General features: G+C 28.7%; 7 protein-coding genes across 9 annotated transcripts; 1 reads left to right on the top strand and 6 right to left on the bottom strand.

Moving 5' to 3' along the window:
• Window positions 1–8,342: 8,342 nt before the first annotated feature.
• LOC124930201 (putative lysine-specific demethylase JMJ16) lies at window positions 8,343–15,553 on the top strand. Of its 3 annotated transcripts, XM_047470560.1 has the most exons (13): window positions 8,343–8,479; window positions 9,583–9,857; window positions 9,942–10,016; window positions 10,114–10,191; window positions 10,292–10,816; window positions 10,892–11,107; window positions 11,373–11,534; window positions 11,619–11,987; window positions 12,353–13,070; window positions 13,143–13,487; window positions 13,598–13,701; window positions 14,044–14,238; window positions 14,948–15,553. In XM_047470560.1, exons 2-13 carry the CDS (start codon window positions 9,588–9,590, stop codon window positions 15,236–15,238), a joined length of 3,348 nt encoding a protein of 1,115 aa, XP_047326516.1. In that variant the 5' UTR covers window positions 8,343–8,479; window positions 9,583–9,587; the 3' UTR covers window positions 15,239–15,553. The 3 variants fall into 3 exon arrangements, with proteins under 3 accessions (XP_047326516.1, XP_047326514.1, XP_047326515.1); XM_047470558.1 differs by having other exon boundaries at window positions 12,353–13,487; XM_047470559.1 differs by lacking the exon at window positions 8,343–8,479 and adding an exon at window positions 8,523–8,657 and having other exon boundaries at window positions 12,353–13,487.
• Window positions 15,554–16,650: 1,097 nt separating this feature from the next.
• Window positions 16,651–18,276, bottom strand: LOC124932611 (F-box/kelch-repeat protein At3g06240-like). Its single transcript, XM_047473268.1, has 2 exons — window positions 17,064–18,276; window positions 16,651–16,957 (listed from the first exon to the last, which is right to left on the bottom strand). The coding sequence occupies exons 1-2, from the start codon at window positions 18,263–18,265 to the stop codon at window positions 16,897–16,899; spliced, it is 1,263 nt and encodes a 420-aa protein (XP_047329224.1). The 5' UTR covers window positions 18,266–18,276; the 3' UTR covers window positions 16,651–16,896.
• Window positions 18,277–29,749: 11,473 nt separating this feature from the next.
• On the bottom strand, window positions 29,750–30,625 carry LOC124929655 (F-box protein At3g07870-like). Its single transcript, XM_047470057.1, has one exon. The coding sequence runs from the start codon at window positions 30,623–30,625 to the stop codon at window positions 29,750–29,752; it is 876 nt and encodes a 291-aa protein (XP_047326013.1).
• A 5,509-nt stretch (window positions 30,626–36,134) lies between these two features.
• On the bottom strand, window positions 36,135–37,946 carry LOC124929656 (F-box protein At3g07870-like). The gene is made up of 2 exons (XM_047470058.1): window positions 36,700–37,946; window positions 36,135–36,213 (listed from the first exon to the last, which is right to left on the bottom strand). Exons 1-2 carry the CDS (start codon window positions 37,944–37,946, stop codon window positions 36,135–36,137), a joined length of 1,326 nt encoding a protein of 441 aa, XP_047326014.1.
• Window positions 37,947–39,629: 1,683 nt separating this feature from the next.
• On the bottom strand, window positions 39,630–41,790 carry LOC124929657 (F-box protein At3g07870-like). Its single transcript, XM_047470059.1, has 2 exons — window positions 40,610–41,790; window positions 39,630–39,666 (listed from the first exon to the last, which is right to left on the bottom strand). Exons 1-2 carry the CDS (start codon window positions 41,788–41,790, stop codon window positions 39,630–39,632), a joined length of 1,218 nt encoding a protein of 405 aa, XP_047326015.1.
• A 2,931-nt stretch (window positions 41,791–44,721) lies between these two features.
• On the bottom strand, window positions 44,722–47,869 carry LOC124931776 (c-Myc-binding protein homolog). The gene is made up of 5 exons (XM_047472329.1): window positions 47,658–47,869; window positions 46,243–46,315; window positions 46,083–46,131; window positions 45,387–45,510; window positions 44,722–45,011 (listed from the first exon to the last, which is right to left on the bottom strand). Exons 1-5 carry the CDS (start codon window positions 47,658–47,660, stop codon window positions 44,919–44,921), a joined length of 342 nt encoding a protein of 113 aa, XP_047328285.1. The 5' UTR covers window positions 47,661–47,869; the 3' UTR covers window positions 44,722–44,918.
• A 6,804-nt stretch (window positions 47,870–54,673) lies between these two features.
• Window positions 54,674–57,373, bottom strand: LOC124929658 (protein FAR1-RELATED SEQUENCE 5-like). Its single transcript, XM_047470060.1, has 4 exons — window positions 55,192–57,373; window positions 54,935–55,104; window positions 54,757–54,840; window positions 54,674–54,694 (listed from the first exon to the last, which is right to left on the bottom strand). The coding sequence occupies exons 1-4, from the start codon at window positions 57,371–57,373 to the stop codon at window positions 54,674–54,676; spliced, it is 2,457 nt and encodes an 818-aa protein (XP_047326016.1).
• Between the last annotated feature and the right edge of the window lie 3,575 nt (window positions 57,374–60,948).

The raw sequence follows: 60,948 nt of genomic DNA on the forward strand, positions 1-60,948 counted from the left end.
AATACTTGAATATTGTAATGTATAAAGTAGTTCAATGTTGTTCAAGTATTTTTATTAAATAATTATTTATATAATATTTTTTTAAGAAATTTTATTTGTGATGCAAACTATTATTCCACAAGTTAAACACAGATTATGTATTCGTCATAATTATGCAAATTGGAGTAAAAATCATAGAGGAACACAAATGAATATATTGTTTTATAAACTAGCTAATTAAGTATTATAGTAAATATTGAACAACTTTATACATTACACTATTCAATATTCAAGTATTAGTTCCTGAAATAGATCAAATAATTTTAAAATAATTTATATGGATATAGTAAGAAGTAAAATAGTAGAAAAATAAAAATAAAATAATTAAATAACAAAAGAATAAATAATAAAAAGAGATAAATAACTTAATTAATTAATAAAAAAATAATAGACAAAAAAAAATAATAAAAATAAATAAATGGACTAATTAATTAAAAAAAAAGAATGAAAGAATAAAAATGAATATTTAATTAATAAGTATTAATTTTTTTTTATAAAAAAATAGTCATCAAGTTAGACTAGTTAATTTTTAATAGTACGTTTAAATAAACTTTTTTTTTCTTTAAGATATTAATCTTGAACTTTACTTTAATATCAAAATACTACTTTTCTCCCCCTTCCTTATTAATATTCAATCTTTTAACATTTGTGAACTTTTATTTTATTTTATTTTTACTATATCTTTTTTAAAATCTATTCAATAAATATATAAGTAATAAATATATAGCTAAATAATGTTTTTATTTGTATTTTTAATATTTTAATATTATTAATTTTAAAATTATTTATTATAATTATGTTTCTTTCTTCGATCTTTTGAATCTCATAATTAGTTTTTTAATCGAATAATGGGTATCCGATCCCGACGAATAAGAGATAGAGATAGAAGTGGAAATAAGGGTGTTCATTAATATTTGGTCTGAACTGAATATCTACCAAATTCGAATAAACCGAATTTCATTTTCAGTTTTCGAATCGAATTTTAAATCAATTCGAATTCAAATACAGTTTTCGAATTGATTTTCGAGTTTGGGTTTCAACTCAAAAACCAAACCGAAAACCGAATTTATTATTTATTATTTATTATTCCAAACTTAGTTTAAGAAAAAGTTCAAAATAATCAAATTAAAATATTTTTAATTCAAGATTTAATAATAAAAGAAAAAAAACAAAGTGACTAATAAAAGTTTATTTAAACGTACTATTAAAAATTGACTCATCTAGCCTCTATTAATAATCATGATTAATTTTGAGTTATCCTAGTTCCAAAAAAAAATGAATTCGATTTGAATTTGAATTATTCGAAATTCGAACCGAATATCAAATTCGAATTCAGTTCGGTTTAATTAAAATTTATTCGAATTTAGTTCGGTTTTTGAATTGGCTAAAAAAATAAAAATTTGAATAAATCGAACTGAAGAACTCGATTAACCCGAAAACCAAACCGATGAACACCCTAAGTAGAGATACACGTCGAGTTCGGGTAGTACAATGTAAATCAGGTTCAAAGTTGGGTACTTCACTACCCGACGGATAAAGTACTCGTTGTCATCCATAATAATAATAACATTATGATTATGAAAGATACGAATCAGATGACTATTATTAAAAGTTCGATAATTATTTTTTCAAACAAATATTACGATAAAATATAATTAGAATGATAACTAATAATTTAAATAGGTAAATCTATTATATGCCGTATTCATCATTGTACAATAATATTGGGGGCATTCAAATTAAATTTATCCACAATTTGTCTTTAGTGGGTTGGGTAAAGGACTATTGAAGTGTGTACGAGTTGGCAGCTTTATTCAGCTTTATTCTTGTCTTTCATTTAGTGATTTTTAAAATAATATAGTATATTCCGCATCTTCAGTTTTTACTTTTTATTGGCCACAGTGAGACCATAAATGAAACACTCACTTATGGGAATATATCACATAAAACATGATATAAAAGCACAGACCATAAATGAAACACTCACTTATGGCGAATATATCAATAAAACATTATATAAAAGCACACTAATAATATTCAAGCATCAATATCTATATATCATTTTCAAGCTCCTTACCACAGGCATAATTGTCAGTCTTTCTTCACGACATGATATAATAGAGGGTTAAAAGAGTAGTTAACGACATGACACAATATTATGAGTCGTGGCCTTTCCTGTTTTCTTGACACAATGACGATATGGCACGCAAATTACACAATTGAAATGAAACTTATTTTGAAAAAAAAATAAAGGAGATTAGTATGAGATGTACTCAATTTCTTGAGTTTTATATTAAAAATTATGCAAAAAATAAGAAATTCAAAAATTTAATAAAAACTCTATCTTGACAGATACATTGAAAATGAGACAAGGTGGACTGCCATGTGGAGGCAAAACGCACCAATATGACATATCAAAACCAAAACCGAAAAATATGAATAGTTAGTCAATGCTACCATGAATGACTATGGTTGCTTAACTATTTATTATTGAATATGAATATTTGTATTTTTTTTATTTGAATGTATATAAACAAATTTTATTAATTCATTTAATTGTGAAAATGTTTATATATATTAAATGTTTTATTTATTTTGTTTATTTTAGATTAATTAAAAAGAGATAAAATAATAATAATAATTACTTATTAAAAAGAAAATAATGAAAGTTGTGAAAAATATGAAGTTAATAAATTACTAAAATGAAACATAAAATTCAAATAAAATTTAAGTGTAATTTCATTATTTAAGTCTTGCCTATTAAATCAAACTAGCTGATTTATTTTAATAAAATATTAAATTTCTCATTTATATATTATACAAGAGGCATAAGATCATGAGCTAGCAGTTCCTATATATATAGATAAATAAACTAGAAGATGCATCATAAAAATGAACTTAAATTAGTAAAACTGTAAAATATCATTTATTAATTTGATGGTCAATGGGTATTCGGATCTCGAATTTGGATTTTTTTAATTTTTTTTTTATATATCAATTGAGGTTCGACCATCACAAATTTTAATAATTTGTGATTTTTTAATGGACAAAACTCAATTTTTTATTAAAATAAATCATAAATATATACTGTATTTATTTTTTAAATAAATGACATAATTTTGTGTACGAATTATAAATTAATGTATTTGTATTTTAAATTAAGTATTTTTTTAAATATAAAAATATTATAAATATAATTTGAGTACCTTAATATATGTCTAATGGGTAAGAATAGTTGAAAAAATTAAAAAGATATTAGAATTAATATTTTTGTTTTACAGATGTGATAAACTAATTTAAAATAAATAGTTAAGGCAGATCTGGAAAGCGGTGAATACTGTTAGTGAAGCTAGACCGGGAAGTGGGGTATCTCTGGAAAAGAGGTCGACTTGAGTCTAATCTGACACAATTTAGAGTTTGAGTATTATTTCAATCAAAACGACAAAAATTCTAACCATAACAACAAAAATTCTAACCATAGTCGACAATGATTCATTATTATTTAATAATATTTGTCAAATTAAACTTAAATGGTTGTTTCATTTGATCATTCAATGTCTACCCATGATCCATGAAATAAAAAGAGAAATGAATGTAGTTGGCCTCTTTGCTTATTGGTTGTTGCACGGAAGAGAAGTTAAATTTTAGTTAACTAATTAAAATATAATTTTTTAATATTTAATATCGGGTAATGGATACCCTTCGGGATCGGGTCCCGACGAATCAGGAATGATGATATAAATAGAGATACCCGTCGAATAGTAATTTGAAAATTAGGTTTGGAGATGAGTACTTCACTACCCACGAGTAGGGTACCCGTTGCCATCCCTAATATAGTCTATGTCCCTTTCTTACAATATGTGCCCCGGACAATGAAACAAAGTTACTTAGACAAAATAATTTTGTCAATAACCTTAAACCAAAATCGATCGAACATTACTTGAAAACGACTCTTCTACTCAAATGAAATGTTTCTAAAAATTTTTGTTCCCATTAGACTATTTATATCTATATGCACCAGGATCCCCATTCATGGATCTCTCGGTTCAAGAACTAAAAATAAAAGGATCGAACCATTTCTTCTAACTCTTTTTCAAATTCGATAAATTCACTTTTATATTTGAATTAGGTAATCAAATTAAATTAGTAGTTTATCTGAATGCTTAGGCATTGAATTAATATTAGATTGAATGGATAGTTAAATTTTGTGATAGAAAAAGTGAAAAAAAAATAGGCTAAGTCTCGAAATAATAGACTACTTCCAACTCTTTTCTAGAGACAATGGGATGATTTTGTATTTATTACTAGTTCTTCCTCTCGAATTGAGACCAATTAATATCATTCAGACTAATTAGTTTAGATATTATTGAACTCTATAAAAAAGTTATTTATCGAAATAATACTCCTACAAATATATTAACAACAAGTAGATCTACACTAAGAGAATTAGTAATGTGTCAGGAAAAATTAATACAAGAAGTCTTCGATACACTTCTTGATAATAGAATTGGGAACAACCGATACACTTCTTGATAATAGAATTGGGAACAGCCAATGAGGGACGGTAATAATAAAGTTTTAAAATTGTTTATGTAATTAAGGCAAAGAGGGAAGATCTCATTAGACTCTACTTGGCAAACAAAATGATTAATTGCGGCGTCATTTTAGTAAGGAATTGAGATTTTTAATTTGTTAAAGTTTAGAGGTTTAAAGGTGTCTAGCCACCTCCTCTTATTACTGTTCTTTCAAAAATTTGACCTTAGCAACCCGAACCCGAAACATGAGGGGAGACTAACTACACCTTACCTATTGACTTGAGTTTGATTGTTTTTTGCTTTCAAGTCAATCTCTATATCCTATTTTATTTTAGATTGGCATAATAAATAAATATAGAGAATGTGCCCCCACAGATCTCCCAGAAGAAGAACTCGAATCTCCCAAAAGAACTCGAAGTCGCATAATTGATTCTTGGATAGTTTCCAGATAACATGTATATTAAACTTAATCTTATTTATTCTTCTATTTTTTCTCTTGCTAGAGGTTCATTCTTCAACCCTATTTATGAACTACAAGTCTATTGGTGTTCTAAAAATGCCTCTCTTTTTTATTTATCTCTTAGGTTTCTATATATATTATTTTTTACCACATAATTAATTCTCAAAAGAATAACACATATATGTTTAGTGTATTAGTGCTTTCCAAAATAATATTATCTCAACTTTCTTAACTAATCTATTTGTTTATTCAATCATAAATTAATATAATTTACCGTTCAATTTTTTTTTAATTTTATTATTTACATTTACACAATTAAAACTTATTATTATTATTATTATTATTATTATTATATATATTTAAATAAATTAATATAATTTACCGTTCAATTTTTTTTTTTTAATTTTATTATTTACATTTACACAATTAAAACTTATTATTATTATTATATATATATATTTAAATTATTATTTTTATCAAAATATTTAAATTATTATTTTTATATATTTAATAATTTATATTTTGATATATATTTAAATAAATATTTTTTTAAAATTTGATTATTTATATTTTGATATATATATATATTTAATTTTTTTAATAATATTTTATATTTTAATATATATATTTATAGATTTCAATTATTATTTTATTTAATTTTCTATTTTTTTAAAAGCTTCATGCAATTATATATATTATTAGAATCGTTCAAACATAAAAATAAAAACATTACAAAATTACGAGTGTTTAAATTGTCACAAACACAATTAAAACATAATGAGATTAATCATTTGAGAAATAATAATAAAAATATAAGTTAAAAATATTCATCAATGAACAAATAAAATTTAGCGTTAACGATTTCAAAAATACTAAAAAAAAAAAATCAATAAGTTCACCCACCACTTCCACAAGTATAAAACATAATTTATATATATATATATATATATATATATATATATTAAAATATAAATAATTAAATTTATAAATACATAATTTAAAATGTATATATCAAAATATCAATAATCAAATTTATAAAATAATAATATATATATATATATATCAAATTTATAAAAAAAAATTAAATATATACAATAATAATGAGTTTAAATTATTTAAATATAAATCAATAAATAAAAAATAAGAAAACATTGTTTTAAAAATAAAATAAGTTAATTTGAAAAGTTGAATGCCAAATAATGTCATTTTAGGAAACTAAGGTATCAACTTGTAGTGAAATATATGTCTCTGAACCCGATTTATATTTTGCTACCTGATCTCGACAAGTATCTATGTATCTATCTTTATCCTAGATTCGTCGGTACTCGATTATCGACGGGTATTTCTTTATCCGATTAAATATTTATAAGATTATTGAGGTTAAAGAAGAAAAAAATAACTTTATTAAATAATAAATTTTAAAATTAGTAATATTGAAATGATTATAAAACAAGTGAAAACTTTACAAAACTACATATTTATATTGTAAATGTTGAAAAAAATAATAATTTTATTTACTAAAATCGAAGAAAATAATTAAAATAAAATATAAAGATAAATAGCGAGAAGAGATAAATAATATTTTGTTATTCCAAAAAAGTTGAAATTAAGTGTAATATAAAACATAATTTATATATATATATATTAAAATATAAATAAATAAATTTATAAATACATAATTTAAATGTATATATCAAAATATCAATAATCAAAATTTTAAAATAATATATATATATATATATATCAAATTTATAAAAATAATAATTTAAATATATACAATAATAATGTGTTTAAATTATTTAAATATAAAAAATAAGAAATAAGAAAACTTTGTTTTAAAAATAAAATAAGTTAATTTGAAAAGTTGAATGCAAAATAATGTCATTTTGAGAAACTAAGGTATCGATTTGTAGTGAATCTGTCTCTGAACCCGATTTACATTTTGCTACCTGATCTCGACGAGTATCTATCTATCATTATCCTAGATTCGTCGGTACTCGATCCTCGACGGGTATTTTTTTATCCGATTAAATATTAATAAGATTATTGAGGTTAAAGAAGAAAAAAATAACTTTATTAAATAATAAATAATTTTAAAATTAGTAATATTGAAATCATTATAAAACAAATAAAAACTTTACAAACCTACATATTTATATTATAAATGTTGAAAAAAATAATAATTTTGTTTACTAAAATCGAAGAAAATAATTAAAATAAAATTTAAAGATAAATAGCGAGAAGAGATAAATAATATTTTGTTATTCTAAAAAAGTTGAAATTAAGTCTAATTTAGAGATAAATAATTTTACTGAAAATATTAAAAAAATAAAGTTAAGTGAAGTGTGGATAAGAACAAAAATAAATGACGTAATTATGATAATGTTTATCATGAATGGAGTATTTGAAAGGTCACACTAAATTTTAATAAAAATATATTTTATTTTTAATACTAATATAATCCTGTATCGAGTTTGGGTTTCGCATCTTCCCGATCGAATATTTCTTCCATCCTCTTTTCCAATCTCGAATATTAATAACAGTGGGTATTAAATAGACTGGTATCAATTTTCATAGTAGTAAAATACTAAATGCATTTATGATAAAGTTCTAAAACAATTATAAAATATATTTAATGGGTTGAGTCAATTTGACTATTCAATAATATATTCAAATTGAAGTATTCTACATTTCTATTTGTCAAATTAAAATTGACAGAGCATAATATATTTGTGGGAGTAAGTTAAATACAAATAATTAATTTTACAGTTAACTAAAAAATATATTAATTCTATTGCTAAATAACAAGCTTAAAACACTTAGTATTTACTATTAATAATTTTTTTAATTAATTTACTAAATAAAATAATGTATTAATATAATATTTTATATTTTATATTTTTGAATGGAATATGTAGAATAACCCCGCAGCCATAAGTAAAAGAATATTTATTGAATAACTCATTCACAAAGTAATATTAAATAAATAAGTTTAGTTTGATCAAATTAAATAGTTTAAATGAATTGTTTACTTTTTATTTTCTTTTTCTTGAAATATATCTTTAAAAATATTTATTGTTTATTCTTATCAATAGTGAACCATTAAATTACAGGTGACATTATTATTAATTAAAGTCATAAAGCTTCAAAAGGGAGAAAATCTCTCTCCTGTGTAATCTTGAAAAAGGTAAGAAAAACAACAACTAAGAAATCCTGATTTCTGTAATCTGTTAATTTTCTTTCCCAATATTAAAATCTATGAACTTTTTTTTTTAAAATAAAAAAATCACTTTGATTATTCTATAAAGAAATAAGGTTACTTCCAGAAATATGAAAATCTTTAACCAACAACTATCTTTTATGATTATGTAATTTAATGGAAGGAAGAAGACGTAGAGAGAGAACATCAATCCATACAAATACAAAGCTTCTTATAAATCAAAAGGTGTGGATTTTTGATTATTTCTTTCTTATTACTATTATATTTATTTAGTTTTTTCTTAATTTACGAGCCGGTTCATCTTTAGATGGTGTGTAAATTAGGGTTTCCTGTTTATCAACTTTTGATTTGGAAAGACCCATTTTCTCATTCAACCGAATTAGGTTTCTGCTCATCTTCTAGGGTATGTATGTATGTATGTATGTTGCTATCAAATTACTGCAGTGAAGAACAAAGGATTCTTTTGATTTTAGGCTTGGATCTGGAAGATCTGATATATATATTTATATTTTTGTGGAAATTTTATGTTTGATTTATTAGGTCAGACTTCAGAGTAATTTTATTTTTTTAAATTAGGATTAATGGAGTATTTTCAACTTTTAACAAGTAGGGTTTTGTTGGTGAAGATTATATATAAGTTTCTTGATGTCTTGCAAATTCTTTTGTTATTTTGATAAAACTTTTGGGGATTTTTGGTTTGCTTGGACTAAATTGGAATATGCTGCTGATCATTTCATATCTTGACAAAAAAGGTTGTTAATGTCAATAGAATATATGTTTCTTGAAATATCACATTGCTTATGTTTCTGAAATAACTGATGTCCAAAAGGTAAGTCCGGCTTGTGTTTGTTTGTCATTAATATGCATTTGATTTTATCAGGGTACCGAGTGATCTGCTGGCCTTATTTGTTGGATGAGATGAATCGAAGAAGTATTATTGTTGTCATGTTTGAAAATTTGAATCTCTTGTTGGATTTATTACATAATCATGAGCATACTAAAGGGCTCTCTGATAATAGTTGGATTGAGCTGTCTAAAGAACATAGGATATTCAAGTTTGTAGAAATGATTATACTAGTATGTGGTCTTTCATATTATTTGCTGGTTTCCTTTTTTTGTTGATACTAGTACCAATTATAGTTTTTAAGGTATAATGTGATATTCGGAGTTTTATTTTCCCCCTAATTTCCGACTTATAACTGTTTTTTGTCGTATTTGGATTTTACAACTTTTCTTCTTATATATATTATTGGTTGGGCATTAGTTGAGTTATTAGGATTTTGAGCAGAAATACTTACATGATGAATAATTTTCTCATTTTGTTACAGCATTAATGGGGATGGAGATTTTCAGGCCATGTGTACAAGAAGAGAACATGGATATTCCCTTAATTCCACCTGGTTTTGAGTCATTTACTACTGTTGTAAAACCAAAAAGTTTGCAGGGCAAAGAAAAGACTATCGAATCTGTAAATGTTTTTGAATCTCAATCTGTCCAAAGTAGCACCGAACTCCACTTGGCCAGCACGAGGACTCTTAGGCATAGACCTTCCGTAAACTATAATAAATTTGATGGCTACTTAGAAGATGAAGTTGGTTTGAAGGTGGTTCATTATTATTTATTTATTTTTATTCTTCTTGTAATGTTTTCTAAATCAAACTATCTCGCTCCCTTTATCTTTCTGCAGCAAAATTTTCCTTATACTACTTTACTTCCTAAAGGAGTTATTCGAGGGTGTTTAGATTGCACAAATTGCCAAAAGGTCAGTTCTTGATACACACACACACACACACATATATATAAATATATATTCAAATTTGTGAATCTTTAGATCTGGCTTATCATTTTTAATGGATCAGGTTACTGCACGATGGCATCCAGACGAGGCTCGCAGGCCTGATCTCGACGAGGTTCCTGTATTTTACCCCAGTGAAGAGGTTGGTTGATGCTTTTCGTATGAAGCCTTTGAGTTTCGATCTTTTTTCTATCAATGAAATTGACGTAACAAGGTTAAAAATGAATAAACACTATCTACAGGAGTTTCAAGATACTCTAAACTATATAGCAAGTATACGTCCTAGAGCAGAACAATATGGAATTTGTCGCATTGTTCCTCCTCCTTCATGGAAGCCTCCTTGTCCTCTTAAGGAAAAAAACAAATGGGATGAATCTAAGTTTCTTACGCGCATCCAGAGGATAGACAAACTTCAAAACCGAGAGCCATTGAAAAAGACTGTGAAGAATAGCAATAAAAGGAGGAAAAGAAGAAGGTGTGTGAAAATGGGGGTAGAAGGCGGTTCTAGTGCAGATGATGGTTCTTGTGAAACTGAATTAATAGACGAGGCACCAATATTTGGATTTGAATCAGGCCCTGAGTTCACAATAGGCACATTTCAGAAATATGCAGATGATTTTAAAGGTCAATACTTCAGAAAAAACAATAGCGATGTTGATCAACCTGGTGGTGATCACTTTAAGGTCAAAGAGCAGTATGGGCCTTCAGTGAGTGATATTGAGGGGGAGTATTGGCGAATTCTCGAGAAGCCTACAGAAGAAATCGAGGTCTGTGGTAACACTATTACTTAAAACACTTTTTCTCTTTACAATGCCAACTTTATTCATCTCTGTCTATTCTAGGTGCTCTATGGTGCTGATATAGACACGGAGGTCTTTGGCAGTGGATTCCCAAAATTATCTGACAAGGGAGATTCTAACCCATATGTGACATCGGGATGGAATCTAAATAACTTTCCTAGGCTTCCCGGTTCTGTACTCTCTTATGAAAGCAGCAACATATCTGGTGTTCTTGTGCCATGGCTGTATGTAGGAATGTGTTTTTCGTCATTTTGTTGGGTATGGCCAACTTCTTTGACATTTACTTGTATATTTTTATAGCATTAATGTTCTTATTTTAATGGGTGTGGGGAAATGTATATAGGTTTAGAAATTTCATTTTTTTTGAGATTTTTTTTAAAACTCAATTAGAAAGTCTTACAGATAATGGGTAAGAAACTATAATTACTTGATAAATCTATGATCTTTTCTTATCTCCCTGATCTGGACATTTTCTATAATTGGTTTTTGCAAAAATGTGATATTTTCTATCATTTTGGAACAGCATGTCGAAGATCATCACTTATACTCTCTGAATTACATGCATTGGGGTGCTTCAAAATTGTGGTATGGTGTACCTGAACAAGATGCTATTAAGTTTGAGAGGGCTATGAAAAAGCATCTTCCTCAACTGTTTCAAGAACAGCCTGACTTGCTTCATAAGCTGGTTAGAAAAAGAGCAATACTTACATTCCTCTCACCAAGAGCAAGCATTAGAAGTCAACTGGAGTTTTTTTTTTTTTTTTTGCAGATTACACAGATTTCACCAGCAATACTTAAATCTGAGGGAGTGTCTGTCTATCGATGTGTACAAAATGCAGGGGAATTTGTTATCACATTCCCTAGAGCATATCATTCTGGATTCAACTGTGGATTCAACTGTGCAGAAGCAGTAAACGTTGCTCCGGTTGATTGGTTACTACATGGGAAGAATGCGGTTGAGCTCTACCGTGAGCAAGGCCGCAAAACTTCAGTTTCTCATGATAAATTGTTGCTTGGCGCAGCGAGAGAAGCTGTCAAAGCGCAGTGGGAACTCAATTTATTGAGGAAAAATACTTCTGAGAATTTAAGATGGAAGAGCTTTTGTGGGAAGAATGGGATCCTCACTAAGGCATTAAAGGTCTGGATTACGTCTATTTTATTCCCATGTAGTTATTTAGAACATTTTCATTAATTCATGATAACACAAAAGTTTCATCCCATGTAGTTATTAAAAATTTAGGAAGTCTGCGACCTTGTTTGATGATTTTGTTTTGGATTTAGTCCAAATAAACCAATATTCCATCATAAAATCACTCCTTCTATAACATTTAAATATTAAATACTAAGGATATTTTGGAAATAGTCCAATAAACTACTTTCTACATCAAACAATTTTTTTTCCAACAAAGATGAGATTATTTATTTCAAAATAACCCTGCATTTGGCCCATATGCTTGAGTGGACGTCCTATTTCTTATTCTACATTTTCATTTTTTTGTGTAGGATCGTATTGAAGAAGAGCAGGTTAGGAGGGGGTTTCTTTGCAGTTCTTCCCGTGTGATGAAGATGGAGAGTGATTTTGATTCAACCATTGAGAGAGAATGTTCCATTTGCCTGTTTGACTTGCATCTCTCGGCTGCAGGCTGTTCCTGTTCACCTGATAAGTATGCATGCCTGAGCCATGCATATCAGTTGTGTTCATGCTCTCAGGATATGAAAAATTTCCTTGTCCGTTATGACATCAATGAACTCAACATTTTGGTGGAAGCATTGGGAGGAAAACTAAGCGCTATATACAGGTGGGCAAGGCTAGATTTTGGAGTGTCCCTTACTTCCCATATTTCAAGTGGAGATTCACAAACCCCAGCCCCAGTTGATACAAAAACTAATGAAAAGGTTGGGGAAACTATACAGAATGATAAACTTTCACAAAGATCGTCATCATCATCATCTCTTTTGTTCAAAATCAAGGTGGGAAATACCGTCTCATCTATTAAGGAAGAGAAAATATCCCATTCGAGTAATCAAGTTTCACTGGAAGAAGTGTTGAACGGCGATCATTCGGTTAAAAGGAAATCCAAATTGCAGACACCTACGTTTCCAGTAATTGGTGATATTATACTCCTTAGTGACGATGATGGTGATGAGCCAAATGACCAACATGTTGAAGACAGTGAAACCCTTCCTGGTTCTATGAATGTCTTAATTCCAAGTGATTGTGGTAAAGAACAAACATTTACAGCCCCTTCGACTAGTTGTACAGTAAATGGTAATATTTCTTGTAATTCCACAGAGAGTCAAGCTCAGAGTCAATTACCAGAACCTTTTTGTGCTGAAGTATCATCCAGTGTAACAAATGGAGGCAATTGTATTGGTAATGAACTACTTAGATATGAAGACAGTGGTAGTAGTGTAATAGGATCAAATTCCAACTCTAGGATGATGATAGACATCAAGCCGACAGCTGCAAATTTAAACCAGCAAATCATTCAAAGTAATATTGACAGATGTTCTAGGCCGAAGGGTCTACGAATTGCCAAGGTTATGCGAAGAATCAACTGCAATGTTGAAATTATGGAATATGGCATTGTGCAATCTGGGATGCTATGGAGTGACAGTAGGGCTATCTTCCCAAAGGGTATTTGAGCATCTATATTTGTAAATTCTTGTTTGATCGTCGTTTTATCCAGCAATTGAGATATATATGTTCTTTTTTTTTTTTTTTTTTTTTTTTTAATTCTCTTGCAGGGTATAGGAGTCGAGTAAAGTATACAAGTGTTTTAGACCCGACAAATACATGCTACTATGTTTCAGAAATTCTGGACAATGGACGCGGGTCACCACTTTTTATGGTAAGACTAATTTTCTGACTCTTGTTCTCATTTTATTTGACATTTGGAGTTTTTTGTTTTATTTTATCTTCACTTTCTCCCCTCAAGTAAACATTTCATCTAAGATTTACTTAAACACCATATAATAGTACTCTTCTGATTTGAAACGGTGGGTCATTTTGACACAAATTTATCCAATTTAATTAGATCTTGCAAAAGTTCCATTCTCATGGAAAGGGATGAAACAATTTGGACAGAAAATATAAATGTGATAAATGATTTTTTCATTCAATAATGTTCTATTGTGTATTTTCTCTAGAGAACTACCTTCTTCCAGTCTTGTGAACATTTTAAAATTTTCAGGTTTCATTGGAGGAGAACCCCAACGAGGTATTTGTTCATGTTTCTGCTACTAAATGCTGGGAAATGGTTAGAGACAGAGCAAATCAAGAGATTTTGAAGCAACATAAGTTGGGAAGAAATAACCTTCCTCCATTACAGCCCAGGAGTCTTGATGGGATTGAAATGTTTGGATTTACATCCCCAACAATCATGCAGGTGAAAATTATGTTCTTCTTCGGTTTCTTAAAAGTATTTCGTCTCTTAGCCTAATTAATTTTGAGACAAGTCGTCTCAATTCTTTCTGATAGTTCATTATCAATGAAGCCTTTTTTTTTTTTTCTTAAAACAACAGCATGCAATTATTTACATTTCTTGTCTTAGGTAATTGAACATAGAATATTAGCATTGGTCAGTGAAAAGTTACCATAAGTAAAAAAGGACAAACAATCAAGTGGTTGTTTTCAAATAATTTTGTTATTGAAAATTAGGTTATTTGGGGGTAATTTGAGTAAAACGTCATTAGATGTATAAATATATATATATTATTAGAAATATAGAATATTTTTGTATTTTAGTTGATGATTTGAATGATGTGATTAAAGAGTATATTGTTTATTGAATAATGAATAGTGTATTATTTAGAATTAATCTCAAATAACCCGCATCAAACAAGGCCAAAGATAGAATTGCTCCTATTTTGGAACTACATTTCTGCATTAGGTGAATTGTAAAAAAAAACATTATTTATTTTGGGTAATTGTACTATTAGCTTATTTAGAAGTTATTTGTGTTACTGCGGTTTGAGTGTTGATATAAGTGAGATTCTCTTAAAATTGTTGTTTTTAATGATATACATGAGTAAAATTAAAAGAAAAGAATTACAATATACATCCAAATATGATATATTCTTTTGTTTACTTGATAGGTTATGCAGGCAAAGGATAAGAATCGTGTTTCCACAGAATATTGGAGATCACGTCCTCTACTGCAAATCCCACAAGATATGCAACATGAGGCGAATGACTCGAAGAAAACAAATGTCGAGGACGAGGCTATGCCTATAGCATCGCATGCAGTACTAAATGGCCTATTGAAGAAGGCGGATTTCAAAGAACTTCAGGTGTTAAACGATGTCGTGAGTGATTCTAGACCCACAGTGGATCGAGAAGTTTTGACGAAGATTATTCATGAAGAAATTGAAAGGCGTTTGAGATGATGGGCTTTTTTTATAGTGTAGTATCTCAGCCGTAAAAAGAAAAAAACAGCAGCAGTTTTACATTCATAGACTTGTAAAATGTAGCTAATGTCGCCTTTTTAGGTCACCATTGCAGAACCAATTTTGCCGGAACCAGGTCTTTTGAGTAAAAAGCAATGGGAGTCTTGGGTGGCCATACCATTCATTCTTTTGTCATGTTTATTCATCTGATGTAACAGAAACTAACAAATAGGTTATATTTTGGAGATCTCAATACAAAAGTGGACTTGGACTGAGACAATAGATTGCCTGCAAATTCAAATATCAATTGCTACATTTTTTTTCTCTTAAACTAATAGTTTCTTTAAAAAATGATTATACTGTAAAAGTTTGTTTGAGTTCTTGTACTTGATTACTCAGTTTTTTACTATTGCAAAGCAGCATTGTTAATGTTTTCAAAATTTTCAAAATATTGATATAAGCTAGATAATATATTATTAAGAAATGTTATAATATTTAAATTGATATAATATTATAATGTTAACTTTCAAACATTATTTCACAGTTTGTTAGTACAAGATAGGCTGCATCTATTTAAAAATCAGTATTTTATATAATCTTTAGTATATAACTATAATGTTATTAAAGCATCGTTGTTAAAATTAAAATATGACATGATGATTTTTAGATATAAAATATATAGTTTAATTTGCAAGAAAATGTATTCAGTTCTCTTTGTATATAAATTTATTTATCTTGCTAAAAATATTAATTATTTGATAGAAAACTAAATTAGAAAAAAAGGGAAAGAAATAGATATCTTTACCTTACAAATTCTTTATTCTTTAGAATATTACAAATTCATTCAAAATAGTAACATATTTTCTTTTAATAAGATTCATTAAAGAGAAGATCACTTAAAAAAAACATTTGAAGTAAAATTCAGTAATGGACTGATCACTTCCAAAAAGTTTGTCGACTCAGAATGGAAAGCTTACAAATTACCAAAAAGTTTTTCAACGTAGAATGAAAAGAACATGGTCCATTTATAGTTTTCATGATTTTTAATGTTTATCTGTCTATCAATATTATAATTTTCTTGATAAAAAATTTAGTGAATTTCATTGTATTTAAGATTCAATTACAATTCTGCCCTCACAAGAAGATAATTGACGATTTTAAAATGAGTGAATTTGAATTTGAATGTTCTTAACAGTGAATCATCCAACAAACAAAACAAAGTAGATATATTATGCAAAACCAAACCAAGCAAGCCAAAATTAAGCCTGAAAATTAGAGTTAAAAATGAGCTGTAGTCATGTTTTGCTGCAAAATTAAAGTAAATCTCCCATTATTGGTGTTGATAACATGCTTAATTAACCAATCATTTGACTAATTGAATAACATAAATATATATCAAATTCCTGTTCTTTTCAGTACTATAATAGTATAGTACAAGTAAACTACCATGTATCTTTCTGAAGTTTTATGGAGTCCCAAATCAAACCCTAGAAACCAGTTCTTGTATTACCAATCATTTGACTAATTGAATAACATAGATAAATATCAAGTTCCTGTTCTTTTTAATACTATAATAGTATAGTTCAAGAAAACTACCATGTATCTTTCTGAAGTTTTATGGAGTCCCAAATCAAACCCTCTAGAAACTAGTTCTCGTATTACAGGCTATTCGGGCTATTGTGTGAAACTGTCAAGCCCTTCCATCTCTTCCATGCTTTCCTGCAAAATCCCAAATAATTCATTGGTGTTCATTATAACATAGGAATTACTAATGGGAATATGGAATTGCATCAAATATATATATATATATGCTTTTATATACCACCTTCCGGTTAATAGATGGACTTCAGCTCCGACGACAAGTTCCTTGAGGGACATAAGGATGGGAACATGAATCAATGCTTTTGCTTCATGATCATTCTCGGGTGGCAACCCATTGAACTTGATACACTTGACAATCTTATTCTCAAGGAGGTTGTATGTAATCAAAGAATAATCAGCATTGAAAAACAACACTATATCTGCACTCATATACTTCACAGGAAATGAACCTTCAGGCCAATACAAATGAGTAGTTCTCACAACAATCTCTCTGGACCACGATTCGCGAACACCGTATTCCTTCATCACCCAAACATCAACTCTGTTGAAAAGATTCCACACACACACACTCAACTGACCTTCAAAAACACCAACGCTGAGAACAGGCACACTATCTCTTTCTTTCCCGATGTCAAAAGGAGGAGGCAACGCTATTTCTCCGAATTTCTCATTATCAAAATTGAAGGAAATCATGTAATCGTAAGTACTGGAGCTAGACAGATTCTCATCTATTATCCAATGAAGAGATCCATTCAGGAACGTAGGAAAGAAGTCTCTGAACACAACCATTGGTGCATCTTCTTCGATTCTCCTCCAACGAGGGGTTCCGAGTGTGTATATATCGGTAAGACAACGTCGACCAACATTGATAATATCTGATTGTTGTAGCAATAATAATGTCCTTAGCACCATGTATTTGTTACTCGTCGAACTGTACCCGAATCCGATGGTCATAAGAATGTGTTTCTCCCTTTCTATCACGGTATCCGGGATGAGAGTGAATTCCAGAGAAGCCGGATTGAAGACGCAAACTGGTCCGGCATTCGGCGGGCGGAGGCATAGCAGGCCGCGGCTGGAGTTGACGACCTCCAAACCGGGCGGTCCGTCGAATCGGAGATTGAGCTTGTGAGCTCGATCGTTGTCGGAATCGAAGAGAATTAGCTTGTCGGAAAGGGGAGGGCATAGTATGAGATCGGGAGGGGATCTGGACAAGTGCAATGGAGGGAATTCGGGATCTTGAGAGATTGCGGAGAGAAATGATTTGCAGACGCACCTGCACTGAATCACAGATTTTATCGGAAGCCGAGAAAGGATATCCACCAGGATGTGGTTCGGCAGTTGCCCAATTGAAGAAGAATTGGCGACGGTTTTCTCCGTCTTCTCCGCCGCCACCGCCGTAGGGTTGAGACGGAGGACTTCCTCCATCTTAATTTGCTTTCACAACCTAATCACATATTTTATTATTATTAATTTTTTTCTATTACAACCTAACATTTAAAAATAATAAAAAAAATAACACAACCAATTGACCAAGGTCCATAAAACAACCAACCAACAATACAAATAAAATTCTTGCCAATGAACAAGACATTCAATGCCAAAATAAGATTTGTCATGAGCTTAAGTATAATTTTCACAGTTACAAGCATACCAAACAAAGAAAAGTTGTCGTATGTAACAATAATAAATTAAAAGAATGAACCCTAGATCGTAAACAAAATTTGTGTCGTATACAAAAATAATAATAAACAAAGTAACTCTAAACTATAAACAATAGATACTTATGTTGAAGTCCTCTAAATAAAATTGAATCTCTTCCAACCAATATCCCTTTAGACGAATATGTTAATTCCGATATAAAGAGAAACATTACTCAACTTGTGAAGAAGAGTAATTCACACTCAAGAACAATTGTTTAAATCCAATTGAAACAAACCACAACTATCTACCTCCTAAAAGTTATTTTGAGACTTAAGGTCAACAAACAAAAATAAAAAATTGAAAAAAAAAATTGACTTAACAAACCAAGTTCACTAGTATAGACGGTAAAGTACAAGGAGTAGGCACTAAGATCATTTGTTATCGGATCTCACCTGTTCCGGTGTTCTTTCTTAGAGTTAAACATATTTTTACTGATTTGCTTCGATAGAGTATGAAAAATTAGTAGCAGATGATTCAGATCAGTATAGTACTTTTTATAAAATATTTAATAATAAATTTATTTTGAGTTCTACATCAAGTACGGAAAATCATATCAATCTTATTCGTCCCATCACAAGGCATCACAAGGCGACAAATCAAAATTAGAAATGTGTATAAAATGAACAATTTATTTAACTCATATATCCTTATGAAATTATTTTTTAGATGTGTATGAAATGTGTATAAAATGTACAATTTATTTTGACTTTCTACATTCAAATATATATGTATATATATAATTGATTTAACTTAAATATTCTTATGACTTGTAATGTTTTATAAACATTTTTTTTTTTTGTAAGTAGACAATTTTATATATATGAATCAAACTTAAAATACTATAATTTTTCTTTGTAATAACTTATTAAAATAGTTTTAAAAACCTTGATCTTTTATGTATATGTTGGTATAACATTTCTTTTACTAGTGAAAATCCTTTTATTAGGTATATTTATTTTAATTTAGTAACTTGAATACAATGAAAATTTTAATTTCGAATTAGAATTTGGATACAATAATATTAATTTTTTTGATATGGTTCATTTATAATAAAAAACAATAAGATTTGTTTAAGCAAAATTACATAAATATGATAAGAGAAAAGATAAAAAAAAAAAAAAAACATGAAAATGAGACCAAAACAAAAACAAGTCATGACCAACATATAATTAATTGAGCTAGAAGAGTTTTAAAACTCATCAACTCTCCCAATAAATGTGAAATATTTTTACAATAATAATCTTTATGAATAAAAATAATATACCAAATAATATTATTCAAAATTATGATACAAATATAATAATTTGAAAGTATTAGCTTCATTTAGGGTGTAGAGTTTATCATCCAACAATAATAATAATAGTATGCACCAAATGAAAGGAAGGAAAGAGAAAGAGCAATCAAATTATCCATCATTAAATCAATAACTAGATCCATGACATGAAAGAAGGAGAAAGAACAATCAAATCCATCATCATCAAACCAATAACTCAATCCATGAAAGGAAGGAAGAAAGAAGAAAGAGAAATCAGATCCATGAAAGGAAGGAAGGCGAAAGAGAAATCAAATTCATCGTCATGAAACCAATAACTGGATCTATGAAAGGAAGATCAAATCCATCATCATCAAACCAATTAATTAATAGCATCCAGTTTCCAACAGGGAGGGTAGGGTTTGGTTTGGTTGCAATTCCAGCCGGGTAGCTATGCGCTTTCTTGAGAGGTTGAAGAAACTGACTCATCATCATCACTTTCATGTGACAGTGAAGAAACTGACTCATCATCATCATCACTTTCATGATAAGGGGATGATGAAATTAACTCGTCAGTACTTGAGCTTTCTTGAGACCTTGAAGAGTACTCACTACTTGATGATGATAATGATGAGTTTTCTTCATAGGGTGGTGAAACTGACCAGCCATCACATCTTCTCCATGTTTTGCTGCAAAAAAAAATATATCATTTGTAACAAATTAACATGCATGCTTTTAATTTGACAGTTATTAATAATTGATGATCTTATTATAAAATGAATTAATTACCTTCTAGTTGACTTGAGGTGATGGACCTCAACTAGTTGTTCCTGGAGGGAGATGAGATTGGGAACATGAATAAATGCTTTTGATTCAAAATTCTGAGATGGAAACCCATTTCTCCTCACAATCCTCCTCTCAACTAGGTTATATGTAAGCAAATCATATTCAGCAACGTAAATCAACACATCTGTCTTAGCACTGTTCATATATTTCACAGGAAATGAACCTGCAGTCCAAAGAAAGTATGGAATCTCCAAAACAATCTCTCTCACCCACGATTCACGAACCCCATATTCCTTCATCACCCAAACATCTAAGCTTTCTTCATCTGGACTCAACACACAAACACTCAAGCAACCTTCGAAGACACAGATGCTTACTACATCCACTCTATCCCTCTCTTGCCCCCCCTCAAAAGGACCCGGCAAATCTATTTTCTTATATGTTTCATTGTCAAAATCGAAACAAATCATGTGATCATATTTATAGATAGACCGACCCTCATTTTGTATCCAATGCAAAGACCCATTCAGGAAAGTTGAAAAACAGCATGTGAACTCATCAATTGGAGCGTTTTCAATTCTCCTCCAATGAGAAGAAGAAGAAGAAGAGGAGGGAGGGGTACCCAATGTGTAAATATCCGTAAGAAAACTTTTCTGACCAATTGAATTTCGAGACTTTGTCAACTTTATCACCTTGTATTTACCAGACAGCGGACTGTAGCCTAATCCGAACCCGACCCACACATTCAATTCTCTCTCTCTGGTCATGCGATTGGGAATAAGAGTATATTCCAGAGTAAGTGGATTCAAGACGCAGACGTCTTCGAAGGAGTAATACCGTGGTCTCAGGCATAGCAGGCCGCGGCTGGAGTTGACGATTTTCATAGTGGAGAGTCCAGCGAACCTGAATTTGACCTGGTGAGCTTGTTCGTCGTCGTAATCGACGAGGGTCATCTTGTTCGAGCCAGGAGCCCATAGAATGAGCTCGGGAGTGGATCTTGAGAGCTGTAAGAGGGGGAATTCGGAGTCTTGAGAGATGACATATAGAAATGATTTGCAGACAGACCTGCAGAGAATGACAGATTTGATCGGAAGTCGGGAAATGATGTCGACCAGGATTTGGTTCGGCAGGTCGGCGATTGAAGGAAAACGGCCCATAGATTTCTCCGCCCTGTCGTCCATCTTGCTGCTGCTAGCTGCTGCCGCCGCTGCTGCTTCCTTTAGCAAGCCAAAAAGAAACACATACTTTCTCTCTCTATATGTCTGTCTATCTATCTATATATTATATTTTTGGAAACCTAATATTAACCTAAAATAAATAAATAAAACATTAACCTAACTGGCAATTTAAATACAACAGAAGAAAACTTTAACTACCAACCTCCAATCTAGTTGTATTGTTATTTGGGAAAGAAACAAGAAAACCTAAATTCTATGGAGATCTAAATAAAGTCATCAAAATTATATCACATACAAAATATTAAATCTTTTACATGATAAAACACATACTTCCATCTTCTAGAAATTCAAGTATATTTAGAAAATAAAATTATAAAATTTCAAAACACTTTAAAAGGGAGTTGGACTATCACATTTTCTTTCTCACAAGTATGAAACATTCTTATTTTATTTTATAAATTCTTAAAAAAAAATATATATTTTTTTTGTAAATTACTTTATTTAAAAGGTTTTTCTAAACTCGGGTCGAGTTCGGCTATATATCCTTACTAATTTCAAAATTTTCAATAACAATATTTTGTACAAAAATAATAAAATAGTTTGTGAACTATTAGAATATGAACTCCATATTTGTAGTTAAAAATAGACAAACTAACTTTGATTATTCAAGTGACAAGTTTTATTGGAGGTCCAAAACCAAATAGAAGTAACTGATGTAAACATCACGTGAGAATGAATGATAATGATTGTATATCGACAAATTTTAATACATGAAACTAAAGATGTTATAGTGAAAAAACAGGACTTAACAAAACATTCTACGAAAAAAACTTGTAACATAATTCCCATATAGTTGTTGCTTTCACTCTTTTTTTTCAAAGATAAAGTCATGAGTTTGATGTGATGTGAAAACTAGAAGAGAAGGGTTTATTGAAAAAGACATTTCTTGACTAAAGAAGTTACAATGTTTACAATTTGATTATCCATATATATCAAGAAAAAATATTTTGAACAATTTGACAAGAAGCTGATTAAAAATGTATTTATTTATTTGGGAACTTATGATTTATAGGAAATTCAAATGCTAATTTTTTATTTGTCTATTTTGGATTCATATAGTCAATATGCTATTTGAAACAAATTATTATAATACAAAATCACAATAATAAAATGTAATTTAATCATTCTCAAATAGATAATATAATCTTAATCAAGATTCAAACGAAAGAAAAATCTTATTCAAGAAACCTACTTTAATGGTATATATATGATATGCATATTGTACTCCTTCCATTTGTTTTTGATGTGTTTTTGTAAGGAATAACATAACTCTCTTCATGCATGCAATATTTCCAAGAAAACAATAAATGAACGCCAATCTAAAACCTAACTCTCTCTCAAGGGGAAAGAAGCAAAATCTTATAGATTCTTTTTGACTTTTCTATGTAAACGACAAAAACGAGGTCTTAAACACGTAAACAAACTAATGATATTGTATTAAAAAAGAAATGACCTTGTTCGGATTAATACTATTTGAATAATCAATTAATTGAGTTTTTTAAATGATCTAGTTCGAATTGAAATAATTAAAAATTGAGTTAATTGATAAAAAAAAATTAAAGAATGTTAATATATAATATTATTATTTTAAATAAAATATTTTATTTGAAGTTGAGACATAATCTATAACATATATAAAAGAAGTTCTACATATTCAAATACCTAAAGGAATTCCATGTACATAATATAAAGTTAATTTTCTATTATAAAGAAAAAAATTGACCATTTTCTTTAATCAAAGTCAATTTTGTATTACTTATTTATTGCACAAAGATATACTTCGATTTTAAGTTCTACAAAAAAATGTTAATAAAAATGTTATTTCAAAAATATATTTGGACAACATTTAAAGCCTTTTCCTTATTAAAATGACTTTCAATTGAACTATTCTAACCTATAGAGTTAGAATTGTTTATTTTAATTTTTTTTGTTCAGTTTATGGGTTTTATTTAACTATCCTTGTTTGGGTACCACAAATCTATATGTGTAAAGATCTTTCATTTTGTATGGTATTTATGTACAGTGTATGATATTAGATATACTTAGATGGAAAACGTTATGACCGAATAATATAGATGCCTTCAGTAGATTTAGTTTATATAAATCTTTAAAGTTTTGTTTAGAAAGAGTTTTATTATCACTCAGTCCTTTTACCAACCAACCTTACTGTTTAATTGAGTAAAAGATTGAACTGTATCAATCTAAAATGAATATTATAAATGTGTAAAATTCCTAACTGGTTATGCATATCTAGCATAGATAATTGGAACTACACAGGAACAATAATCAATGTTAGAGCCATGGAGTGACAATTTTAGTTTAAAATTTGTAAAATCAGAATTTAGATATAATATTAATAGTACACATAATTTTCTTTTCAAATCAGTAAAATCAAAATTTTAAAACAACAATTTGGAAGTATTAACTTCAATTTAGGGTTTAGGGTTTTATGATCATATAATAACAATAATAATATGCACCAAATGTAAGAAGAAAAACTAATAATTAATCCATCATCAAACCAATAATCAATCCATCATCACCAAATTAAATAGCATTGGTCATTAATTATATGTCTAAGTTGTCTATCCAAAAGGGGGTATTATAAGTTATAACAAAAGATTGGGTACACTCAGCTGTATTTCCAACATGCCTGTAAATATATGCTTTCTTCAACATGATAGAAAAATGCAGTACCAAATTCCAGCCAGCTATGTGCTTTCTTCATAGGTTGAAACTAACTTGTCATCACTTCTTCTCCATGCTTTGCTACAAAACAAAAGTACTTCCCATCACTGCTTGCTAACATGAATAACATAAATCTAAATCTAAATTTCTTTTTCTTTTTCTTATTCTAATGGCATGGCTAGTTAAACCATATATATATGATTGTGAATTTGTTCAAGCTCTAGAGACTTATACTACATGTATTTTCTTCAATATTTCAACCAAATCTAAAACTTTTGCATTCCAAATTAGTGATTCTTGACCTCATGCACAAGACTTTCCCTCTAATCAAGATTTTGATTTTGAAAGTTCTCCAAATAAGACCCATTACCTAGTGATATTTATAACTAGACTCAGTTTGGATTGTTCTCTTGTGAGTTGTGAGCCACAATCATTCAAAGAAACTTCCAAGAAGAAATATTGGCTAAAAGAAATGAAAGAACATGAATTATCTACAATTGTGAAAAACTGAACATGAGAACTCATAGACTTACCAAAATCGCAAAAAGTACTCTCGGTTAGAAAATGGATTTATGTAACAAAGGCATCTTTGAAAAATAAAAATAAATTAAAAACTCAAGACTACAAATTAAGAGAAATGTTAAATATTAATATTAATTTAGACGGTAATATTGGAAGTTGATTATCTTGTCTTCAATGAAAGATGAAGACTTATTATCATTGGAAGATATAAACACATTGGAAGAAGAAGTCATAATGACATTATAAAATGATGATGTTTAGAAGACATAATGACATTCTAAAGGGAGAAATAAAGGGACTAAATCTTTTTTCTATGAAACATCTTCTTAGGATCTATCTAGTCAAATCAAAAGTCTCCAAACTCACCTCCAAGTGTCTCATACAAACATATGTGAATCCTAACCTTACATAAGGTAATAATATTTAGAATAGGTTCACTTACATAAGGTAATAATATCTAAAACAAAATCCTAACCTTATTTTGAATTTATTATCTTGTGAGATTAGATATCATATCTAATAATTCTAACTAAAGTTTTACTTACTTTAATGATGGTAAGCACACTCATAAGGTACATTTAAGAGATTGATCCAAATTGATATTAGCATTTGTTATAATTAGGCATGAAAACATGTGCATGAAGAACTCCTTTATAGGTTGAACTTCTATCTATCTTTTGTAAGGCTAGTAGTTCCTTGAGGAATTCAGAATAAGAAGCAAATAAAATAAACAATTGACGATGGGAACATGAATATTAATTACCTTCCAGTTGGCTCTAGGAGATAGACATCATCAGCTGCTCCGGCTAGTAGTTCCTTGAGGGATCGCATGATGGGAACATGAATCAATGCTTTCCATTCATAAACCTCAGATGGAAAGGTATTGAGCTTGACAATCTTCTCCTCCAGCAGGTTGTATGTCATCACAACATTATTAACAATAAAAATCAATACCTCTTCCTTGTTATTGTTGATCATATACTTGACCGGAAATGAAGAAACAATAGGTCCAGGCAAATAAAACGGTGACAATTCCACCACAATCTCTATGAACCATGATTGAGGAACACCGTATTCTTTCATCACCCAAACATGGGTGCTTCGGTCATCTCTCAACACACTTAGACTCAGCCGACCTTGAAAGGTACCGAAGCTAACCACGTTCACAATATCCCTCTCTACCGCTATGTCAAAAGGAGGAGGCAACCTCATTTCTCCGAATTCTTCTTTATCAAAATCAAAATAAACCAAGTAGTCATAGGAATAGAAAGATGTACTTTCATTCATCAACCAGTGCAAAGATCCACCCAGGATGGTGGAAAAACAACCAGTGAGTTCATCCATTGGAGCATCTTGAATTCTCCTCCAAGAAGAAGAAGAAGAAGAAGAACAAGGGTCTCCGAGTGTGTAAATCTCAGTAAGAAAACCTCTTTGACCATTTGAACTACAAGACTTATAGAGTTTTATCAGTTTGTATTTATCAGTCATAGGACTGAACCCTAATCCGGCCCACACAGTAACAAGATGTTCTCTCTCCCTTATCGCCGGGGGATTCTGGATTTGGGTGATTTCAAGAGTAAGGGGATTGAAGACGGAAATGGGTTGGGAGGAAAACAGTGGACGGAGGCATAGAAGGCCTCGGGCGGAATTGACGATCTCCATACCGAAAGGTCCTTCGAACCAGAAATCGAGCTCGTGAGCTCGGTCGGCGTCGGAGTCGATGAGAACCATCCTTCTGGAGTCGGGAGTGAATAGCATGAGCTCAGGTGGGGATCTTGAGAGGTGTAAGGGGGGGAATTCGGGGTCTTCTGAGACTAGAGAGAGAAAGGATTTGGATACGAACCTACAGTGTGTCAGGGATGTGATTGGTAGCCGAGAAAGGATATCCACCAGAATCTCGTTCGGTAGTTGCTCGATTGAAAGAGAACCGCCGACACCTTCGGAATTAGGGTTTAGAGCCTGCTCTTCCATCTTTGCTGCTTCTGCTGCAGCTGCTTCGTTAGCTAAAAGTGACCCGCCGACACCTTCGACGTCGACCGTCTTTTCGGAATTAGGGTTTAGGGCCCGTTCTTCCATCTTTGCTGCTGCAGCTGCTTCGTTAGCTAAAAGTGACCTGCCGACACCTTCGACGTCGACCGTCTTTTCGGAATTAGGGTTTAGAGTCTGTTCTTCCATCTTTGCTGCTGCAGCTGCTTCGTTAGCTAAAACCATTATTTTCCTTCACAATCCTAATAAAGGATGATCAACACTCTTTCTAACCAACCAAATTCACTAACATGCTCCACACCTCTTCTCTCCAACGGTTAGTTTCAAAATCTCACAAAATATTCAAATAATAATATTAATTAATTCATTAAATAAATAAAATAAGTGTCAACTAGGCAAAATGTATAATACTACATAACTTCATGCATGCCAAATTGCCAAAGAAGCTATAGTATATATGTAAAATAACAATAGAAAAGGAACCTCAATCCCCTAGACAAACATCACAATTCCAATACTTAGAAATCTTACCCGAAATGCGAAGAAGAATACTATAATGACTCGACGGAAAGAAACGTTACTATAATTTAAAAGAACTATAATTAGATTTCTCATTATTGTGATACATTTAAATAAGTTTTCACGCAATCGTACATATAAATACACATGTAACTGCTTTGTGTCGGGATTTGTGTCGGGATTGAAACAATGTTATTTAATTGTGAAAATAAAACATCGAAAAATATTTTAGCAAAAACGAGAGAAATCTTGTAAAAATAACTTTTGTAACTAGGTAGTTCTATACTGTATTTAGAGACAAGAGATCTGAAAGAACTTTCTAAATTTTTCCTTTTAATTACTTGTTAAAAGAATTTTAAAATATGGAAAATAAAATAAAATCTTGTATCATATATGTTTACATACAAATTTATAATTAAAAAATCTTCAACATATTCAAAACCCAAATGAATTATTGATTTAGTAAATAATAGAAATTATTAATATTATATTCTAGAGAAAAAAAATAGTCACTTCAAGACAATTTTGAACATTACAATTTTTCATAACTAAGAGCATATTTTTTTTTTACTGAAAGATTTATTTCTTATTAATCAATAGCACTCCCCTCCCCCAAAAAAAACCTGAATGTGTAATGGGCAACATTTAGTAGTAAAAAACATATACCTACAAAAAGAAATACATGAAGGGGTACAAAAAAAGAGATCCCCAAAACTTTAATGTAAATTAAAGTAGGCAATTTTGAGCTAGTGAAGTGATTGTCTTAAGCCTCTTGTGGGTTTGATGTTGTCAAAGGGGTCAATTAACAAGAATACAAATAGTGCTTTATGTGAGACATTCCATTCTAATAAACACAGGATCTCACGGATCAAAAGTACCCTATCTTCGATTTTGTTTTATGGAGATGATGTATGATCTCCCTTACCATAATATTATCATCTGAAATTTTCATATTTGCAATAAAATCACTCTTGTGTTCTAAGAACGCCAACACGATTATTTCGTGATATTATGCAATGACGTGATAAGAAATTTTTTAATGTTAATTACTTTTATACTTTATTAATAAACTCATCACATATATATGATTATTTCGTGATGTTCACGTCTTATGAATACATTTAATGTTGATCACTATTTTTTATATGTTATTAATAAAGTTATCACATATATAATTATTTCATGATGGTATGCAATGACAAGCCATGAATACATTTAAATGGTGATTACTTTTATAAGTTATTAATAAAGTCATCATATTATTTCGTGATTGTATGTAATGACGTGTTATGAATATATTTAATGTTAATTACTTTTATACATTATTAATTAAGTTATCATATATATATATATATATAATTATTTTGTGACGTTATGTAATGATATGTTATGAATACATTTAATCACATTTAATTTTTGTTGGGATTTGTTATGAGACTAAATGTGCCTATTACCAAGATATCGTTTTTTGGTTAGAGTGTTATTAATGGAGGTATTTTAACTCATAAAAAAATTAAGTGTAAGTGTTTTTATCCTAGTGAGTCAATGTTATATGTGTTACAAGGAGAATGAGTCGGCTTGCACCTTTTTTACATTTTAATCTGTGGTTAAGATTTGGAACTTTTTCAGACATTGACCAAGGTTAATTTGTTATGCTAAAGTTCATTTGTTGTTGGGAGGTTTGGGGGTGTAGGGAGCCAAATTGGCTCGTTTGAAACGGTAGATTTTTATCTCGTTATTTTTTTTTTTTGTGGATTATTTGGTTGAAACGAAATTGGATAATTTTCGACAACTATAGACGACAGAGAAAATGTCTATTTAAAAAAATATATTATTACGGTGCTGTCTCATTTACTCTTTTTTTTTTATAATTAATTTTCTCAATTTATTTGTTCTTTTTCTTCTGAAAAAACAAGCACCCATTTCAAGGAATTGAAAATGAAAGGAAAGAGTAAGAGTAAGAGAAATCAATCCATCATCAAAACAAATTAAAAGTTCATCCGGGGAGATATGTACGTAGAATTAAAAGTTTCAACAAGACTTTAAAAATATAATTTGCAAGTAAACATATTTTCCATGATTTTTACCGAGATGATGGAAATGACAAGTCCCTACATATTCTCCATGCTTTCCTGCAAAGTGAATTATACATCATTTGTTTTCTAATTAATTACCAATTGATCAAATAACTTTTACTAAATTACTAATAATTAATTATTACCTTCCAGTTAGGCGATGGACCTGGGCTCCGACGACTAGTTCGTTGAGGGACAGCAAGATAGGAACATGATTCAATGCTTTTGCTTCATAATCATCATTAGGCCTCCACCCAGTAAACTTAATACAATTCACAATCCTCCTCTCAAAGAGTTTATATGTAAAGATACCATAATCAGCATTAAAGAACAACACATCTTCCCCGTCATTAACATAATTCACCGGAAATGAACGGTGAGACAAGAAAAAGAGCGACGTATCCACAACAATCTCCCTCGCCCACGATTCACGAACACCGTACTCCTTCATGGCCCAAACATCTAAACTTTTATTTGAATTGAGCACAAATACACTCAACCAGCCTTCAAACACTCCGAGGGTAACCATTTTCATGTGTTTTCTATCTCTCCCGATGTCAAGAGGAGGAGGCAGAGCTACTTGTCCGTATTTCTCATTATTGAGATCGAATGAAATCATGTAACCATAAGAATTGTATATAGTTATTCCAACCTGCTCGTTTATCATCCAATGCAAAGATCCGTTCAGGAAAGTAGGAACGTAGTCATTGTACACAACCATTGGAGCATCTTGAACTCTCCTCCAACTAGGGGTTCCCAGTGTGTAAATCTCAGTAGTAAGAAGAGGTGGGTTATTGCCATTTAGATTCCATAGCTTTATTATCTTCAGCACCTTGTATTTATCGGAAATTGGACAGTACCCGAATCCGTAAGACAGAACAGAGTACTCTTTTATCCCTTTGACGGAATCCGGGATGAGGGTAAATTCCAGAGTAAAGGGATTGAAGACGCAATGGGGTCCTGAGTAACAATACGGTTGAAGGCATAGCAGGCCGCGGGTGGAGTTCAAGACCGTCATAGCGAACGGTTCGTTGAACACGAGGTCGAGCTCGTGGGCTCGATTGGCGATGGAATCGACGAGAATGATCTTGTCCGAGCGGGGAGTGCATACGATGAGCTCGGGAGAGGCGGGTTTGGAGAGGTGTAAGAAGCGAAATTCGGGATCTTGGGAGATTATTGAGAGGAATGATTTGCAGACGCATTTGCAGTTAATGAGAGATTTGATCGGAAGATGAGAAAGGATATCCACCAGGATTTCGTTCGGTAGATTGTCGATTGAAGAAGAAGAAGAAGAAGAACAAGTTCTTTCATCTTCATCTTCTTGAAGGTGTTCTTCCAGTTCCATCTATTCTTGAATTAATCTCTTCAGCAATATTGTGTATCAAGAATAAGATTTTGCTTTGTTTCAGCTGGTATTTAAGACTAATTTTTAATTGTTTTCAAGATTCAAACTTTCATATTTTTAATTATTTGATTTTTTTTCTTAAATCAACGTTATAATTAAGAGACTTAGAAATTAATAGATTCAAGCCCTTATAAGATTTTCTACAAAATTAATAGATTCAAGCCCTTATAAGATTTTCTAAAAATTGTATTTTACTTAGATTCTTTCATGTACAGTCTATTTGATAGAGTAACTTTTTTTTTTTATTTTGCAAAATATTTGTTTTAGTATAATAGAAAAATTATTTTTTCATTCACTTTTTTTTTTAAAAAATTTATCTAATTAAATCACACTTTTTTTTTATACTAAACATTAAGAAAACCACTCTTTAATTTTAAATTTATTAATTTTTAAAATTGATTATAATTTTGACAGTAATAATCATAAAATAACAATTTTAACAAAGTTCAAACATGTTTTTATATAAAAATAATATTTTTTTAGAAAATATACAAATTTTTTTGATTTATTTAAATAACCCAAAAAAATCAAATATCATTTTACTCCCCTTATTATTAATCAAACCACTTAATTCATTAATTAAAATACTAAAATATTCTTTATTTTAAATTATTATTTATATATATTAATATCCTTTAACTTCTTTTTCTAAACTATTATATATATATATATATTTTTTTTTAAATCTTCACCTCTATTTTAAACTATTATATATATATATATATATATATATATATATATATATATATATATATATATATATATATATATATATATATATATATATATATATATATATATATATATATATATATCCTTTAAATTCTTTTTAAAAAAAAAATCATCTCTTCAAAATCATTCCAATAATATTTCTCTCTATCTCTAATTAAATTATTCAAATAACTTATAACCTTCACTTTCTACTATTATATCATAGTATACTATTATATCAATATAGTAATTAGACTAAGATTTCACCATCATTTTCTTCTTAACCTCATTCAACCTAAAATAACGTTAAATATTATTATGAATTTGATAATCTTAGAAATATATATGGTATCTTAACTATAATGAAAGATTAAGACTTATTGTCTTTTGAAGATTAAAATATGGTGACATTGAAAGAAAAAAATAACATTCAAGAAGATTAAATTGGAAGTATCATACCACTTATTCAAAATGATTTTTTCTGTTGGTGGAAGGAATATTGAAACTAATTGACAAAAAGAAAATTATTATTTTGGCAACTATTGAAATGAAGAAGAACTTATTTCCTCACAAGTATGTTTCCAATTAAAAGTGAGCATACACTAGACATTTGATGAATCCATCAACAAACAAATTAATATCGCTAGATTTTTTGGATGAAAAAAGTTAATTGAAATTGTGAGAGAAAAGAAGTTCAAGTTGACTTGGAAAGTTGGAATCATGTCATTAATTTGTTGATCCAATTGCATTCCAAACTAGTGCATCTCTACATCCTATATTAAGACTTCAATTTGTTGGGATCACAACAATTCGTTAATCCAATTGCATTACAAACTAGAGATTCTCTAACTCTTACATAAGACCTTTCCTAAAATCAAGATTTTGATTTGAAAAGTTCTCTAGGTAAGACTAAATTAGTTAGTGACACTTATAACTTAACTCAACTTGGATAGTTCTCTTCTGAGTTGTGAGCTACAATCATTCAAACAAGCTTCACAAGAAGAATTAATATTTTTCTAAAAGAATTCATCTTCGTCGTATGGAGCAATTGAGGCGGCCAATGCATTCAGAGAAGGTATCTGGATCGGCTTGGAAATGCTCATAATCGATATCAATTCCGTCAAGGTTATACTGTTGTATGATCGCGGTTAGGGATCAGACGGATGGAACCCATGAATTGATTGAAGAAGGGTTGAAATAGGCACTTCCATCACCCACGCTGTCGCCGCACAAGCTTAGGGCTACCTTTATGTTTTGGTGGCTCCTCAATCTGGGCCAGCCAGGGCTATAGCCCACCATAGCTTTTGGTGTAGCTACACCCTGGATGGTGGTTGATTACAATCCGTTGAGACATCAGGAATGCTCTGCATATCAAATGCGTACGACTACTCTGTCTTTATATGGAATCCATCAACGAGAAAATCTATAGAACTAACTTACATATCCGTTGAGGTCCCAAATCTGTCTAACTTTCGTCCACATTGTTATTATGGATTTGGTTATGATAACACCAACAAAGATTACAAGGTGGCGAGACTTGTGTTGCTTCGAGACGATAAAGGAAACGTTGCAGATTATGAGGTTAAGGTTTATAGTTTGAGTTAAATTTGTGGCAAAGATCAGAAAAGTTTCCCAATCAATATCCTAAATTCAAAAGAATTGTAAATTCCATAGCTGGTGGAGCTATGCATTGAGTGTCAAGAGGGGTGGACAACAAATATTCCATTGATGCCATTGATTTTAGGACAGGGGAATGAATATGGGGAGGGGAGTGAATTTTGGTCAAAATTGATTTCAATAGAACTATTTCCTATCCAGATTGTTAGAACTATTGCTTATTCAAAAAGTGGTAGGAAAGTACTGTTGGAGATGGATTATGAGGTATAACTTAATTGAAACAGAGGTCACTTGAACAAGATATCAGGTTTCAAGCTAGGAATAGGAAAAATTGATTTATACAGTATGATTGATACTAACAACATTTTTATGTTTTTTTGTTACATACAACGAAAGGAGGAGATGGTGCATGTAGTGATCAACAGAAGAAGTGGGGAAGTCTGATTTGGAAACATGCTTTATTATTGCATACTAAAAATATGGAATGACTTGTTTAATATATATATAACATTTAGAAAATCTATAACTCATCATATTAGAAATTTTCAATTATTGCAAATCTCAAATAATTTTTTCGTTTTCCATAATTAAAGATTTGAATTTTGAACTTAGAATTAATCTGGTAAAAAAAGGTAAATATCTTTATTTTGAAAAAAAGTTTCATCTGCCTAAAATTTTCCACAAAATTAGTAAAATAAAAATTTAACATGTAAATCAAACGCGTTTTCAGACAGATTCTCAAAAAGGAGTTCGTTGGTCACACATGAGGAAAAGCATCAACACTATGTCTCACGTCCGTCAAATTGACGGTCTCTCCTACAAATATCTTGATCATAAATTATAAATATTTTACAAATTTTATTCGTCTATCAAAGTTAAAATATATCTCCATAAACTAACTGATCTGGGCATAGGCAGGATTGTGTTTATCATCTCTGTCTCATTTTATATCCAAGTTTTTTTACTATCATCCTTGTCTTGTTCGGTTTTCGGGAATCACCGCGGGGCATTGTCATACCCTCCAGAGCCGGCCCCGAGGTTTGGGTTGACCCAGCCCCCAGTAGAAAAAAAGTCGATATATTTTTTTGTTAACCTAAGTCAAGTTTAAAACATGGATAAAAAAATGTTTTGGTGAGGTTTGAACCCATAATAATATAAAATTTAAATTTGTATGTTGAACCACTAAACTAGACCATTTTATATTTAAAATTATAATAGATTTTAATAAATACCTTAATATTTTTAACAAGTGGGCTGCCCTAAGGAGTGGACTGCCCTAGCCCGAGGGCTTGCCGGGCTTACCCTAGGGCCGGACCGGGCCTGATACCCTCTTATCTAAAACAATTTCTTTCAAAAATTATATAAACTAATATTTTAATATTATATATTAAAATTTTATATTATTTAAAAAAAATATTTTTTCATAAAATATGAATAATAAATAAATATATTGATAATGTTTTATATTTAATTATGTTTATTAGTGTTTGGAATAGAAACATAGTGAGATCGGAGCGGAGTTGAGGCGGAGACACAAATAGTATCTCAGGCCCATTCCCATTCAGTTTCGGAGAAGAAAAAAATATGGGACAACGGATTAAGTATGTAGGCCGCCAACACACTTAATCATTTAACTAGGCGCAGAACTTGCAGTTTGACAGACTTGAACTCGGGACCTTCAGGTGAGAATATTCACTTCTTGTTGCCGCTAGACTAGAAGAGAGGATAAAAATCGTCCATAACGGGACAATTCAAATAAAAATCACAGAATAATAGTTTATAATTGTCCTTCATAATTTTATGCCATAATCTAAATCTAAGGGTAAGATATAAAAAATTGAAGTGTAAAAAATAAAATCGAACACGTGACATTTTGGTTTCTTAAGCCAACTATTACCCCTGCACTACCTTAAAGGGTTTGAAATTATTTAAAAAAAAATCATTGTGGGAACTTTTTCCTAAAAACTAATGAGAAGAATTCTAGAATGGATTGCTACATATGCAATACACTTTCACTACTGCTACTTTTTCTCAAACCATGGTATAAAATTACTCGATACTTCCACATATTATAGGTAACGTATGAGACATTTCTATTTTCTCCCGGGAATCTTTCGAATTACTATAGGACTCGTCTTACTGACATGATTTATCACTACTTTAGCGGTTTGGCTAGTAAGTTATTCGAGACTATCGAGTATTCTATTTTATGGAATTCAGAATATGGTAAAGTAGCTTCTAGATGGGGAACGGCTCCTTTAATGGGTCAAAACTTTCATAATCCCTTCCGAAGCAAACATCAATTATGATCGACCACACAAATAACTCTTCAAACTAAGAAATCCATCATCACCAAGATAACCAAAAAGATTGTAACATCCGATCAAGAAAACTAGAAATCAAATTCTTTAAAATTTATTTTCCGAGAAGACTAGTTAGATAATAATATAGAGTTACCAATATTATGAAATATATAATTTAATATTTGAATGATATAACGAGTAAATTTAATAATGACATATATTAATATGAAATAGTGATTGATAAATAACAATGACTAGATTTTAAAAATGAGAATCACACCATAAAAAAAAATGCAGTGAGCCAAGATGAGAACTATTGATAGAACACCGAATCAATCAAATTAACAACACAAATGTGGTCACCAAAGTCAAGTCTAGATCTGGAATCACAACCACGAAATTCAACTAATCAACAATAATAGAGTCTCGTTCCACTTAAATAGGAAATGAAAGAAAATATCAAGTAAGAGAAGAATTTTGACCCGTGGAGTTCAAAACGAACATCTTTTAGCTAGAGATATATCCGCAACTCCAGTGAATTGAGCTAGGAACTTTGAGTCAGTCCATATCCTTTATTTAGAACCAGAATCATGTTTAAAATCAGAAAGACAATCTAATATCCAGCCTCCAGTCCATTTTTTCCATTTATGCCTGCAAAATAAAAAAGTACTTATCCCATCATTGGTGTTGATATATAACATTGTTGTAGAATAGTAAATGGTTTTCTAATTCACTAATTGAATAAAATAAAATATCAATTTCTTCTTCATTAATTATTATTCTAATACTTAGACCATATATAGAAATGTGAATTTGTTCAAGTACTACAAAGTAGAGACTTACTTAAACTACCATGTATTTTTGTTTATTATTTATCTTCAACAAAATCTAAAATTTTATTGCAACTTCAAAACTCTAAAATATTTCAGTTACAAATTAATAAAAATATCAAAAAATTGAAAATAAATATTTTCAAGTTAAAGTCCACAATCATATTGTGAAATGAGACATGAAATCAATTTTTACATACAAATAAAGAAAGAAGGAGAGTCATACCTTGCATCAGTTATGAGATGGACCTGAGCTCCTTTTATTAGATCCTTGAGGGGTAGCAAGATGGGAACATGCATCAATGGCTTTAATATACCATTATGAAATGGAAGCTCATTCAACTTGACAATCTTCTTCTTAACGAGGTTGTAGGTAACCAAGGTTTGATCACCCATAAAATCCATTTCCACTTTCGAATTCTTATCACCCATAAACGCCAGTATCACTTCCTGTTTATCATTATCAACGTACTTAAGCGGAAACGCGCCATAAGACCAGGAATAGTTTGGAGTTTCCAACACCATCTCTTTAGACCAGGATGTACTAATCCCGTATTCCTTTACCACCCAAACCTCAACTCTTTTCCTATTAATCAACATGCATATGCTCAACTGGCCTTCAAAGACAAAGAGGTTAGCCACTAGCGTTTCATGCTGGTTCTGTTGCACAATATTGCGAAAAGGACCTGGTGGCATGGCTATTAATCCGAAATCTTCAGTATCAAAATCGAAAGAAAGCACGCAATCAACAGAATTCATTTTCACTATCCAATGCAAATATCCGTTCAGATAGATAGGAAATGATCGGTCGAACACAACCTCCGGAGGATACTCCTCAATTATCCCCCAAGAACTGGTAGAAGGGCTTCCGGCTGTGTAAACGGCAGCAATAGTAGTAGTACTATTATCTGATTCTCTATACTGTACCATCGCTATGGCCTTGTATTTATCGGTCATGGGACTGTACCCGAATCCGAAATGCACTGTATAAGATTTTTTTACATCTATCAGATCCATGGGAGGCGGGATGATAATGTATTCGTGAGTAAGAGGATTGAAGACGAAAAGGGATTTGGAGGAAAACGGTAGGTCGAAGCAAAGAAGGCCGCGGGTGGAGTTAACGGGCACGAGAGGACAAGATCCGTCGAACTGGATGAGATTGAGCTGGTGATATCGATCGTTGTTGTTGTTGTCGTAATCGACGAGAAAAAGATGTTCGGTGATGGGACATAGTATGAGCTCAGGAGGGGATCTAGACAAGTGCAATGGAGGGAATTCGGGATCTTGAGAGATTGCAGAGAGAAATGATTTGCAAACGCACCTGCACTGAATCACAGATTTGATCGGAAGCCGAGAAAGGATGTCGACCAGGATGTTGTTCGGCACTTGCCCGATTGAAGTAGTACTACTGCAGCCCACCGCAAGTTCTTTCTCCATCTTTGCTGCCAGCTTCTTCCTTACATACCGATTCATGTTTTCGCTTATAACTTAAACCCTAGCAGGAGCAGCAGCAGCTCTATTCAAATACTCAACTGCTTGCTTATAACTTAAACCCTAGCCGCAGCAGCTATATATATATTCAAATAGTCATCTTATAAGTTAAACCCTAGCTAGCAACTATTCAAATAGTGAACTACTTCACTTCATAACCTTTAGGAATGTCCGTCGTCCTCTCAGAAAGAAATTAAAAAAAAAAACGAACAAGTGGTGTATACTCTTTCATTTCTAACGAATAAATAACTACAATAGAAACGTGTAAATATAAGTATATTACGTGCGTGTCACGTATTATTATTAAATTCATAAAAAAAATTATCATAATTTATCAACTAATTTAAAATCATTTTATTCCATTTATTTATTTATTTTTATCATTATATATTTTATTTTTAAGTCTTTTATTTATTAAATATAAATTTACAATATTTATATCAAGCATGATTATTGAAATAATTTATATAGTATTTAGATTACCTATACTAAGAAAACAATATGGATTAATTTTTTATCTACTAATTAGATTGTATCTGTGTATAGATTTTTTATATATGTTGATAATGATCCAAAAAAAAAAAATTTAGTATATTTGTAAAAATCAATCACTAAAAATATTCTTAAGTTAACATTATTAAAAAAAACCTATATACCTAAACACTAAAAAGGGATATATATTCTAATACTAAGACATAAATTTTAGCAAGATTTAAAAACAATTAAAACTAAAAATGTCAACTCAAAAATTATTTTATCAAAGATTACAGTGCTGAAAAAATTTATCATGATAAGAATTTTTTAATAAAATAATTACAATATAACTTATATTATAATTTTAAAAAGTATAACAATAAACATATTAATTCAATATTAACATGATCTTAGAAATTACACCAAATAACAACAGAAATAAATCACTTTGATAATTTATAGAGACTAATAAAATAGTAAATTTTAAATAAGTCAATAATTTAATATTTAAATGAATTAAAGAGTAAATTTAATAATGACTTATATTAATTTGAAATGTTAATTGAAAGTAATAAGGATTATGTTAAGAAAATGAGAATCATAAAATAAAATAAAAATGCAGACTGCAATCGAGTGGTTCGAGCTGGTTAGATGGCTTGTGAGTAATAATAAATAATATTTTATTTATTTTAATATAAAAATATAAAATAAATATTTTTTCTTAAAAATATTTGAAAATTTAATTTTAGTTCAAGTTTTCAAGTCTTTAGTTAAATAGTCGACTCGATTTCAAACTCAAATTTATGAACTCGTTCGAGTTCGAGCTAATAAAAACTTAATCGAGTTAAGAGAAAAGTGAAGACAAGCGGACTTTTGCAGTACTAGAATATTGAATACTAAAACAAACTAATCAATCAAACAACACAAATATCGTCATTACCAAAGTCATGAAATAGATCTAGAATCACAACCACCAAATTCAACCACTCAACAAACAGGAGAGTATTGTTCCACTTAGATCGAAAATGAAATAAAAAAAAATATCCAATAAGAAAAGAGAATAAATGAACATTCCATTAGATTGACCAGGTTCGTACGACAGCTCAAGACGAACATCTTTTAGAGATATATCTGGAATTCCAGTGAACTAGGAAACTTTCGAACAACTCCTTTAGAAATCATAAATGCATTCTAGTTTTCAAGTTCCATCCATCTTTGCCATTTATGCCTGCAAAATAAAAGTACTTATCCCATCATTGGTGTTGAAGAATAGTAAATTGTGTTCTAATCCACCAATTGAATAACATAAATATATATTCTAATACTTAAACTATATATATAAATGTGAATTTGTTCAAGTACAAAGTAGAGACTTGAACTACATGTATTTTTGTTTACTATTTCAACAAAATCTTGGCACCTTCAAAACTATAAAATATTTTAGTAACAATAAAAAATATCACAAATTTAAAATAAAGTAAGCATATATATATATATAACGTGGATGGTTGTGAAATGAGAAATAAAGTCAATTCTTAATATACAAATAAAGAGAGAGGGGTTTGAAAGTAGTACAACTAGAAAAGAATTAACCTCAATTATTATGTTAGAGTCCATATCCTAATGATGAAATTCTAAACTTTGTAGCATAGAAAAACATTGAGAAAAAAAAATACTAATAACTATATCAAAATCTTTACAAATATGTTACATTTGAAAGAAAAAACAATAGATACTAACATTGTACGTTATATTGGCAACTGATCATGAGACATTCAACCCTTAATGTAAAGACATTTTTTTTAAATCAGATCGATCTTAGTAAAAATCTTTAAATTAGAGTGTTCTTAATGGGAAGTGAATCTAAGATAGATTATGTATATACCTTTATTTGAATCATATTATCTTATTAAGTTGCCTATCTAATAATTTCTAACCAAAGTTGATTAGTTTTGGCAAAATGAAAAAGGCATTTTACCTAAGAACTCTCAAGGTACATTTTAAAGTTTGAATCAAATTGATTACCATTTGGTTTGGAGTTGTTTTATTATTAATGGGAAATTGAGATATTGCACTAAAAATATATATATATATATATATATGAAATCATGTGCATAATTATTGTTATATATATTTTGCAAGGCTTAAAATAAGGAGGGTCATATATATACCTTGCATCAGTTATGCGACGGACATGAGCTCCGATGATTAGATCCTTGAGGGGGAGCAGGATGGGAACATGCATCAATGGCTTTAATCCACCATTTTGAAAAGGAAGTACATTCAAGTTGATAATCATCTTCTCAATTAGGTGGTATGTCACTATAGTTTTATGACCCATGTATGCCAGTACGATTGAATCTTTATCCTTGTTCAAATATTTGAGAGGGTATACACCTGAAGACCAGACATGGTATGGCGTTTCCACAACAATCTCTTTGGACCATGATTTGTCAACCCCGTACTCCTTCATCATCCATATGTCTACTCTTTTGTGATCGATCAAGACACATACAGTCAACAAACCTTCAAAGACAACAATGGTAGTCACGCGCTCATCAAGCTTTTTCTCTTCCACCTTGTCAAAAGGAGGCGGCGTGGCCATCTCTCTGTATTTTCCGTTATCAAAGTCGAAAGAAAGGATGTAATAATGAGAATTATTTGTGACTATCCAATGCAAAGATCCGTTGAGGTAGACAGGAGATGATCTGATGGAGAAAACCTGTGGAGCATCCTGAATTATCTTCCAATAACTAGAAAGGCCTCCGACAGTGCAAATGGCAGTAAGAGTTCTAGTAGTAGGAGTAGTACTATCAACTGATTGGATATAGTGACCGATGACTAAGACCTTGTATCTATGAGTGAGGGGACTGTAGCCGAATCCGAAATGCAGAGTATGAGATTGAAATTTATGTATCGAATGCATAGGAGTAGGGATGATAGTGTGTTCGAGAGTAACAGGATTCAAGACGACTAAGGGTCTGAGGGAAAACGGCTGGTGAAAGCATAGAAGGCCGGGGGTGGAGTTGAGGGGCTCGAGAGAATGAGATCTGTTGAGGTGGACGAGATTGAAATGGTGATATCGCTGCTCGTTGTCGTCATCGTCATCGACGAGATAAAGATGTTCAGATTGTATATTTTGTTGGTATAGCATGAGCTCGGGAGGGGATCTGGACAAGTGCAATGGAGGGAAATCGGGATCTTGAGAGATTGCCGAGAGAAATGATTTGCAGACGCACCTGCACTGAATCACAGATTTGATCGGAAGGCGAGAAAGGATATCCACCAGGATGTGGTTCGGTAGTTGCCAGATTGAAGTAGTAGTACTGCTCCCAGCAAGTTCTTTCTCCATCTTTGCTACCAGCTTCTTCCTTACTTGTCTATTCATTTTGTTTTCGCTTACAACTTAAACCTAGCTAGCAGCAGCCACCACCGGAAGCTTTTCAAATACTCAACTGAGCGCTTGCTTATAACTTAAACCCTAGCAGCAGCCACCAGCAGCAGCTATGCAAATAGTCAAGTGCTTATAACTTAAACCTAGCTTCTCTTGTTTATAACGTAAACCTAGCAGCTATTCAAATACTGAACTATTTCATAAACCTTTAGGAATGTCCGCCGGTCTATCTCAGAAAAAAGAAAAGCGACAAGTGGTGAATATCTTTCATTTCTAATGAATAAATAACTACGTACAATATACAATAGATACAATAGGATCAAAAGCATATTACGTGTTTCTTACGTCTTATTATTAAATTTATATAAACGTACCTTATTTATCCAAATAATTTTAAAATATATATATTTATTTTAAAATTATATACTTCTACAAAATTTATATCAAACATGATTATTGAAATAATTATAGTCCAATGATATGGGTAAACTATATATATATACACGTGAGCTTAGAGTTATTTATAATATACATATTTACTTTTAACACGTGTACCACGTTTGTTATATAAACAAGTATATCTCATTCTTATGAAAGATATTTAAATAAAAAATAATAATTGAGTTTAAACTTTAATAACAATTAATATATAACTATTAAATAATATATAAACAATGTTCATTCTGACTTATTTTTATTTTTTAAATTAATAAATGATTACAACAATTTGGGTAAAACAGTCTAAACAAATAAGTTCAAACATATTGAGATTTTTTCTCACTTAATTTTCTCATTCTCTATATATATCTTTTCTTATTTGATCATAATTATTGTGTGATTAGTTTGATTGTAAAACAGTCTAAATAAATAAGTTCAAATATTGAGATTTTTTCTCACTTAATTTTCTCATTCTCTATATATATATCTTTTCTTATTTGATCATAATTATTGTGTGATTAGTTTGATTAAGGTTGTACTTAATTTATTCGGACTCATTATTCATATCTTATTTTAATTTAGGATTGATTAAGCTTAAATGACTCAAATTTTTAATTTGTAATAATATTTAATATTATATATATATATATAATATTGTATATATTTAAATTTATATTTTTTTTTAAAATATTAATTATTTTAATATTTTTTATAAATCAATTAATATATAACTCACTATTTAGTTATATTTATAAATTTAAATTTGTTGTACATAACTTTTTTTCATGTCAAATTTTTATTAAATGATTTTTTATTAAATGGATCATTTTCAAAAATATAATAAATATAATATTTTTTATTTAAAATAATTTGAATTTTTTATTAGCTTAATTTAAATATTAATAAATCACTTAAATTAAAAATAATTTATTTTGAAAAAATTATATAAGTATATTATTTTCTATACATTTTATTAATATATTTTAAATTGAAATAAAATAAAAGGCTAAAATAAAAATTGAAATAATTATGTAATTAAATATAATGTAGTGTAATTGATTAAGGATATAATATAGAAACATAAATATAGATAAGTTTGAAAATAAATTTTAATTTTTTATTATGATTTATTTTATTCATTTTTAATAAAAAAATAATTTTTTTTACTTTTTATATGTAATATCTAAGAGAATTTCAATACTATAATTAATTAATTATAATAATATTATTTTATTATTTTAAATAATAAATTGGAGAGATATATAGAATTAAATTTGTAATATGCCATTATATGCAGTGTCTTTTAATTTATTTATTTTTTTAATAATTATAGAACCAACAAAATGTATAATATTTTTAATCTCCTTATTATTCATGTTAATAACTAAATTTGTGAAATATCTAAATGCATATATTCAGTGCTATCTAAAAATATTAAAATTAATTATTTATAATAATATTATTATATTATTTTAAATAATATATAAAAATAAATTTGTGAGATATATAGATTTAAATTTGTAATATGCCTGTCTTTTATTATAAAAGAGTATATATATATATATATATATATATATATATATATATATATATATATATATATATATATATATTTATATTTTATTATAATAAAAATAGTTTTATATAAATAATTAATTTAATAGATATATATAATTATTTGATAGTAAATAAATTATATATAACAATTAAAAACAAATAAGAGAAAAGTAATAATAATAATAATAATAAAATAGAAAGAGAAGAGAGAATGAATAAAATAAATTTAAAAAAGTAATAAAATTATAAATTAATATTAAAATTATAAATTTAAAACGTTAAAATTATAAGCGCTCTCTCAAACAATATTTTTATAATTTATAAAAATACTTTTACAAATATAAATATATTAATAATATATATATAAACTCTTAAATTCTGTACACATGATTCCGTTAGTCACTCTTAATAAATTTTAAATATTTTAGATCTGAATTTTTTTATTAATTAGTCATATAATTTAATACTTATTATTTTTTCAACACTTTTTTTATCAATTATACATCTAAACTATTAACTAAAAAATTTAAAATATATATAATTTTACATAATATATATATATATATATGTATTTTAAAATTTCAAACTTTTGTTTTGCTGTTAAGTCCATTTTTTTTTTATAATTATTAGGATTTTTTTTCTAATTTCCATTACTTCTTAGAAACTCTGACATTAAAGCTTGAAATATTATTATAAGAATTTGTTTGTTTCTTATTTAATAGATTCATTTTTTTTTTTCTAACTTATCTGGATTCTGGCTGATAAGTAATCTCATTCACATTTTCAAACAAAATGTGAAGAGGAGATCGCAACATTATAGGTTAAGATACTTAGATATCACTATTTATCAAAAACCAATTGTAACTAAGGAATTTATGTTTATCTATACAATCATTAGAATCAATTAGTTAGATGCTCCAAATGTCCAATTATTCAAGTTAAGTTACAAACTCCATAAAGCTCCTAGCTAATGGAGTTAGAATAAAAGCTCAATTGTGAGAAAATATATGAATAATAATAAAATGTTGAAAAAGTTATCTCCATGCAGTTCAGAGTCAAATGAATTTGAACACTAAGTGAGGGGTTTCACCTTACAACAGTTCATGCTTCTCTTCTTGGGCATCATTGATTGAACCAGTTCGTTCGTAGGATGCAATAATAAGTGATTTCCTTAATTCTTCAAGCTGCAGTTCGTAAACGAATAATACCTCAGGGTTGGCATTCATACTTTAGCACTTAAGAATCAAACTTTGATGAATGTGAAATATGGATTATTTCCAAACAATTCAAATTCTCAAAACATTAAGTATGTCCCATGAGGTTACCGATATTCAGGTTGGTATGAATTTCCAGCCAAGAATAAAAGGTTTATTTTTATTTACAAAATGAGTGAATGCAAATTTACGCCCTTAACCAATGACCTCGTTTTCATCATGCTGCATATCATAGATGTTTAGTTTAAATAAACAAAATCGCAATTAATCTTATTCGTGAAAAAGAAAAATAACTGACATTAAGATTTAAAACAGGAAAGGAAGAGGTAGTTATTGGGGCTATACCTCTCTGCATTTTTCCTGGTGTGCAGACAAAAGTTCATTATACCTAATTTGTAAATCTGACATTTCAGCTTGTATCTTTTCATAATCAGATACAGTTGGGCCACCTAGCTTTTGTTGTATAAATCTGTAATAAGGAATTTCTGTTATCATATGAACGAGACGTGTATCAAGATATTCTTAGTGTTGCTCTGTTGCATGTCGTGAAATAAATGTATTGTTTAAGAAGAGCAATGATTAAATTCTTAATTCCAATAGATGTCTCATTTTCCAATCTACACTCACTGCTTGACTCCAAAATCATGTTTTTTTCTTTTTTATCATTCATTCCTCCTTTGTCTTTTGTATCTCACAACAAAATGCTAGTTGATGAAAGAAAATTTATCTCAAAAGTGTCAATCCTAGTTAATCTCGAATTCATTTCCACACAAGTTTTGACAGATTAAAACTATCATTTCCCTAATCAATCTCTAATTCATCTAACCCGTCTAAAAGAAAATATATACAATGAGATGATAATCAAGTTTTGAGATACACACGTACCTTTGAATTTTCTATAGTAACAAGTATTGTCACATTATTATTCTTTTTTACTCTTGCCACTTGAACTACCCTAATGGGTTAAGTATTACCACATTATTATTAAACAAATGTTTAGATGCACCAAAAACTTATATCAGTTTGAAAGAATTATCTTACTCAATAGCAGATGAAGGCTTGTCATTTTGCTCATATAGTGACACCAGAACTACAACAAAAAAGATATTGTTTACTAATTTAGGCATATGCTCATGAATATGAAACTCCAAGTCAAGGTAAACTTTAAGAAAGAGATTAACAGCATAAAGAAAATGGAAACCTTTGGTCAAAGCATCAATAGCTCCACTTGACTCTAGATACTTCCTAAAACCTTCTTTCTTGACTTCCTTTTCCTGCAAAGCCAGGAAAAGTAAAATGCTAAAAAAACAGAGATCCAATCAGACTTGATTCTATAACGTATTCATCGCCTATGGGAGAATGTTAACTATTAAGTCAAAAGAATAATTGATGAAGATTTGTCAGTTTGAACACACCACTTAACATATGCACTGCATTTATTTGGTATAGAGAGCATACATATATCAGAGATCTTATAGATATCAATATCAATAACATCACATAAGAAAAAGTCACTTCAATGGATTGCAAACAGGTTGGTCCGACCACTACAATTATGTGCATCCAGTTAAAGCTCCATGTCAAGGTGTGAGAATCAGTAACTAATGGCTCAATTAGACACAATTGATTCCCAAAATTTACTTTCTTTATTTCATCAACCATGATGTAGTTAACCAAGCATGGTTAAGATCACAATTTCTCCAAATTTACATTCCATTTAGCTTCCAGAATATTTCTAGTGTTCAAATAGAGTTTGATTCACAGTTCAAGAAGATGTCGGTCAAAATGAACAAAAGAAGCGATACATATTCTAGTCATAATCAACATTCTGTGAATTCAACTCAAAAGAATATCATTAATGAAAAGATGAGTAACAAACATTGGAGTATGATCTGATTCAGTTATTAACCAATAAACAGCATAGAAGGCACTTTCATACATCTCGACAGTTATCATCTTGCTCATCTATTACAGCCACAACTTTGGTTTAGGCATCCGATGTTATGCATCTCTACCTCATCTTAAAGTGGATTATATACAAAAGTGCTATTAACCATTTGACCAATACAACAGGTATCCTTTGTTCATAAATCCATCTTGTGAAAAGTAGGCTAAATTCTTCACCAAGCAATTATCTTATATTTTGATTTCATTATTGTGTAATAAACCCTCTTTTTATATGTTCCAACTTGAGGGGGAATGTTAGTAATAAGTACAATTAGGTTTGGAATCTTGCATATGGCTTTGTTTAGCATTATGCTGAAACTAAAAAATTGAATCAAACTCAATTAACATATGTTAACATCATCTACAATATATGAATCTCAAATTCAAATTAAACCTATGAAACCACACAATCATATGATTGAATATCTTAAAAAAAACTGCAGCACTGTATTGCATACTTGCATCCATATAGAAAGGAGAGAGACGTGAATGGCTATCAAAGCGGATTTAACAAAAATAATTGGAGGCCACAACACAAACGTTCAAAGCAGATTACAGTCAGTTATTAATCTGGGAAATCCAGAGTTTAAAATGGATTGTTGAAGGAAATAATGTAATAGAGTCTAGATAGATCTAAAGAAGAAGACAAGTAGATGAACAGAAACGAACCATGGTGTTCTTCTCAGTGTATGCTAGCCTAGCTAGAGATCAGTTTCAGTCGTCACTGCTCTGCTCTGCTCTGTAGTATTGAAATTCTCTTAGACAAGATCGGAAAAAGACGATAGAATGCAATAAGGAGAGAGGGCCTTCTATTAACTACCACAGCAGCAACAAAACCGTTCTGAGTTCTGAGTATCACCAATGTCAGATCGGGCGACCACTCACCGCCCTGTTCTTCCAGCCAGCCAGATTTATGTTTTTTTTTTTTAGTAATGTTTGACACCATTTACAACATATTTTCTGTTTTTTTTTTTTAAATTATATGACAAAAAGTTAATATTTTTATATAGACAGGAGATAAAAATTGGGAGAGGAAGAAAATAAAATATATATAAGTGGAGAAAATAAAGAGAGGTTTTTTTTTTTTTTTTTTGTGATGAATCAGATTTTGTCAGAGTCATTCATTTTTTAAAATTTATCCATAGATTGTTAATATATAATAATAAAATATTTTATTTTTTTAAATATAAATTATTTTAGTATTTTAATAAATGAATTGAATAATGTAATTAATAAAAAAAAAGAAATAAAATAATATTTTATTATGATTGAATTTAAAAATAAAATGGAAGAAGGCTAGAATGGTTGTTTATATATAAAATATATTTGTATTTGTATTTACTTTTCTCTAAATTAATTTTAATTTAATATTTTTGATGTATTTTGGTATGCATTTAGTGTGGGCACAAACATACGGGAGGCAAATTATAGGCGACAAGGCCAACAGACAGCCACCCAATACATTTTTCTTTATAAAAAATAAATACTCACCTTTCAACTTATGGGCCAAAAGGATTTAATAAGTATATTAAACAAGTGGATACTATTTTCTTTATAATTTTTAATAATATTAGTATTTGGTTGGTGGAATATTTGTTTTTGTATAATTTATACTCATATTTATTATAAAATAGTGTTTGGTTAGATACAATATTATTCTTATATTACTTAGTTTTTAATTTTTTATTATATATTTTATTTAATTTTAATATTATAATTATAATTATTTTTATATATTTTTTAAATACTTCAATATTTTAATTAAAAATTACTTATTTATTTTTATAATTATAATCTATATATATATATAATAACGTTGATTTAAAAGGTTAAAGGTGTACATCACGCTCTATCCAAAATATCCACATCATTATCATAATATTTTTTCTTTCCTAAATATATAAATATTTCTCTCTCTTCATTTATCTTTATTAATTAATTGTTCTTTCCATATATATATTCACACTAATAATATATAAAATATTTCATTAATTATTCTATATTGTTTACTCTTTTATATATATATATATATATATATAACTTTTTTTTTTATTAATTGTTTTAAAAATAAACCTAATGAATTCTCGTCTAAAATATTATATATATATTAATGACGCTCTCTCCAAAATGATCAATATCCTCGTGAATCATGATATGTATTTTCTCTTTCTTTTATATATATATATATATATATATATATTTCTCTTCTTTCCCTTAGATCTTTATTTGTTATTGAGAGTGATTGATTATACATATTCTGAAAGGTCTTTATTTGTTATTGATGCAATGAATTTTTTTTTCTTGAGTTTTTGTTGACATAATGTTGTTTTCATAGGAAGAACGAGGCTTTCAGTTATTTCAAAGAAGATTCATATTTGTGTAATGTGGTATGAACTCTTGAGCTCAAGTCTAAACTTTTTATCATATATTTTTATTAGTTCTTGAAATATAACATTTTTTCTCTATTATGTTTCGTCTCTCCTTAAGTCTTATTTTGTTATTTAGAGATAGAGAAAACAAAGTTATCTGGAGACTATATATATATATATATATATATATAATAATTTCCGATTTGTTTGGTTGATTTCAAGTATTTTTAGTCATCACTTTAATAGATTGATTTTTAATATTTCAATTGATGCTTTGATGGAGATGATAGGTTGATTGGATTCAACATTAAACAACTTTGATTTTTTTTTATTAGGTTTTGACAATAATGATGATATCGTAGTTATGCAAAGTTGTTTTGGTGATAATCGTGCTATCATGCCTGAAGGTGTGAGCATTGGTAAGTCAGTGAAATTTAGATCATTTTATCATAAGATTTGTTTGTAAAAACATTTTTTGATTTTTCTATTGCATTAATTCCTGAGTTTGTTTGATTTGTTTCAGGTACTTTCAGCCATTATATGTCATTATACTTCTGGATAGAAGCTATTGTACTTCTGAATGTTTGTTTACTTAAAATACTTTAATTTTGAGATAATTGTGTTTAGTTCTATATTTGTATCTTCATATGTATACACTAACTTGGAATAATTGAAGATTAAGTATTTTGTTTAATACTCTTATTTTTAATAAAATAATAATGTGTTTTATGAATTTAATTTTATTGTGCAACTTCTATTTTTATGGTATACTTTTGTTTTTAATACCCCTATTTTTATAGAAAAAATGATTTTAAAAATAAACTCAATAAATATAACCTACCATCCATATATATTAATATTTTTTTTTATTAAATATTTCATTTAAATAATTTGATTATTTATAAATAAATTCATATAAACTAAACCTTTCACATCTAAAATGTCATCTATAATTATTGAGATTTGTATTAAATATTAATATTAATTATGAAAACTACTTAGGAGATTTAAATTGTAAAAAAATATAATTACATTGAATATGTCCACTAACGGATAATAAATGTTATTATAACTTCACATCCATAAAATATTTTATTCTAATTTATAACTAATTAATGGAAAGAAAATTAACTAATAATAAATATTATTACAACTTTCAATTCATATATTAATAATTTATTCAAATAATTAACATAAAATAAAACAAATCCCTTTAGATCTATTTCAGCCATAATTTATAACTAATTAATAAATATTATGGAAATTGGATTATAAGCATTTCGACACCCAAAAAAAATGAGTTTCATTTTACAAAATTTTAGACAAATTGTTAGGTGGTACAAGTAAATTCATAAACAATGGATACTTTATTATTATTATTATTATTATTTTGACATATTTTAACTTTAATGTTATATTGTTGGTTGTTCAATATCTACTTTATTTTTGTATTTATATATATATATATATATATATATATATATATATATATATATATATTTATATTTGTCTTTCTATTTGGTAATAAACTTATTTATTTTTCTTGTCACTATTCTATATTTTGGTAATTTGAAATTAAAATAATAAGATGTTTATTGAGAATGTTTCTAAACTCTTAACTTTTTGATATTATACTTTTCATTCTCTATTACTTTTTCATCTATTCCTTTTAAAATGAAATTATTTGCAAGAACATAAAAAGAGAAATTTCAAACAATAAAATATTGTTTGAACCATTAAATCCTTATCAGATGATGATTTCAATCGTATTTATTGATCTCTGTAATTTAATTTGGATAAGTTTTGATTGAATCGACACTATGAATAAAAGTTTTGTTTGATATTTATAGTCTCAAATGGGTAGGACTTTTAAATGATATTTATAGTCATAAATTTTGAGAAATTAGAACTTCTGATTTCTCGTGTTGTGTCCAATTACGATCCTTACAACCTTAAAAAATGTAGTAAAAAATATTGTCCAATTATTGATATTCATTCCACTTTTTATTTCATCTTATATTTTTTTTTTATGTTTACAACTTAGACTAACTATTATAATATCTATTGATATTAGAATCTCAAAAAATAACACAAAGGAATCCATTTGAATGGTAGATTTAAGTAGCGTGGACAACTACAAGCATTTAGTGACTGTTCGACGAATGACGATTTATTAAGACGGAAAAAACATAAAATTTATTTTTTCTTTTTCGATTTTTTTTCTCATGTTTTTTTAGTTAATATATGTGTTAACTTACATTCGTGCAAACCCACGGACTTTTTGCTAGTTTTATTAATTATTATTTTCTATATTTACTTATATTATAAATAATATTATTTATTTTATATATTATTTTTATTTTAAGTTTATTTTATTACAATTATTAATAATATTTAAATTAAATAAATATAATTTAAAATTAATTAAAATTACATTAATTATTAAATAATAACATTACACTAATTTATAATAATAAACAATATTATTTATAATATAAGTAAATATATAAAATAATAATAATAATAATTTTAAATTAATATTTATGCAATTTATACTTCATTCTTATTTATATATCAAACACTAAATTATAAACCATATACACTTTAAATTATTTCTTATAATACATATCACACATCAATCTTTTATATATATATACATATATATATAACTTATATTATATATTATATAAAACTATTTATACAGGGTTACAATTTATAGTTCTATACAACTTATCACATAAAAAAATTAAAAACTAATATGAGTACTTAATTTTTTTAATCTCACCCAGATTTTTTGTAAGGCCCTTAAACTCGAATTTTTGTAGTCTTTTATATAGGGGGAGTCATGCTAATTTTTGTATTTTAAAAAAATATATATTATATTTCAAAATTTTCTTAACTTTTAAAACAAATGAAATAGTTTAATTGAAAAGAAACAAAGAATTATTAATGTGCATCTCTAGATTAAAACTTAATTTGAAGAAAATCATAAGAAGATTTGATGTATTTTTGTGATGTATTCAAAGTTTTGAAATTCGAGAATTTGGTAAAAGGGTGTAGCTTGGAAGCTAGGTGTAGCTACCTAACCATTTAAGTCAAGAAGTGTGGGATGGAAAATTAGTAATAGAGTTACCGCATCATAACGATGATTAGGTCAATGTTTAATGTTGTATTTATAATTTTAAACCTAATTTGTTTTTACTTATTTGAAATTAGTTTAAATAATAGACCATCTATTTCTCTCTCCTTATAGTCAAAACAATAATATTAAAATTAAAATTATCAATCAAAATATACTTTATTTCTAGAAAAATTAATGTATATTTAACTCTTAATAGTTTTTTACTTACATTATACTTATTATTGTCCGTAACCTAAATAGAATAATTAATTATTTGAAAATAAATATTTAAATCAAATATGATTGATTAGTCTACATGTTTACGGGTTCATTCGACGCTACCCCTCTGGGCAGTGCCTTATTCCATTCATTACCTGACATGTGTAACATTATATTTAACCTTTACCCAAATAAAAAGTAACTATAGTTTATCTTTTACTTATTTAAACCTAAGGTAAAGTTAAATATTAACTTTACTACAGTTTGTCTTTTTCTTAGTTAAACCACAGTAGGTAAAGTAAATATTAATTTTTTACTCGTTGCTGCTTCTTCTTCAGCTAACCCCGCCCTGTTGCTTCTTCTTCAGCTAACCCCGCCTATACTGCTGCTCCCGTCCGCCGCTGCTCTCCTCCCCGCTGCTTTAGAATCAACTTCGTCATAAGTTAACCTGTCTCCCGTCTGTTGCTGCACCAGAAGCGGGATTCGGGATTCTTCGTTGCTGCAATAGAATCGTCGTCCGTTGCCGATCGTCTTCGAAATACCGCTAGATGATGATCAATACAGAGCTCATAGGTATGTATCATCTCTTCTTAATACTGTTTTTTAATTAACTAGTTTCATAATCTCAATCAATTTAATGTTATTGTTTGTTTTAGAAATTTCTATTTTAAGTGGGCATTTCCGTTGAAGGAATATAGATACAGATAAGATCTCAACAAAAGTGAAATGTATGTTTATCTTTGTTTATCCTTGAATGTCTTAATGAATGAGTTTTATCTTCTTGTGATGAAGCTTTAAGGGAATTTTATATCTGATTTGTAAAAAATTGAATTAGATTTGATTTACAGCTTGTTTATTATGTGATTGAATTTTTTCATTTTAAGTTCTTATGTTTTAAATTTTTGTATGATTTTAGAAAATCAATTGATTTCTTACTGAACATGTATCTAATGTTCTATATTGTTACTGCATAGACCATTTGTTAATTTGTTGGTTTGGTTGCTACTTATTTTGAATAATGCTTACATAAATATATAAATTGAGATCCCAAATGCACATTTAGATGGAATAATGTTTGTATAGGGCATAATCAGATCTTGATTTCTATCTGATTTTCTTGTAAAGTTTGTTTATAGATGGAATACTATTACATAAATAAATAAATTGTTGCAGTCCCAGCCTATTATGCACATTTAGTGGAGCCAGATTTTATACTAAACCAGAGATATGAGGATGGGACCAAGGGTGGTTCACAGCTACCAAAAGGAATTCGGCCTCTACCTGCCCTCAAGGAGAATGTGAAGAGAGTTATGTTTTCCTGTTATAGAGGGCTTTGTGTGTATATTATTTATATATGTAATGTAGTGGATACGAGCTATTAATTAATATTTATAGGTTCTTTTTTGTTTAACAGCAATGGTTTTTAATTTTTCATATATTTGCATTCATCTTTTTGGTTTAGCAACACTCTCTACATTTAATGAATTGAACACTTTCAGAAATGAGATGATGTTTGGTAGTATAAATTGTATAAATTATATAAGTTTTGATCATCTAATAACTGATAATAATAAAAGAACCATCATCACTATTAACATTATCAAATGAGAAAAATGCTAAGAAAACCCAAACTATGACAAGTTCATAATTTTTGCTACATAAATATGACAAGTATTACAAATCCAGCTACATAATATAACAAGTATCACAAATTCAGCTACACAAATATGACATAAATATAACAGAAATATGACAAGTTCATAATTTTGTTTCATAGCTACACAAAAATCCAGCTGCAAAAGTAGAATAGCATGTTTGTAAATTCCAGCTGATAGGTATGCAAATCCTAAAGTAACACCTGTCCAAAAAAAAAGATATTGGCGATGATAGTAATTCAAATAGAAGGTAGTCGTAAATCAAACTATAAATACCTCACACAATTTTAGAGACACTAAGAATAATATTGGTACGCTTCTTCAGTTATCAGGATCGTGCCCCTAAACATTAAAAAACATAGTCATATTTAAATAAGTTTAATGTTTTTTATAACATTTCTTACTTGTGATGTATGAGAACCCCCAAAGTGATATGGAGACCCCGAAAATTGTGATGGATGAAAACCCCCCAAATGAGGACTGTCAAGCTGCATTTAAAATACAAAAAAATAAATATAACATATAAATTTTGATTGTGCCCAAATTCATCATTAAAATTGAAAATTATAAAAAATTAGTTACCATATTGAAATGATAATTGTGTCCATACGGAGATATAAATTGAGAAGGTGCCGACGACATATATTGCAATAAAGTGGAATTTGAGTGTTGTTGTGATGATATATAATTCATTTCATGTGTGTTTGCGGCATCTTGTGAATTTTGACCCTTCTTTTTTGCTCTTTTTGCACCTAACAAATCAAAGAAAATTACAAAATTAATGGTAGATTAACTATATAACGAGTACATGAATAAAATTATGAAAAATGAAAACTTACTTGAAATTTGAGCTTTTCCCTTTCCTTTTCCTTTTTTGCTTTTAGTATCCCAATGTCGTGTAATATTTGCATTTGTAACTCCTTTTGCTTTAGCAGTGAGTGGGTTACGTACATATATTCCATCATTTTGAATATCATCACATGGTATCTCATCTTCTATATTCAAATTCGAGACAAGTTCGGAGATTTCATCTTTTGCGTTGTCAAGCAATCTACATAATATTTTTCTCGCATCCTCATGAGGTTTGCTCAGTTGAGTTAGATCGTATATCGATCTCATTACTTGGTTGACAAATACCATCTCAGATACATGACCACCACTTTTACTTTCTTGAAAATCAGAGATAATTCTATTTCTTACATTTTTCGTCCATCTCTTTAAAATGTAACAGTTTGGTAAAATAGTGACATCCATAGAGTTAAACACCATCAAAGCATGCTTACACAATATTCCCATTGTCTCAAACTTGTGACAACTGCACTTTATCTCATGATTCTGTCTGTTGAACATCACGTGTCTAACCCTTGAATTTTCATCATGAGATTTTACTTTGATCTCGACCAAATTCGAATCATTACCAAAATAAGATGGTGCTTCAACATATTTGCAATTCAAAGAATTAACCAATTCAACCTCAAATAATCGGTATATGGTAAGTGTATAAACATCAGCAGCATGAATCAACAATGGATGTTTTTTCAAAATTTGTGAAGGCTTACCATGACGACAACGAGTATCCTCGGTCTTCTCTTTTACCCGCCAATTATCTTCAATCTTTAGATAATTCATCACAAATTCATACAAAGAACTCATTTTATTACCTGCCTTTTTCAAAACCATATTTGTGACCTCGCTCCTTGAAGTAGCCAAAAGTCCCGCACTGAACTTTTCATTACTAAACGCAGTAGCCCATTTTCTCCTAAGTTTGTATATTCCATTCAACCAATTATGATCATCCAGATGATATTTATCAATCATATATTTCCATATGGTCTCAAATTCAATTTCAGACTCACAATATGTCATGCATTTATGCCACAAACTTTTAAAAGCTCGATCACCATTTAAACTTCCAAAGTGTGAGGGCGCATTTTGATTTATATGCCATTGACATAAACGATGATGTGAATCTGGAAAAACTGTTTCAATGGCATTCATCATGGCTTGGCATTGGTCTGAAAAGATTGTTTGAGGTTGTTTGTCATTCATAGAATCAAGAAATGTTCTAAACAACCATTCAAAAGAACTTTCGGTTTCATCTGACATAAATGCCAAGCCAAACAAAACATTTTGCATATGATGATTTATACCAACAAATGGAGCACATATCAAATTATACTTGTTTGTTCTATAGGTTGTATCAATCGATAGAACATCACCAAAATATTCATAATCAACCGCACATCTATAGTCCCTAAAGAAAAAGTTCATCATCCTATCGTCATCATCCAATTGCACATTCCAGTAAAAGTAAGTCTCTTTATTCGCCTTACTTATAAAATATTGAATAAGTGCAGTAGCATCTCCATTCTCAACTTTCGTATGTCTTCTCAACCGATTCAAATGATCATATGCATCCTTTCTAACAAAACCTAAATTTTCTGGCCCACATGCTTCATTTTCCATAAAAGAAACAGCATTAGAGATAGATATTCCAGCATTTACCATAGCTTCTAGAGTAGACTTTTTTGCATATGATATATTGCGTGCTGATCTCAACAAATGAGTTTGATCAGGTGCAAACATCTCATGGTTATGCTCCATAACAAATCTACTCACCTTCCATTCACCCTCTTTCTCCCTTGTAATTTTCAATTTGGCTTTGCAGTTAGTTCTAGTGACCAATTTTTGATAAACTGGAATTTTATTACTAGACCTTTTTTCGTCTTTCAAACCTTCACATGAACAATTAAATTCCTTTGATTGAAGCTCGTTAGTATGAGGAAAACATCTTTGATCACCTTTTCTCACACTAAATCCTTTGGCATGTGCATATTGACAATATAATAAATAAACATCTTCAAGATTACTCACAATCGTACCCACTAATAGTTTACTCTCCAAAACATCAACAACAAAGTTCTCAGTTTGTTCTTCAATATTTTCTGGCATGGATAAATTTGAGGCTTCTTGACTATAGTGTCTCTCCAATTTTTCAAGTGACACTAAGTTATCTTCCATTTAAAATCAAGAAATCAATTGATTTTCTGAAATCATAAAATTTTAAAACATAAATACTTAAAATGAAAAAATTCAATCACATAATAAACAAGCTGTAAATTAAATCTAATTCAATTTTTTACAAATCAGATATGAAATTCCCTAAAAACTTCATCACAAGGAGATAAAACTCATTCATTAAGACATTTAAGGATAAATAGGAATAAACATACTTTTCACTAAATGCCCTAAAGTAGAAATTCCTAAAACAGACAATAACATTAAATAACATTAAATTGATTGAGATTATGAAACCAGTTAATTAAAAAACAGTATTAAGAAGAGATGATACATACCTATGAGCTCTGTATTGATCATCATCTAGCGGTATTTCGAAGACGATCGGCAACGGACGACGATTCTATTGCAGCAACGAAGAATCCCGAATCCCGCTTCTGGTGCAGCAACAGACGGGAGACAGGTTAACTTATGACGAAGTTGATTCTAAAGCAGCGGGGAGGAGAGCAGCGGCGGACGGGAGCAGCAGTATAGGCGGGGTTAGCTGAAGAAGAAGCAACAGGGCGGGGTTAGCTGAAGAAGAAGCAGCAACGAGTAAAAAATTAATATTTACTTTACCTACTGTGGTTTAACTAAGAAGAAGACAAACTGTAGTAAAGTTAATATTTAACTTTACCTGAGGTTTAAATAAGTAAAAGATAAACTATAGTTACTTAAAATACTTTAATTTTGAGATAATTGTGTTTAGTTCTATATTTGTATCTTCATATGTATACACTAACTTGGAATAATTGAAGATTAAGTATTTTGTTTAATACTCTTATTTTTAATAAAATAATAATGTGTTTTATGAATTTAATTTTATTGTGCAACTTCTATTTTTATGGTATACTTTTGTTTTTAATACCCCTATTTTTATAGAAAAAATGATTTTAAAAATAAACTCAATAAATATAACCTACCATCCATATATATTAATATTTTTTTTTATTAAATATTTCATTTAAATAATTTGATTATTTATAAATAAATTCATATAAACTAAACCTTTCACATCTAAAATGTCATCTATAATTATTGAGATTTGTATTAAATATTAATATTAATTATGAAAACTACTTAGGAGATTTAAATTGTAAAAAAATATAATTACATTGAATATGTCCACTAACGGATAATAAATGTTATTATAACTTCACATCCATAAAATATTTTATTCTAATTTATAACTAATTAATGGAAAGAAAATTAACTAATAATAAATATTATTACAACTTTCAATTCATATATTAATAATTTATTCAAATAATTAACATAAAATAAAACAAATCCCTTTAGATCTATTTCAGCCATAATTTATAACTAATTAATAAATATTATGGAAATTGGATTATAAGCATTTCGACACCCAAAAAAAATGAGTTTCATTTTACAAAATTTTAGACAAATTGTTAGGTGGTACAAGTAAATTCATAAACAATGGATACTTTATTATTATTATTATTATTATTTTGACATATTTTAACTTTAATGTTATATTGTTGGTTGTTCAATATCTACTTTATTTTTGTATTTATATATATATATATATATATATATATATATATATATATATATATATATATATATATTTATATTTGTCTTTCTATTTGGTAATAAACTTATTTATTTTTCTTGTCACTATTCTATATTTTGGTAATTTGAAATTAAAATAATAAGATGTTTATTGAGAATGTTTCTAAACTCTTAACTTTTTGATATTATACTTTTCATTCTCTATTACTTTTTCATCTATTCCTTTTAAAATGAAATTATTTGCAAGAACATAAAAAGAGAAATTTCAAACAATAATTTTATTGTTTGAACCATTAAATCCTTATCAGATGATGATTTCAATCGTATTTATTGATCTCTGTAATTTAATTTGGATAAGTTTTGATTGAATCGACACTATGAATAAAAGTTTTGTTTGATATTTATAGTCTCAAATGGGTAGGACTTTTAAATGATATTTATAGTCATAAATTTTGAGAAATTAGAACTTCTGATTTCTCGTGTTGTGTCCAATTACGATCCTTACAACCTTAAAAAATGTAGTAAAAAATATTGTCCAATTATTGATATTCATTCCACTTTTTATTTCATCTTATATTTTTTTTTATGTTTACAACTTAGACTAACTATTATAATATCTATTGATATTAGAATCTCAAAAAATAACACAAAGGAATCCATTTGAATGGTAGATTTAAGTAGCGTGGACAACTACAAGCATTTAGTGACTGTTCGACGAATGACGATTTATTAAGACGGAAAAAACATAAAATTTATTTTTTCTTTTTCGATTTTTTTTCTCATGTTTTTTTAGTTAATATATGTGTTAACTTACATTCGTGCAAACCCACGGACTTTTTGCTAGTTTTATTAATTATTATTTTCTATATTTACTTATATTATAAATAATATTATTTATTTTATATATTATTTTTATTTTAAGTTTATTTTATTACAATTATTAATAATATTTAAATTAAATAAATATAATTTAAAATTAATTAAAATTACATTAATTATTAAATAATAACATTACACTAATTTATAATAATAAACAATATTATTTATAATATAAGTAAATATATAAAATAATAATAATAATAATTTTAAATTAATATTTATGCAATTTATACTTCATTCTTATTTATATATCAAACACTAAATTATAAACCATATACACTTTAAATTATTTCTTATAATACATATCACACATCAATCTTTTATATATATATACATATATATATAACTTATATTATATATTATATAAAACTATTTATACAGGGTTACAATTTATAGTTCTATACAACTTATCACATAAAAAAAATTAAAAACTAATATGAGTACTTAATTTTTTTAATCTCACCCAGATTTTTTGTAAGGCCCTTAAACTCGAATTTTTGTAGTCTTTTATATAGGGGGAGTCATGCTAATTTTTGTATTTTAAAAAAATATATATTATATTTCAAAATTTTCTTAACTTTTAAAACAAATGAAATAGTTTAATTGAAAAGAAACAAAGAATTATTAATGTGCATCTCTAGATTAAAACTTAATTTGAAGAAAATCATAAGAAGATTTGATGTATTTTTGTGATGTATTCAAAGTTTTGAAATTCGAGAATTTGGTAAAAGGGTGTAGCTTGGAAGCTAGGTGTAGCTACCTAACCATTTAAGTCAAGAAGTGTGGGATGGAAAATTAGTAATAGAGTTACCGCATCATAACGATGATTAGGTCAATGTTTAATGTTGTATTTATAATTTTAAACCTAATTTGTTTTTTACTTATTTGAAATTAGTTTAAATAATAGACCATCTATTTCTCTCTCCTTATAGTCAAAACAATAATATTAAAATTAAAATTATCAATCAAAATATACTTTATTTCTAGAAAAATTAATGTATATTTAACTCTTAATAGTTTTTTACTTACATTATACTTATTATTGTCCGTAACCTAAATAGAATAATTAATTATTTGAAAATAAATATTTAAATCAAATATGATTGATTAGTCTACATGTTTAC

The sequence above is a fragment of the Impatiens glandulifera genome, chromosome 3 (genome assembly GCF_907164915.1).
Source record: "Impatiens glandulifera chromosome 3, dImpGla2.1, whole genome shotgun sequence".
Classification (NCBI taxonomy): Eukaryota; Viridiplantae; Streptophyta; class Magnoliopsida; order Ericales; family Balsaminaceae; genus Impatiens; species Impatiens glandulifera.

Coding starts and splice junctions, on each gene's coding strand:
- LOC124929658 (XM_047470060.1), bottom strand. CDS start 57,373: ATGGAAGATAACTTAGTGTCACTTGAAAAATTGGAGAGACACTATAGT. Junction 54,841..54,934: donor ACAATTATCATTTCAATATG/GTAACTAATTTT, acceptor TTTTAAATGCAG/CTTGACAGTCCTCATTTGGG. Junction 54,695..54,756: donor GGGGTTCTCATACATCACAA/GTAAGAAATGTT, acceptor TTTAATGTTTAG/GGGCACGATCCTGATAACTG.
- LOC124930201 (XM_047470558.1), top strand. CDS start 9,588: ATGGGGATGGAGATTTTCAGGCCATGTGTACAAGAAGAGAACATGGAT. Junction 9,858..9,941: donor AAGATGAAGTTGGTTTGAAG/GTGGTTCATTAT, acceptor ATCTTTCTGCAG/CAAAATTTTCCTTATACTAC. Junction 10,192..10,291: donor TATTTTACCCCAGTGAAGAG/GTTGGTTGATGC, acceptor CACTATCTACAG/GAGTTTCAAGATACTCTAAA.
- LOC124929656 (XM_047470058.1), bottom strand. CDS start 37,946: ATGAATCGGTATGTAAGGAAGAAGCTGGCAGCAAAGATGGAGAAAGAA. Junction 36,214..36,699: donor CATCTCATAACTGATGCAAG/GTATGACTCTCC, acceptor TTCTAAATAAAG/GATATGGACTGACTCAAAGT.
- LOC124929655 (XM_047470057.1), bottom strand. CDS start 30,625: ATGACGGTCTTGAACTCCACCCGCGGCCTGCTATGCCTTCAACCGTAT.
- LOC124929657 (XM_047470059.1), bottom strand. CDS start 41,790: ATGGAGAAAGAACTTGCTGGGAGCAGTACTACTACTTCAATCTGGCAA. Junction 39,667..40,609: donor CGTCGCATAACTGATGCAAG/GTATATATATGA, acceptor TTTATTTTGCAG/GCATAAATGGCAAAGATGGA.
- LOC124932611 (XM_047473268.1), bottom strand. CDS start 18,265: ATGGAGGAAGTCCTCCGTCTCAACCCTACGGCGGTGGCGGCGGAGAAG. Junction 16,958..17,063: donor GTCCATCTATTAACCGGAAG/GTGGTATATAAA, acceptor GGGATTTTGCAG/GAAAGCATGGAAGAGATGGA.
- LOC124931776 (XM_047472329.1), bottom strand. Junction 45,511..46,082: donor AAGCCTTCATCTGCTATTGA/GTAAGATAATTC, acceptor TCCTTATTACAG/ATTTATACAACAAAAGCTAG. Junction 45,012..45,386: donor ACCAGGAAAAATGCAGAGAG/GTATAGCCCCAA, acceptor TACGAACTGCAG/CTTGAAGAATTAAGGAAATC.